Source organism: Miscanthus floridulus, chromosome 19, assembly GCF_019320115.1.
Source record: "Miscanthus floridulus cultivar M001 chromosome 19, ASM1932011v1, whole genome shotgun sequence".
Lineage (NCBI taxonomy): Eukaryota > Viridiplantae > Streptophyta > Magnoliopsida > Poales > Poaceae > Miscanthus > Miscanthus floridulus.
Genome location: NC_089598.1, coordinates 110,665,200 through 110,727,860, shown reverse-complemented (window position 1 = coordinate 110,727,860; position 62,661 = coordinate 110,665,200). Strand labels below are relative to the sequence as shown.

The 62,661-nt window shown below is 46.4% G+C and overlaps 3 protein-coding genes, 1 long non-coding RNA gene and 1 other non-coding gene across 5 annotated transcripts; 2 read left to right on the top strand and 3 right to left on the bottom strand.

The window, feature by feature from the left end:
• Positions 1-10,727: 10,727 nt before the first annotated feature.
• LOC136526613 (exocyst complex component EXO70E2-like) lies at positions 10,728-12,202 on the bottom strand. Its single transcript, XM_066519225.1, has 2 exons — positions 11,882-12,202; positions 10,728-11,477 (listed from the first exon to the last, which is right to left on the bottom strand). Exons 1-2 carry the CDS (start codon positions 12,200-12,202, stop codon positions 10,728-10,730), a joined length of 1,071 nt encoding a protein of 356 aa, XP_066375322.1.
• Positions 12,203-25,213: 13,011 nt separating this feature from the next.
• Positions 25,214-26,521, bottom strand: LOC136526612 (exocyst complex component EXO70A1-like). The gene has a single exon (XM_066519224.1). The coding sequence runs from the start codon at positions 26,519-26,521 to the stop codon at positions 25,214-25,216; it is 1,308 nt and encodes a 435-aa protein (XP_066375321.1).
• Positions 26,522-41,954: 15,433 nt separating this feature from the next.
• On the top strand, positions 41,955-42,093 carry LOC136530136 (small nucleolar RNA Z247). Its single transcript, XR_010777631.1, has one exon. It is a non-coding gene; the product is annotated as a small nucleolar RNA Z247 (small nucleolar RNA).
• A 3,084-nt stretch (positions 42,094-45,177) lies between these two features.
• Positions 45,178-49,374, bottom strand: LOC136528749 (uncharacterized). The gene is made up of 3 exons (XR_010777132.1): positions 48,514-49,374; positions 45,625-45,942; positions 45,178-45,451 (listed from the first exon to the last, which is right to left on the bottom strand). It is a non-coding gene; the product is annotated as an uncharacterized lncRNA (long non-coding RNA).
• LOC136528748 (uncharacterized) lies at positions 46,191-48,503 on the top strand. Its single transcript, XM_066521723.1, has one exon. It carries the CDS (start codon positions 46,447-46,449, stop codon positions 48,148-48,150), a length of 1,704 nt encoding a protein of 567 aa, XP_066377820.1. The 5' UTR covers positions 46,191-46,446; the 3' UTR covers positions 48,151-48,503.
• Positions 49,375-62,661: the final 13,287 nt, after the last annotated feature.

Below are 62,661 nucleotides of genomic sequence, written 5' to 3'. Positions count from 1 at the left end.
TTTCTTAACTTAGGGTCTGGAACCTTCCACAACTTTTGGATAGTGTAGGTTTTCTGAAATTCAGACCCGAACTTGAACAGTGGGGAGTGGTTTCTCTTTCTCCCCAGACACAGCGGTGTAGGTTTGAACAAGCATGCCAAAATTGGTGCCCAAGATACCTGTATATAGCTCTGTATATAATGCTCGACTTTGTGAGAGATGTCGTCTGCCACATCGACTTTGATATAAGAGAGAGGGTATTTGAGCTGCTCCCGTATGAAGTTTGAGTTGTTGAGGAGGAATAATAACCCGAGGCCTTTATCTACGAATAATTGTGACTTGGTGATGAGTTTTTCTTCAAGACAAGAAACCATCTCCGTGATGAGGCTGATGAAAGGTGGTGCCTCTCCAAGTCGAGTCTGAGGCACATACTTACTAATGCTAGCTGCTTGGGGTACTAATGGATCAACTGCCCAGTGATTGCCCAGAAGAAACTTGATGTGATTCATTCCTGAGCAAGTGGCCTCGTGAATGTCCGATGATCCTTGTGGAGTTTCAGTGCCTAACGAGTCCTCCAATGACTTGAGGACAAGAGGCTTACCATTTCCTTCTCTATCTTTTCAACCTCTGCAGGGGGCGACGAATGGAACTGCAATCTGATCCCCGATAACGCCTTGGACAGAGCACTATGTATATCGAGACAGAAATGGAGAGACTTTGAGATGTACGGTGGCCGACGTATAGAAAGAGATCTACTAAACATGACATCAACAAAAACGAGCATTTTTGACATGGCTTCTTGGAAAAACAGTGCGAACTGTACCGGATCCAGACTAGTAGCTTGTTTCCCGCTCTCAGGAGGAAGCTCTACCTCTTCCTTGCTAATACCAGGCATGCCCACAAAGCCATGACCATGGTCGGGAAAGAAAGACTCCGTGAGACGAATGGTTTCCATGATTTGTGTGAGAGCTCGGGTCCAGCTCCATATCTCACCTGCTGTAGGATCCCCGAGTACCAACGCAGATGCACCAACATCGAGTTGGAGAACCCAGCTGACGCCCAGCTCCCAGAACCAGCTCTCCAGGACATTCATGCCGCCGCCGCCCAAGATGCTGCGACCTGCGATTCGCTGACTGCGCACGGAAGAATTCTTGGACCAGGCTTTCGATGTGCTTCATCATGCGGGGCTTCTTGATTGGTTGAGCAAACTGGGCGTCCTTTTTGTCGGGCGTGCCCAACCTGAGCTCCAATTCCGAGTCCAATTGCAAAGCCGCCTCCATAGAGATACTAGTGGAGTGGCGAGAGCCGCCAGATGTGTAGGTCGTTGAGACTATGGTACCTGATCTGGAGCTGCTAACGGTGTAGGAACTGGATCCCGTTCCAATCTCCTCGTGGCGGTAGCTCCAAGAAGGCCCCCGGCCGCCATCCCTGCCGGTCGCTTCCATGCCAAGCTAGAAGAAGCTTACAACTGAGAGTGAGAGGGCGTTTGCGTTTGGAATTATGGATTGAAGAAAGAATACGGAGTCGGAAATAAAGGGAGGGCGTTTGAAATTTTGCGTTTGCAAGAGGATTGGATTCTGTCCCCCGCGACTATAGATGTACATGAAGCCCGTTGGCCCGGCACGAAGCCCGCTGTTTTGGCCAGACACGAGCACGGCACGGCCCGATGTTTCACGGGCCCGGACCAGCTCGGTCCGATGCATAGGGCCGTGCCTGGGCCGCTACTCAGGCACGCCGGACGGCTTGGCCCGACCTGCAATTTAGTGGGAGGCCCGTTGTCGGCCTGGTACATGGCATGTCCTGCTAAAGGCCCATTGCGCCCACCACTCTCTATTCCCTAACCCTAGCTCCCCCTCCCCCGGCCCCTGCGCAACCCCCTCCCCCTTACGCTCGTGGTCGCCCCGCTCGCCTCCTTGTGACCTTCCCTTCTCTCGGCTCTCACCATGGGGTGCGCCGCCGCCATCGGGGGCTCCTCACATTCGTGCAGGCGCTCCCTGGAAGCTCCTCTCAGCTCTCACCGCGGGGTGCTCCGCTGCCGCCGGGGGCTCCTCACCTCCGTGCGGCCGCTCCCTGGAAGCGCCGCCGTCCACCGGGGGCTCCTCACCTCCGCGTGGCCACTCCCTGGAAGCGCCACCGCCCACTTGAAATGTCCTAAATGGCTAGAGGGGGGGTGAATAGTCTAACAAAATTTTCTACAAAACACTAGAGCAATATGGTTAGACAACTAAATGACGATAAAAGCATTTTGCTTTAGCTCTACACGAATAGGCAAGCCACCTACCAATACACTAGTAACTATAATCTCTGTATCACACAATTGAGCTATGTCACTATTTAACTAACTAGTGATCAAGCTAAGCAAGAGAAACTAGTTACACCTAATTACTTCTCTACTCAACTAGAAAAGCAAGCTACCACTAATATTACACAAGTATATCAAAGAATGTAAATGCAATGAGATGTAGAGATCGGTATACCGAGTCGGGCAAGTGTCCAATAAGAATACCAAGAGACAATTGACACAATATTTATCCCGAGGTTCACTTACTTGCTGGCAAGCTAGTCCCCATTGTGATGACGCACTCACTTGGTGGCTCGCGCGCTAATAGGCATACATAAGCCTAGCCTTACACAAAGGCGCCGTAAGAACCAACACCAGAGAGGGTACTCAATGTCATAAGCAATCTACTAGAGTACCTTTTCGCGATCTCCCGTGGGGACCAAGGTCAAGAACCCCTCACAAGAATACCGGGTGTGGCCACGAACAATCACCAACTCGTGTCAACACTCCTCCGCTACTCCAAGCTGTCTAGCTGGCGGCAACCACCAAGAGTAACAAGAATTCCCACAGCTCACACGATCACTAGTGCCACTAGATGCTCAAACTCTAAGCAAATGTAACTACGATCACTCCCAATCTCACCTGGATGAAGAATCAACGAAGGAGATGAGTGGGAGATGTTTGGCTTAGCTCACAAGTATGTATCACTGATGAAAATATCCAAGAGTGTGAGCCTAAGGCAGCCAACATCTATTTATAGAGCCCCAAGGCTCCACTAGCCATTACCCTTTCATTGGGCTGACTGTGGGAGCATCGGACGATACTGTGTCCACATTGGACGCTACCGCATCGTCCGATGCACCACGTGTCAGCGCGCGGTTACTCGACCGTTTGAATCAGACCATTGGCACCCAACGACTTTCTCTGCACGCGTCGCTCCTTAGCATCCGATGTCACATCAGATGCAATGCCGCCTATCATCTGATGTAACACAAACAGCATCCAGAGAGCTCTAGATCACATCGGACGCATCCGATGTTTCACATCGAACAAAACCCCAGCGTCCGATGTACATAGTGAAACTTTGTGTCCCTCACATGAACAGTAACATCGGGCTTGCTTCAGTCACATCGGACCCTAAAAAACAACGTCCGATGCATGCGTTGAATATCGCCCGAAGAATTATTTTCGAAGACAGAGAGCGACCAAAACACATCGGTCCATAGTGACATCGTTCGATGCTCTCTGTGAGGCCTGGCTGCACCTAGGGTTTGCCATCGGACCCAAACCGCTTGTGTTCGATGCCTGCGTCGTTATCGTCCGATGCAGCCAGAGCATCTCTTTCACTTCAACTCTTCAACCCTTGTGCAAACGTGTTAACTCCACAATGTTTTTCAACACTTGTGTATGTGAGTTAGCATTTCACAAGTCATTTTTCAAGGGTTGTTAGCACTCACTAGGTCCTAATGCACATGCATGGAGTTAAATCACCTAGTGGCACTAAATCATCACGATAGCCGAAAGAATTCCCCTCTTTATATGTAACACCTCGGTGTTACTCGATAATTAATTATCTTAAGCTGTGCTATTTCGCTGATGATTAATTATCTTAAGTCGTGTATTTCGCGCTTGACATGTTGGAACACTTGGTGGAGTAGAGCACGTTTGAAAAGGGTTGTGTTGACAACCAAAATTGTCCACTTTACGAACTTGTCAAAATTGTAGAACAGACTTCATTATCGCGTTCCTATCGTCGAGATGGTCAAAAATTATATATAGAACATCCAATTCGGAGTCCGGATGAAGGAGTTGCTCCCTCGAGAAAGTCTCACCCTGCTAGAACTTCTGACCCCTATCGGAAGTTCTGACTTCGGGCTAGACTAGAACATCTGACCCCAGTCGAAAGTTCTGACTGTGGGCAAGCCTAGAACTTCTGACCCCCACCAAAACTTCTGATTTTCGCAGTCAAACTCATGGGAGACACCGCGTGTACAGAGGCAGCGAGTGCCGCGCCGGTTGCACCCCTGTGCCATGGGTCCCGTTGTTTGCTGCCCATGCCACGACCGGTGTCGCGAAAGTCTTTCCGTGCCCGGGTATTCCACGCGGATTTTTTATTTTTAACACTTTTTGTAAACTAATTTTAAATCTAACACTGTTTTAATTTTTTTCTAAAACTAACACTTTTGGCCGCGCCTATTTCCCCGGCGCGGCGAAACGCCTGTGCCGCGCCATGCATGGTGGCGCGGCAAGAGGGATGATGTGGCGACGACCGGTGATGTGGCAGGGTCTGCCGCGCCACTGATCATGGCGCGGCAATGACACGCCCTGATTGGTGGCGTGGTAGAGCCGGCTAAAGGCCCGCAGCCCAGTCCCGCCTACCTATCGCACCTGGCTGCCTGTCCGCCGCGCCTTCACGCCCGCCGCGCCTGCCTGCCGCCCCGCCTGCTCGCCTGCCTGCCCGCCACTCCCAAGTGTTGTCGACGCCCGACCCTCTGTTGCCGCCTCCCTCCCTCCCTTTCCTCCCATTCCCTGGCCGCCTCCCTCCCTCCTCGGCCTCGTTTAAGGTAATGACGCACTTTTTATTTTCGTTTGAATGGTGAATTGAAATATTATGAATGGGAGTTAATGTTAGGAGGAAAATTATGTTTGGGAACTATGGGCTATGGTTTGGAGGAAGATATTAGTTTGATTTTGTCGATGTTAAGGTTAATTATTTAGTTAGAAGTATGTTTACCATGTATATTTTTGTTGCTATAAGTGTTGGTTATATTATTTGAGTTGCAATACAAATGATTATATTTTATATTAATTTGCGTTGTTTTGATTGATGTTTAATTTAAACCGTTTTATTAGATGGAAGACATGTTTTGGGAGCAGTTGTGGCGAAAACGGGGTCGTCCTAGAGAATTGTACCCCGACGAGTCTAGCAAAGATGCCCCCGTCCCTCCTGACCTCCCTGTCCCTAACTGTGACTGTGGTCATTCGGCCGACGTGTTTCAATCAAGACATCCAGACACAGCGGCTCGATGCTTCTACACATGCAGTCGTTTTAATGTAAGTAATTATTTTCGTATATTTTTTTCTTCATTTGTATTACTAGGTTACTAATATTTTGTTGGAATTTTGTTGTGTAGGCCCATGAGAGGTGCCTTTTCTTTCAGTGGATCGATGGTGCAGACAAGTTTGACCTCAGGTACCTACTTTTCGACGATTGGTGGAGAGGGCGACATTCACGAGAGCACTTTGAGCGGTGGGTTTCACCTCCCCCTAACTCCCCTCCAATGACAGCTAAGGAGAAGCACTTAGTCATAGTTAGACAACTCGAGGAGCCTCCTCTGTGCGATTGCGGAGATCGAGCTGTGATAAACCCTAAGAATACGTTGGAGTTTGTGTGTTCAAACAAGCATGAAGTAAGTGCAAAGTGTATGTGTTGAAATATTGAGCTATATGTGTTCATATACTAATGTCACCTTATTTAGGTGTTTTCAATGGCGAAGCGTCGTTTCAAGGAGTGGTTGTATGGTCCTAAGAACCAATGGCCGGAAGAACCGCCAAAGGTTAAGGAAAAGAAGAAAGAAAGGGTAATTTACAAAGCACTTCCTGTCATGTGCGAATGTGGTGTTAAATCCAACTATGGCCTAGTCCCTTCGGAGCTTGAAATAGACCATTATTACAGCCATATGGTTGACTATGATGAGGTTGGTTATTTTTGTGGTAAACATAAAATCGTATTTTGTTTCTTTTGCTAAGACATATATGATATAATTTTTCGTTTGAACAGAGCACTAGGAAATGCATGTGAAAATGTTATGATGGTCAAGCTAAGTTCTTGGATGAACTGAAGGGGAGGCAAGTAATTGCACAGAAAAGGGGATATGGACCTGACTACGTCAACCTATTCGTTAAACATCACAAAGACAAGATGCATGAGTTTGCTAGACAGCGCGGTATTCGTAACCCGATTGATGTCGGGCTTGATAAATGGGGATTGGAGAGACGGAGGGTGTTAGAGGAGGAGAGAGCAAGCAATGAGGCAAGGGAGGAGACAAGAGTACAGATGCAGGTCTTGAACGAGCATGTTGTTGCATTATATGCCAGTGTGTGCTTGAAAGCCATTTTTTTCGTTGTCTGATTTTAAATGTAATATAATCGCGTTGCTAACTGATTGTATTTTATACATGAAGGGATTGGATGCAGCGAGGACCATGACAGAGAGGTGGCTCGTGCAAGGTATGAGGAAAAGAAGTTAGATGAGCACAGAACGCGAGCTGGTCGTACCGTTCAATCACCGATTGTGTTGTCTGATGAGGGAGACGAGAATGAGAACGACACTGCCAGACTGAGCGAGTTCATCATTCTAGCAGAGGGGGGCTTGCAGGCGGAGGATACTGAGAACGACACTGGCAGACTTGGCGAGCTCATCGCTCTAGCAAAGGCAGGCTTGCAGGCGTAGGAGGATGACGACGCGTTCTTTACTCAGGCCGCAGATGAAGCGGAGGCCGCTTACTACAAGCGACACGCAAATCAGAGCAATGCAGGTGAATCTAGCCACATGAACGAGGAGGAAGAGAACGCGTTCTTGTCTCAGGCCGCAGATAAAGCGGAGGCCGCTTACTACAGGCGAAAGGCAGATCAGGGCAATGCAGGTGACCCTAGCCACAGCAACAGGGTTGTGGTAGAGGATTGGTACTTGGACGACGAGTTGCTTACTCGGTATGTTTCTGACTGAGGGTTTTTGATTGTGCCGTCTGTTAGTTTCATGCTTTATTAATGATCAATGTACCTATGTACTAGAACTTTCATTGTGTTGTTTTGTTTTCCTTTTGAACTATTGATGTATTGTACCCATGTATCATGTACTTGGATTAACCATGGTCGATCTTAAGTGATCCATCCGTTTGTCACCCTCCGACCCATCCGTTTGTCGCTCTCCGATGTATCTAAGTTTTTTTAATAATAGCGAATGCGTTGAGAATTTCTAAAACGAACAAAATCGAGTGAAATTATTGCGTCTTGTGTGTATAGTTCGTTATAATTTCACTCTTGGGATGGTAATTCCTCGATACGTACATTTATCTCCGGTGCTAGAACAAAGCAGAGTATACAGGCGATATAAAAGGATAAATAGGGAGTTTCTTCTGAGCTGTTCATCGCTTGAAGCAGGAAAGCAGGGACAGATACTTAGTGATCTCAGTGTTTCCTGTTTTGTACAGGTAAACATAAATGGAGCCGGAGAGCTCAGCTTTGTGAGATAGACAAAGATGTTTCTTCCATGGCTATAGTCTGTTCATTGTAAAAGAACATCTACTGACATTTGGCCATTTGGGCAAGTAAAAATGGTACCGATTACTGTTATATATAGCATCACGTACTAATCTGCCTCGTATGAAAAGTAAATCTTATAACACTGATCAATGTGTATAGAGGTTTACCATCCACCTTTACTAATCATTGCACTAGTGATCAATGTTTTGCTTAAGACGTCACGAGGGGGTGACGAAAAGTCCTCACCTGGATAATTTTCCACCAATACCGACAAAGCTGAGAATGGAGGGTGCCGGCCACCTAGTACAGGAGCGACACTTGAAGGTCAGAGAAGTATATGATAGGAGGAAGAGAGAAGGATTACAACACTTAACAAAACAACAATAGGATTCAGCTATCAGCTCTGCCTACTGACCGAAGCGAGTGCAAGCGCTACTTCCTAACCGTTGCCACCAGCAATGACATATTCTAAAGAATTCTAGCCCACATGCAGCTGTAAGGTATTGAGTTGGATCCAACAGACGACAGCTAAGAAGTTGTAAGGTATTGAGTCGGAGCCAACAGGCAGCAGCCGTGAGTAGCATCGCCTAAGAGCGTATCTGGGCTGCAACCGACGTCCACCAACGCCATTTGGGGAAAGGAAGCCTCAAAGTGGGAGGACCGCCAGGAGGAGAACGACGAGATCCAGAGAAGGAGATCAACATCCCCGCAACCCAGCATAAGATAAGGCGGAGCACTCAAGTAATCTAGAGGACATCACACCAAGTCGTTGATGGCGAGCACCTGACAGCAAGTAGTGTTTGCAGGAGGGTAGTCAGACCAACAACAAGATGGGGTGGGAGAGCAATCGGGGAGAGCAAAAGGCTGCGCCGAGCGCGGACGGAAGCATGTGTGCTTGCATCGATGCCTTCAAGAAAGGGAGTGAGAGCACAGGCTCGTAAGGGCTTTCGCCCCAAGACCTGCCCAATGGATTTAATAAGCCCGGACTGGCTTTCGTGATAGCAGGAGCTGGGATCTACAGTGACGCCTCCAGGGAGGGATATGACGACAGTTGCGCCATCGTCGCTCGCCTGCTAGGCTGGGTTTTCATCTAGATTCCATATGCCTATGGAGGCCAACCTAGAGCGCAATGCTGCAAACCGGACTCGGCGATGACAAGAAGTAGCCGAAGAGGACCAACGATGCCGGAGCTTGTAGAAGCCTACCACGCCCCCAGCCATGGCCCGACCAGTCGTGCTAGATCTGGCCGCCGCGGGCTGGCCCCGGCCAGTGGCCTTGCTCGACCGGCCGCTGCCTGCTGCAGGCAAGCGCACACGAGGGCGCCGGCAGCCTGGCCACTGCCACTGCAAGCCCCTGCCATCTGCAGCCGGCCGTCGCGGTGCTGGCCGCCTCCGCGCGGCTCGCGCTCGCCGCACGTCCCGCCAGCCACCATGCCCGGACGTCATCCGGGCCACACCACAGGAAGTTGGAGCCTGATCCGCGCCGCGCCCAGCAGCATGACTTAGCGCGCAGCTCCACCAGCAGGCCAGCGCCCGCTGGCCGCCGCGTCCCTCCGCCACGCGCTGGATCCGGGACGGGGGGGGGGGGGGGGGGGCGCCGGATCTAGGCCTAAGAGGGACCCGGATCTGATGCATCGAGCTCGCCGCCGGCCATCCTTGCGCCATGAAAAACCAACGTCGAGTGATGAAGAGGAGGGTAGGAGAGGAAGGGAGGGGATGGAGGCTGCTGCGGGGGAATTCCTGCGGGGTAGCCTTTTTGAGCGTCGCAGCGGGCCACTGCCACCGCTAGCCGGAGAGCTGCGGCGGTGGCCGGAGGAGCTGGCCAGCTCGGTCTTTAGCGGCGGTGGCGGGTGTCGCCCCCGAGACATTGCGGGGGGGGGGGGGGGGGGGGGGGGGGGGGGGACTTTTAGTAGCGATCAATGTCTCTTCCTAGGATCAATGGATTGCTGGTACAGTTAGCTAAGGCTATATGCTGATGAGACAGCTTAGCTCTGTGGATTCAGGTGGGCAACATGCACTTTGCGTCGTTGCCAGCGCTATTGGCTGTTTGGCCTTTGGCTTTGGGTAATAGGAACGCTGCTATCTGGCATCGAGTAGTGTCGGCAAGTTTCATTCGATTAGACCGTGTGTGCTCTCGCCAACTGGTTTCTTGCGAGTCATACAATGTTTTCACCTCCTCTTAATGAAATATTTGCCATGGCACAATCATAAAAAAACTCCTTCTCAGAAAAATGACAATGCATGACAGCATGAGGCATGATTTGTAGAGAAAAAGAAGAAGCACCCAACAAATGCAGATTCTTCATCTGGTAGATGCTACAAAATAAAATCTGGACAGCAGCACGGCTGCAACTGAGGGGCTGGACTAATAACTATTTCTGCCCAATGTGCTTCCGTAACCTAGAGACAACATACCATCTGTTTGTTGAATGCCCTTTCTCAAAACAGGTTTGAGGCGCCATAGCTCTTTGGTCCAGCAGAAGAAGTCTGGACCCAACAAATTGGATCACTCAGGACAGCATAAACCAATGGTTCCTACAGCTGGACGCTACTGAGCAACCATCAGTCCAAGAAGAAACAAGAGCCTTAGCAATGCTGACAGCTTGGTCGATTTGGCTTGAGAGAAACAACAGGATTTTTAATCAAACAGAAAGAACAGAACAACAGATTATTTGCAAGATCAAGGAAGAAGCTTGTGACTGGTGTACTGCAGGATATAAAACCCTGGAATTGATCATACCAGCACAAGTAGTACATCTAGATAACAACCGGAGCCACCCAGCAGAGGGAGTGTTAGATATGTAAATTAGAACAAGTAGTTTTTTAGGGGTGCCGAGCAGTCCAGTCTATGGAGCCTATGGCACACCCTATACAGTTCCTATCCTCTTGTAAATGAAAGCCGATGCCGGATCTTTAGAAAAAAAAAAAGAGAAAAAGAAGATCAGTAAGTAAACACCACTGTTGTTGGTACAAGCGCCTACAAAACACAAGGTACATTACATACATACAGCCGTCGGCTGCTCAACATTTATTCAGAAATGAATAGCACAAGGAGATACAAATTGCCAAATGAAGTTTTGCAGTGCTTCAAATTTTTTCCTACTTCATATACAGCCATTTCAAGCAACAAAGTTTAATTAGAATGCCAACACAAATGGAAACCTATGGTGACTTTATTTGTCCTCCGTGTTGCAATCTATTCATCATCCTTCAAACAGCTCTTGCAGCATCTCTTCCAGCTCCTGGGGAGTGAATTTTGGGTTGGTAACTTTGCTATCCTCTATGTATTTTGTATAGCCTGGAATTATTTTTTCGATGACAGATTTGCGCAGCCATTTCCTAAGCTCAGGATCTGGGACCTTCCATAGCTTTTGGGTTGTGTAGGTTTTCTGAAATTCAGACTCGAACTTGGACAATGGGGAGTACTTTGTCACCAGGTACAGTGGTGTAGGATTGAACAAGCATGACAACACCTGTATATAACTCTCTATATAGTGATCGACTTTGCGAGTGATGGCTGCCACATCGACTTTGATATAATAGTATTCGAGCTGTTCCCATATGAAGTTCAAGTTATTGAGCAAGAACAAGAAGCTGAGCCCTTGATCCAGGAATAATTGTGACATGGTGATGAGCTTTTCTTCAAGACAAGACACCATCTCTGCGATGAGGCTGATGAAAGGTGGTGCCTCTCCAAGTCCAGTCAGAGGCACATACTTACCAAGGCTAGCTGCTTCAGATACTAATGGGTTTACTGTGGAGTGATTGCACAGCAGGAAGTTGATGTCGTCCATTACTGAATAAGTGGCCTTGAGAATATCTGATGATCGTTGTGGAGTCTGAGTATCCATTGGCTTAATGACACCAGTCCTAATCTCCTCTAATGTGCTCCATATGGCCTCAAACGCCTTGCCCTGCTTTTCTGACAAGAGGCTCACCATCTCGTTCTTTATCTTTCAACTTGTGCAGAGGGTGTCGAATGGAATTGCAATTTGATCCCCAGTAACGCCTTGGACAGAGCACCATGTAAATGGAGACACGGAATGAAAGAGTCATAGACGTATGCTACCCCATGTATAAAAAGAGAATAGCTAAACATGATATCAACAAAAACGAGCATTTTCGACATGGTTTCTTGGGAAAACAGTGCAAACTGTAACGGTTTCAGACTAGTAGTAGCATGTTTCCCACTCTCAGGATGAGGAAGCTCTTCCTCTTGCTCATTAATACCGGGCATGCCCACAAAGCCATGACCATGATGGGGAAAGAAAGACGTCGTGAGACGAATGGTTTCCATGATTTCTATGAGAGCTCGACTCCAGCTCCATATCTCATCTATCGTAGGATGCCCGTGTACCCACGCAGATGCATAGTCAGCCACGTCGAGAAGGAGAACCCAGCGGACGCCCAGCTCCGAGAACCACCTCTCCAGGGCATCCATGCCACCGCCGCCTAAGATGCTGCGTTTCTCCGACGGCTCACGGAAGAATTCCTGAACCAGGTTTTCCATGTGCTTCATCATCTTCTTCTCCTTCAACGACTCCCCGGTTTCTTTGCGGGGCTTCTTTATTGGTTGAAGAAACTCGGCATCCTTTTCGTCGCTTTCTATCCAGGGCATGCCCACCCTGAGCTCCAAGTCCAATTGCAACAAGGCCGACTCCATAGAGATACCAGGCATGCGGCATGCCCACTCTGAGCTCCGATACCAATTCCAACTCCAGTTGCATAGAGACTGAGGACATGCGAGAGGCGCTAGATATGTAGGTAGTTGATGAGACTATGGTACCTGATCTGGAGCTGCTAACGGTGTGGGAACTGGATTCGGTTCCAGTCTCCTTTTGGCGCCGGTAGCTCCAACTCCATGAAGGCCCCCGGCCGCCATCCCTGCCCGTCACCTCCATGCCAATCATGGAGGGGCTAGGGGGGCTTCAGCCCCCCCCCCCCACCCACCGATTCTGAGCACGTGGAGTTTTCCTAAGTCATCTTTTAAAATTTTATGCATACATGTACTAGGTAAGAGGGGCTAAGGTTAAGAGAAGATAAAAAAGTCTATATTCTTTTGTTCAGCCCCTTCTAAATTTTTTTCTGGATTCGTCACTGATGCCAATTGCCCAGCTATAACTGCTGGAGAGGGCGTTTGCGTTTGGAACTTTGGATTGAAGAAAACGTGGTGGGAAGGAAATTAAGGGACGGTCGCCTTTTCAAAGCTTGGGTCCAGGTTTGGATTCCGTGTTTTTTATCTGGGCCGAGAGCAAAGCGGCTGCACTAGCCCACAATGTCTCACGCGCAAAAGGCAAATCACTAAATTTAATCAGAGTACTCCGTCCATCTCTAAATAAATCAATTCATAAAATCTGCCAGTTAACTTTATAGAAAAAAAGTAAATACATCTATATCATAAAATGAGTACCTTATAAAAATATATTTTATGATAAATCTAATAATACTAATTTGGTACCTAAGTCTTAACGTTTTTTTTTCAAAAAATTCGATTAAAATTTAAAGAGTTTGACTTAAGATAACTTTAGAAATCTATTTATTCAGAGATAGAGGGAGTATTCCTAAAGAAACTAAATTTAATCAGAGTGGATCTTTATTCTCAAATCATCATCACTCAAGGAAAAAAAAGGCAACCTAAGTGGAGCTGAGTGGAAACGAAATTTCTGGCCTCATGGCCCGTGGAAAAATTTGGAAACTTTTAAAAAATGCTAAGGCCTTTAAATTTAATTCTGATTTCACTAATGAATCTATTACAATAATAACTTCGGAAAAGGATCCTACTTAAATATATCAATATCTGGATGACATATGTAGACGATCAATTTTTCCAATAAAGGTAGAACATTTTTTTATTATATTGAGAGGGACAATGTTTTAGGTTCCATGAGAAAATTATTCTATCTTATTGAGAAAAAGTTTGAGGTTCGAGAGAATAATGTTATAGGCCCACAATAAAATATTCCATGTTTAGGACAAAATGTTTTAGCGTCTGGAGAAAATTGTTGCACGTACAATATGCTACCTCAAAAAATCTAGCTTAAATGAAAGTGTTCCATCATCATAACTAAAACATTTTTCTACGTCCATTATGGCGTGACCGATTTGTTTTGTGTTAAGCCCAGCGATATTGCTAGCGGTGGCGTGAATGGATTTTTTTTTATTTTAATATTTTTTGAAAACTAATTTTAAATCTAACACGGTCGGTTTTTTTTTAAACTAACACTTTTAGCCGCGCCTATTGCCATAGCGTGGCCAAATACCTGTGCCGCGCGCATGCATGGTGGCGTGACAGCGGGCTGACGTGGCGGCGACCGGAATCGCGACCGTTGACGTGGCAGGGCTCTGCCGCGCCACCGATTTTGGCGCGGCAGTGCCGCGCCACGGCGCATGGCGCGACAAGGGAGGATGATTTGACGGGTCACAATAATGCTGCTACGCTTGGCTGCAGTGCAGTGTAGGTGCAGGTTTCCCATTTATCGTAGTGCAGTGTAGGCGCAGGTGCAGTCTGCTCCGCTCGGCTGCAGATTTTCCATTTCCCTTGAGGTCAGTCTTGTGTTATGTCCAACCAGAGCTAGGTCTATCATCTGTGTGTGTGCATGTATTCATTGTGCTTGCTCAAGGTTAGGCCCCGTTTAGATCCAAAATTTTTTGGATTTTGGCTACTGTAGCACTTTCGTTTGTATTTGACAATTAGTGTCTAATTATGGACTAATTAGGTTCAAAAGTTTCGTCTCGCGATTTTTCACCCAACTGTGCAATTAGTTTTTTTTCGTCTACATTTAGTACTCCATACATGTGCCGCAAGATTCGATGTGACGGGTACTACGCAAAATTTTTTAAATCTAAATAGGCCTTTAGTGTGTGTGCAAGAAAAACACAGAACCGGCCGGCTGGTGGTGGATGCGAGAGGCTTTTCGCTGTCTGTCGCTGCTGCCTGTCACTGCCTGTGACCTGGTAAGTCTCCCAGCCAGGAGAAAGATACGGTGGGGCCCTGACAAAAAAATCCACATTCCGTGGACCTAAACGCCCCCGCCGCGGGCCCAGTGGGTGCGATCCGCCGGCCACTTGGCCTGCAAGTTGGGTGTCCTGATATTTTTGTGATGGGAACAGGGAGAAAATGAAATGAACAAACTGACAGCGACACCTTGTCTGCGTGACTTGTCAACGCGGTGGCATCGTCTCCGCTTGTGGAGCGTGCCCACCCACGTTCGATTCCCAGTTGGGACGAACGGGCGTCGCATGGGTATTTCTCCAGATTTGTTTCGTGCAGATTCTAAATACTCGTGTGATGTTATTATGGGACTATGACGTGCCTGTCGTCTACGAGGCTCGTGTGGCTTCGGTGATCTCCAGAAGAACGTTTGAGGTGTATAGGTTGTAGCTTCTAGGGGTGTGCGTGTGTATAGTGGTGTGAGTGAGTTGTGTAGAGTACAGATACTACAACTTGTACACTAGGAGTCCAGGCTAAAAAAAAGCTGAAGTGTGTAGTACGGTGGGAGAGGTCTAAGTTACGAGTTGTTATAATTTTTTTAGGTACCTAGTTTTTATTTGTATCTTTTTTTAGCCTGGACTCATAGTGTATAATTTGTAATATATGTACTCTACACAACACACTCACACCATCACACACACGCACACCCCTAGAAGTTACAACCTATACACCTTAAACGTCCTTCTGTAGATCACTGAAGCCACACTTTTTATTTGTATCTAAAAAAGCACTTATAATTTAGAATGGAATGAGCAGTTATTAAAGGTCCTTTTTTTGTGGCCAGAATTAATAACCAATCCCCCTTAATGAAAATATTGCGAGATGTCTAGTTTTGAGTTCTTTTTTATTTATAAGAAAGATTCAAGAAAGATGAAATTCTAAAAGCTTCAGCGCTTAACAAAAAACGATGCCATCTTTATGTTCTTATTATTATTAGTTACTTGAAGCTTCAAGAAAAGCTAGCTATACTAGATAAAACCATCGTTCTGATAACTTGTACGAGCGTGTGGCATTCAAGAGGCCGCATTATGTGAACAAGGATCTTAGTTCCAACTTCCAAATTTGAGTTAGGTGTGTTTGGTTGAGCCATGGCTTCTCGAAAAGTTCTTGTATGAGTTCTGGTCTGTGGGAAAGACAAAAGCCATTTGGTTGAACAATTGTTCCTTTTGGAAAAACTACCGGCACCAGACCCCACATGTTAACCACCCATCAGGTTGACTTCATTAGGTCGCGACCACAACGAAGCTGCTCGAGGAGGAGCTCTCACACGCGGAGAGCTGCCCGGGGCGGGCTCGTGGCCATGGCTAGACCTAAGCATTTTGCAAGTTGGGTCAGGTTTAGGCCAGGCTGACCGGATGACCGTCCCACTAGGAGCATGTCGAGGAAGCGAGAAGTCCCACGGCTCCTTTCTGTCGGTGTGTAGGATGGAGAAAAGATGAACCGGTATTCTCCACTTACAAGTGGCAGGTTGGTAAATTTTATGAAAGTCTCTCCGCACGGCCGGTGAGAACAAGTTTGGAGGTGCTGTGAAATTATAAGTTTGGTGGTGCTGTGAAATTATGCAGGTTGGTAAATTTTATGTAAATCTAATGCAGCAACTTTTTGTAGCACAAACTTTCTTCATGTGATTAGACTGTTTTTTTGTCAAAGTTAACAAATTTTGGATTTTGAAATCCATGCGCGCTTATACGTTTGCGCTTATTCGTCGTCACAGGCAGTGCAGGCACACCACACACGGATGACTGACGGATACAAGCAGCAGCGACAGACAGCGAAAAGCCTCTCGCATCCACCACCAGCCGGCCAGTTCTGTGTTCTTCTTGCACACACACTAAGGGGGTGTTTGGTTCCGGGGACTAAATTTTAGTCCCTGTCACATCGGATGTTTGGACACTAATTTAGAGTATTAAATATATTTTAATTACAAAACTAATTACACAGATGGAGACTAATTTACGAGACGAATCTATTAAGCCTAATTAGTGCATGATTTGACAATGCGGTGCTACAGTGCATATGCGCTAATGATCGATTAATTAGGCTTAATAGATTCGTCTCGTAAATTAGTCTCCATCTGTGTAATTAGTTTTGTAATTAGAATATATTTAATACTCTAAATTAGTGTCAAACATCCGATGTGACATGGACTAAAAATTAGTCCCCGGAACAAACACCCCCTAACCCTTGAGCAAGCACAATGAATGCATGCACACACACACAGATGACAGACCCAGCTCTAGTTGGACCTAACACAAGACTGACCAGACCAATCATGCAGTGGGTTCATGGAAATGCAGTGCATGCACCACAAGGGAAATGAGAAATCTGCAGCCGAGCGGAGCAGACTGCACTTGCACCTGCACCTGCACCTGCACCTACACTGCACTGCGATAAATGGGAAACCTGCACCTACATCTGCACCTACACTGCACTGCAGCCGAGCGTAGTAGCATTATTGCGACCAGTCAAATCATCCCTTTCCGTGCCAAGATTGGTGGCGCAGTAGACCCCTGCCACGTCAACAGTCGCAATTCCGGTCGCCGCCACGTCAGCCCTCTGCCGCGCCACCATACATGACGCGGCACATGCATTTGACCGTGTCAGGGCAATAGGCGCGGCCAAAAATGTTAGTTTTTTTAAAAGAAAAAAACCAACCGTGTTAGATTTAAAATTAGTTTTTAAAAAATGTTAAAATTAAAAAAAATCGCGTGAATAAGGAGTCGAGCCCAGCGATATTGCCAGTGGCAGCGTGCCCGAGGAATCAAGTCTGGCGATATTGCTGACAGCGGCATGCATGCCTCAGTGATGAAAGGTGAGCCGGCAGCGTAGCTAATTAGGTAAATAAGGGCTAGTTTCGTTCCACTTAGGGCCTGTTTGGTTACCTCACCTCCTCCTAAAATTCTTGTCACATCGAATGTTTAGACACATGCATGGAGTATTAAACATAGATTAATTACGAAACTAATTGTATAACTTGCGACTAATTTGCGAGACGAATCTTTTAAGCCTAATTAGTCCATGATTTGACAACGTGGTGCTACAGTAAATATGTGCTAATGACAGATTAATTAGGCTTAAAAAATTCGTCTCGGAAATTAGCCTCCATCTATGTAATTAGTTTTGTAATTAATCTATATTTAATGCTCCTTATTAGCATCTAAATATTCGATGTGACATAAATTTTAGGAGCGACTAAAGAACCAAACACCCCCTTAGTCTACCTGTTTGATCGGGCGATTCGGAAAAATAGGACTCAAAACATAGATCGTGGGTAGATTTGACATTGGATCCATATTTATAGACACAGATAAACTCACTTCATCCAACCGAATGTCATCGTAATCGAGAGTCAATCTTTCGAGTGTCATTTTTTCAAATTTTTTGTTTGGATCCAGGGACTAATGATCTTAATGAACAAAGATCAAAATGTCTTTCTTATCTTCTTCCTTTGTCTCCTTCCCTCGCCAGCCAGATCCAGCAGCGCTCCCCGCACGACCGCTCCACCCGCCGCTGAACCATCCCAGCCAGCCAGATCCAGCGATTCCGAGCCCTCCCCATCCTGATTCCTCTCCGGTGGCGCGAGGGAAGGGCAGGGGAAGATGAGGGGCGCCGCTGCCGACGGAAGGGCATGCTCCGCCTCCTTGCCCGCGCCGTTTCTAGAGAAGAGGAGAGGGACGGAGGAGGAGAAGATGAGGGCGCCGCCGCTGTCGGAGGGGAGGAAGTGGAGGCGTCGACGGAGGAGGAGATGAGGGCGCCGCCGCCGTCGGAGGAGAGGAAGTGGAGGCGTCGACGGAGAAGAAGATGAGGGCGCCGGCAGCGCGCGGCCCCATGGCCGGCGGGCACGGTCCCTGCGATGTCGGGGAAGGCGAAAGAGAGGCTATGGACGGAGCTCAGCGGCAGCTCCTCGGGCATTAATGAGAGGGCAGAGGGTGTCCTTTTCCCAGTTTAGTCCCCTTCATCTCAGTGGACTAATGGTCTAAACTAGTTTAGTCATTTTTTAGTCACCTTATTTGTAATTTAGTGACTAAAATGAGCCAAAACCAGATCACTAAACTTTAGTCACATGAAACAAACAGGGCCTAAGAAGGCACTGTAGGGCTATCACTGCCACCACGCCACAACTCCTGATCCTCGCCATCGTCGCTGCACCTAGGGCTCCTTTCCTTCTTCCTCTCCGGTGCGTCTACCGGAGATAAGAAGGGGAGAGGACTCATCTCTTTAATTTCTTGTATTTTTTTCATTTGCTTAGGGTTTAGTCTAAATAAATCTTTCAGCGAAATCAAATGATTTTTCCGCCGGGACCGTGTTTCCTGCGATGACTTCGATGATTGCCACGACGAGATCGTCGTTGTAGGCGTCGATTTCAACGGCAGATGGCCAAGTTGTGGCCATTATCTTCAAGGAGAGGGGTGCTTCTAGGCACCCCAACGAAGACAGCTATCCGGGTCATCGATCTCATCATGGTTGGCCGTGGAGAGGAAAAATCAAGGTTTGAAGATGATGAATCTGCATCCTATGCTGCTTCTGACGATGTAACTGCCGATATTCTTTCATCGATTTAGATACGTTTTGGACTGGTTCTGAAGCGTTGGAGCTTGCGGCATGTCCAATGTTTTGGGGTTGGTCGTTGGATTTGGTATAAGGACTGCAATTTGACTCCAACGTTTGAGGGATGTCATTGGGAAAGAAGAAGAAGATGGAAGAATCTGGATAGAATATTGTGTATTTTTTATTTTAGATTTTTTTCATATGTAATTTGAGGATGTACTGTGCCGAGTTTTAATAATCCCCCTTCCCCTTGAAAAAAAACCAGAGGGTGTATTTTAGAGTTGGGTAAAATTGTTTTTAGAGGTAATAACCTGTAAAAACCGACGGAGGCTGCTCTAGCGATTTGTTTCCTGCGTAGAGATGGCGCGGACGCAAGATCCGAAAGTCAGATGGATGGATTTCGGAACGTGGTAAGTACGTGTGATTTTTCTGATCTTGGATTTATTGGATTACCATACACATGTGGGACAATCGACAGCAGGGTGATCACAACATCAAAACTCGTCTCGACAGAGGTTTTGTTGATACAGCCTTTACTGATATGTTCAGAGATACTAAGGTTTGGCACGTGCAAACGACTGAATCTGATCACTGCTGTCTGATCATAGAGTGCTGACGTGGTCGGAGAACCAGAGGTAGAAGGAGATGAAATTTCAAGTATGAAAATATGTGGCGTCGGGACCCTACCTATGTGTAGAGGAGACCTGGGGGGGATGCTACAGCCGTCCAGGACATGAGCCAGTTGCAGTCTACGCTACGGAGGCTGCAGTCATCTCTCCAGGAGTGGGAGCGCTCAGTTGTTGGCTTGGTTCGGAATGACTTGGCAAGGCTGCGCCGGGACCTTGAGGTCTTGAGGATGAACGTAGTCTGTCTATCTGCACTGGACCATCACGGTGCGAGAAGCAGCTAATGTCCAGCATAGCTGAACTTCTAGCTAGGGAAGGGATTATGGAGAAGCAGGGGTCGAGGATCTCCTGGCTCAAGGATGGCGATCAGAACACAAAACTGCTTCAAGCGAGGTCAAAAGAATAGGTGAAAATCAACCATATCAATGCCTTGCGTTCTTCTAAAGGTGCTCTAATGACCGACAAGAAGGACATAGAAGAGTTGGCGAACAATTTCTACAGGGAGTTGTTCACCGTCCAACCGGAGCTGTCTGTTGAGGAGGTGTTGGCTCATGTGCCGACTCAGAGTTACAACTGCTATGAACGATGCTCTCGATGCACTGTACTCAGGAAGTCGACCGGGCTCTCTCTATGTTAGGCGCCAACAAAGCCCTGGGGCCTGACAGATTCACGGCCGGGTTCTTTTAGACTCACTGGGCGGCCGTCGGGCCAAGTGTTAAGAATGTTGTTCTAAATTTTTTGAATGGCGTGCAGATGCCAGAAGGAATTAATCAAACGACGATTGTGCTCATTCCAAAGATTAAGAACCCGCAAAATCTCAAGAGCTTCAGGCCTATCTCTCTATGTAATGTCATTTATATAAATTGTGCTCTAAAGTTCTTGCTAACAAACTTCAGTTTTTTCTGGATGAGATTATCTCTGCAGAACAAAGTAACTTTGTTCCAGGACGGCTAATGACAGACAATGTTCTTGTTGCTTATGAATGCAGCCACTACTTGAAGAGGAAGATGGGGGCGTGTGCTGTCAAACTTGACATAGCAAATGCCTATGATCGGGTGGAGTGGGAATATTTACAAGGTATGATGCTTCAACAGGGTTTCTCGGAGAATTTTTGTGACAATTGTGATGAGGTGTGTCACTACGGATCCTTCTCAGTGCGGGTTAATGACTTAATGGTCACCTATCCAGCCCCTTCAAACCTACGAGGGGTATACGTCAAGGTGAGCCTATTTCCCCGTACCTGTTTTTTTATGTTCAGAGGGTCTTTCCGGTCTGAAGTCAATTGGTCCAGTGCATTTCTCTAGGGGAGTAAGTGTTGTTGTTCATGCTCCTTGGATTTCGCACCTTCTGTTCACAGATGATTGCATTGTGTTCTCTGAAACTTCGTGAAGGGGGGCTAGTCAACTTCAGGAAATTCTGAATTTTTGCAGCAAAGGGTCTGGATAGCTGGTGAACAAGGATAAGTCAGCTGTACTTTTTAGCTCCAACTGTCATGATAAAGACAAGGTGGAGGTGAGATCAATATTGCAAATTGAAAAGGAAGCGCCGGAGAAATATTTGGGTCTACCTACAGCTCTTGGGTGCTCAACAAAAGAAGCTTTTGAGTACATGCCAACAAGACTGAAGAAGCTAGTAGGGGCGTGGAGTATGTGGAAAGGAAGCGAGCTGCGCAGGGAGGGAGGTTCTGTTGAAATCGGTTGCACAAGCAGTACCAACCTACCCAATGAGTTGCTTTCTAATTCCTAATGATACTTGTCGAAAGATGAAGACAGTGATCTCGAACTATTGGTGGGGCAATTCCGCTAATAATAGGCATATGCACTAGCAGCGATGGGAACCGTTGACTCGTCCAAAGGTTTCTAGAAGGATGGGGTTCCAAGACTTGAGGATGTTTAATCGGGCAATTTTGGGGAAGCAGGGACGATGGAGGTTGATCGATAACCCAAACTCATTGTGTGCGAGGGTTTTAAAAGGACGATATTACCATGATACGGATGTTTTGACAGCATCTAGGAAAAAACACGCCAACCAAACTTGGCGTGCGATCCTAGCAGGGAGAGAGGTGCTGTAGAAAGGACTCTTGAGAAGAATGGTGATGGGAGCTCGACAAACATTTGGCATGACAGATGGATCCCAAACCACTTTGATGGGAAGCCAATCGTCTTGCCTGATGATCCGCAAGTGTCTACGGTGTCAGAACTCATCACATCGAGTGGTGGCAGGAACAAAGAGCTGATCAAGCAAACCTTCTATAACACCCTCGGGTTAAGCTTAATTAAAAATGCTTAATCATGTCAGGAGCATCATAATAATCCTTCATTTAATGTTGTAGTGTTTGATTAAGCTTTTTGTTTATGTATAAATGTTATGCCAAAACTCTAGAAAATGGATAAGTAGTGATGTGCCCTTAATATTTCATGCCTTGAAAAATGATTTTATTTGAGCAAAAATTATGTAAAACTTGGGTTAATTATTTTTATCAAAATTGGAGTTCTATTTTAGTATATTAAAATGAACATTTGCTTATGTGAGAAATGTGTAGCTTGATAGTTTCATTAGGGTCTCAAAAATTGAAACTAAAATGCAATTCGGCCTCACTAGGCTAAATTTCCTAAGTCTGGAAACTGAGTGGCACTGCAATGTTGGCATGCTGTGTTCAATTGATTTTTTATTAGCACTTAAGTGAAACCTTGCTTTGTTTTGAAGTATAAACTATCATCTTTGAGTTTGTTTAGTTGGTTACATGTTTCACAATCTTTTAGCCACCGAAAATCATGCTCAAAATCCCATAGAATGTGCTGTGTTGGGTCGGTTCATGAACTGGTGCGCGTTTGACAAACCAATTTTGGCACTGCTCTATCTCCCTCTCTACTGATCGAAACTAGGGCAGCTTTAATAGTTTTGGAAGCCCATAGTGCCTGCTTGAGATTGGTGCCCTAATCGGGCTAGGGCACCACAGTGTTTTTGGCGAAATTTCGCACGCCAAAAATTGTGCATCGCACGGGTTCGGCTGATGGGCTCATTGTTTAATTCTTATTCACTCTGTCTTCCTCGAGCTCCTCAGCTACATCTAGCTCTTCCACGTTTTCTTCCACGACCGGCACCATGGGCAGAGCCGTGAACGGATGGAGATTGCGAGGCTGTGGTTCTCCGTCTGAATCGGAGGTCACTATGCCAAAACAGCACAAAAGGAGATACCTTAATCAATGATATGGAATTAAAACACGTCACTAATTTAATATCAGTGATTTGGGTAAACAATACGCGTCGGTGTTTAGTTGTCGCCCAGGCTCAAAGAACAAAACACGTCACTAATTACTAGTTCAGAGACATGTCTTAACTAGAAGCGTCACTGCTAACCAGATGTGTTATCTGAGACTCGTATGGAGAAAACACGTCACTCCTATCGGACCCGGACTTGAAAAAATATGAAGATTGGTTAAAGAACTCAAGCCTAGAACCTATCGCCTCCCTCTCGTCTCTTCCTGTCATCCCCTCCACCGGCCTTGCTCTGTTGTCGCCACCTCTCATCCTCATCCTCCTCCGCGACCACCGCCCCTTCTCTGTCGTGACCCATATCAGTGACGCGTTTTTGGCTAGACGCAACACTGTTGACCCATATCAGTGACGCACTTTTGGCTAGATGTGTCACTGATGACCCATATCACTGACGCATTTGGGCTAGACGTGACACTGATGTGTTCACATTAGTGACGAGTTTTTACACGTCACTGATTTATTCACATCAAAGAGGCAATATAAATGACGTGTTTTCTTCCGCGTCACTAATGTGCTTTTTTGACATAGTGGGTGGCGGTGGTGGCGCCGGCAGTGTAGGTGGTATCTGAAGTGTTGTCGCCACCAGTAGGAGGCAGCGAACCACCTCCGCCATCGGTGTCCTGCCCACCGCTGCCCCTCGATCCCATCCATCCACCGGCACCATGCGAGCTAGAGTGCTAGACATCTACTTGCAACCTGCCATTCAATTTGGGGATGGACGCACGCACGTGGCTGGAATCAACCGATCAATCTGGAGAGCGATGCAAATGAAATTTTAATTTTTTGCTTCAATTTAATAAAATAATGAATCAACCTCAAGAAGTCCACAAAGGTGTCCATGACGCGGTGTTGATCATTTTTTTGAAAAAAAATGATAAGGACTAATAAATATTTTAAAAAGGTTAAAACAGTATATAAAGATATGGGATCGTCCATCCGAAATAACAGACAAGTAGCAACCTAACAGATGAGGAGTTAATGTGCGCGACGACTCGAACAAATGCCCATTTGCATAGGTACAAAGAGATTTCTCTGCGCTTCTGAAGGAAACACGGGTGATGTCACCATGGAAGAAGACCACGGTAAAGACATCCAAAATCCTCCTGGTTGCACTTCAATATTATAATCGGCGCTTCCTTAACTTATAGTATTTGAAACCGAAAGAGGTAGCGTCACTGATTTGTTCACATTAGTGCTCTTGTATATTTTTGGCTCTACATATCCTTCGTGGTGCCACATCAACAATTTGGTTGGCATTCCGTGCTCAGCGTGCCGTGGTGTCGGAGAGCATGAGTGCATGACAGCAGCCAGCAGCACTCTGGTAATTACGCATTCCCCAATCTCTATTTTTTCATTCCAGGCCAGTTCCTCTGGTCTGTGCCTTCATTGATTGTGACTGCGTCCAAATTGTATATCAAGTTTACAATAGCACTTTTCACAAAAAAGAAAAAAAAAGATAAAAAAAAACAGTTTACAACAACCCACACACAGGTTATAGGGACACTCTGGCCCAGTCACCTTCACATTGGACCATCGGCCCGTTTACTTCTTATAGTCTGGTTCGTTCACCCATTCTTGGTTTTCCTCTTCTGTTGTCGTAATCGGTACAGGAGCGCTCACACATTGCGAGATCCTGTACATGTATACGAGGATGTCGGCTAACTTGGCACTCAAATTTAGCATGTTTCTTAAGATATAACCAACAACTATTCCCCTTTATGTCAGTGCAAAATTCACATACATCTCCTCTCCTGATGCGGATAATAGAGCAGAACAGAGTAAGGTTTAGGGGGAAACAAACAACTCATTTGCAAAATCAGAACCACCAAAGTTACTACTGCTGCTTATATACCGCAACGCTTTTAAAACTGCATGGATAATTTCATTCACTGCTGCTATTACAGAATGCAGATCAGCTTTCTGCCGTTCTAGTCTTCTCTCTCTCTCTCTCTCTCTCTCTCTCTCTCTCTCTCTCTCTCTCTCTGTATTGCAAAACTGCTGTTCCAGATACTTCATAGAAAATGTTCAACAATTACACAACAAAGAGAACTACTAACAAACTTGTGGTGCTTTAGCTATTTTCCCCCTATCCTTCGCACCGTGCTTCAGAGATCCAGTCCATGGAAACAACAACATTTTATTCCAAAACCCAAGCATAACAGTGAACTCAATGCAAATGGAAGCAGTATTGACAATACTATACTTAGGGCAACTTGCCTTGTATGGTGCGCAGTGCGCTAGTTCATCATCCTTCAAATAACTCTCCTAGCATCTTCTCTAGTTTCCTCGGAGTGAATCCTGGGGTGACGATGCTGTTATCCTCCAAGAATTGTGTAAACACTGGGATGACCTTGTCGATGACGGCTTTCCGCAGCCTTATCCTCATACCAGGGTCTGGGACCTTCCATAGTTTTTGGGCAGCGTAGGTCTTCTGAAATTTTGACTCAAACTTTGGTAGAGGAAACGAGTATCTAGTGAAGCAACGAGGTGTAGCAGCATCGTGCAAGCATTTCAACACCGGTTCCCATGATACAAGGAGATAACTATTTATGTAGTTATCGATTTTGCGGGTGAGCAACACCAGAGGAAAATCCAAACGCCAAATTATGGGAAACTCCTGCAGTAAGTAGTCGAAATTGTTAATCAAGAATAGGAACCTGAGGCTTTCCTCTGGGAACTTTGCGGAAGGCTTTCTCTCTAGTGAAGAGACCATCTCCATGATGAGGTTGAAGACATAGCTCGCGTTTTCATTCTCAGGCTCATCATACTCACCGCGGAGAACTGCGTCATGTAAAATGCGATTCACTGACTTGCAATTGGCCCACAGCACCTCGGTGTAGCTTACTATGGAGTCTGAGACCTTGTGAATGTCACTTGAACCGCCATCGTCTGTCCAGCTCCAGGCCATGGTATTATTCCTCATCTCAACAACTGTATCCCATATGGCCTCATCCAACTTGGTCAGATCTGCTGACAAGAGTTCTCTCATCTTGTCGTCAGAACATTCTTCTTGTACATAGCAGGACAATAATGACAGGACATGTTGCGAGGCCGTGGAAAAAGCGTCATGCATGTCTATCAGTACCTGGAGCTTCTGAGCCACTGCCCCCGGCCTATGGGAGGTTTTTGCCGCAGCAATGTCAACGAAAGGCAGCATCTTGAGCACAGTTGCTTGGACAAGTTGTGCAAATTCAGAAGCAGATGGTTGCTTGCTCGTTCCTTCATCCTGGTCCTGCCTCTGGCTCTGGCTGTACCATTCATCAAGGCTTGTAAAGATGGATTCACCAATCTTACGTAGAGCCATGATCCAGCTCTGGACAAGAAATTGGAAGCCGTGCGAGGCAACGACGCTCCCTGAAGATTCATGTGTTCCGGGGGCGAGGTGGACAACCCAGCCGACGTTTAGCTCCGAGAGCCACCTCTCCAAGGCACTGCGGTTGTCGCCACGGAATTCCACGACCAGGCCCTTGATATGCTCGAGCTTGTTCGCCATGTCTTCCTCCAGCTCCTCCTCCGTGATTTCTTTTACGACCGGCGCCGTGGGCGGAGCCATACATGCATGGAAATCACGAAGCCGCGGTTCTCCGGCCGAACTGGACGTGGCGGTGGTGGTGCTGGCGGTCTAGGTGGTACCTGAAGTGGTGCTGTCGCCACCGGTAGGAAGCAGCGAGCGGCCTCCGCCGTCAGCGTCGTCCCCGCCGCCGCCGGTCGTAAATTTTTCTGAACATATTTTTATTTAAACGATTTTTTTGAATCCCGAAATTCAGTTTGCCAACCAACCAATTTCATAAAGTGATTCCGATTCATCAGAAACGTTTCTTCACAGAATCTGGATCCGAAAAATTTCTGCGAGAATCTAAAGCCCTACCAAACGCACCCTAAATTTGACTTTTCAAAACTTTTGCCATCAATACCTAGAACTGTATGTAGATTGGACTTCGGACACATATAGATGAGTTTATATCCGTGATAGGATCATAGGAGAAGGTATTCCTCAGAGCTCATTGTAGCAGCGGTCTACATCAAGACGCGCCAACCGTTATAATTTAATAGCAAACATATCCAATAGAACCTTCCGCTTGTTGCGTGGTTACCTAGGCAACTTACATCTTAGAGACAACTTACATCTTAGAGACTTATTTTCAGCGATCAAGCCATGTATCTCAATTTGTCTTCTGGAAACTGAATTATGTATTATGCCAACTCTAACTCGTATGCGTACGTCACATGTTTCAATTCGTCTAAGAACCGAACTCCACATTAACTCGTATGGGATAAGAGATTTAGAGATTTACTCATAATAACTAGTAAAAATGCCCATGCGTTGTAACGAGACTCAATACATATATGAATTGAACTCCGTATCATTGCTACATGCTAGTTGTTAGCAGGAGCCATACGCCTGGGTCAAGTACGAGATACGAAAAACACGACCCAATACATATTGGAATCAGACAACTGTCAGGCATCTCCCTTCTGCTCGTTTCATCTCTGTTGTGGCGGTTGGAGCTATGCGCATCGGCACCTCGCATCCTCCTTCTCCTTCCCCGAAGCTGCAGCCCCATCCTCCCTCTTCTCCTAATCATGTGAGACGCGTAAGCCTGCAAGAACTACTCGTGCCTCGCGGCCGCCCGGGGCAGCGGCTGCGGCGACAACAGCGGCGGATCATGCTTCGACCTGTGGTGCGGGCGGGGGAAGACCGGCAAATGGGCACGTGACGACGGCGCGCTGTCCTACTCCATCGACGCCATGATCGGGGTGCGGCCCAACGGCACGGTGCGGTGCGCATCGGCCTGGACCTCGGCGGTGGCTCTCCCTTCGGCACGTTCCTGGTGCGGATGCTGGAGCACGTGGGGGCCACCGTGCTCACCGCGGCCGTCAACTCCGGCGCGCCCTTTGGCAGCTTCATCCACGGCCGTCGTTACTGCCCGAGGAGGAACACAGGTACTTGAGGTCCGATCGAGCTCTCGCTCTCGCGCACTGCGTTCTCGCCTGCACGCACGATGCCATGCTTTGCCGGCAACCGTGCTGTCTGCTACTCGGCTTCCATTGCAGAAGAGAACGATCGACCAGCGCATGCAGGAAGCAGAGTAGCAGATTACCAGGCGACCGGCGCAACCTATCCTCCGTCTCCATGATACCCAAACAATTTTTTTTACGGAGGTAAGATTATGCCCCGTTTGGCATAGATCATCTTCACTACTAAAGCTATTTTTTCTAGAAAACTGTTTCATGAGCAACTTTCTAGGTGAAGCTAAACTGTTTTATAAAAATTGTTTGACAAAACAGCTTCATCAACAACTTTATGTATGGATGAGAGAGAAATGAGGAGAAAAGCTAGGATAAACTACTTTTTCAGCTTTTATCGCAACTCATGTTTTTCTGAGAGGAGGAGAAAAACAGTTTTACCCATGAAGTTGTTTCATAAATGAGTGTTTGGCAAAAAAAAAAAACAGCTCATAATAGCTCATGAATCTGTTGTGAGCTGTGCCAAATAGACCTTATACAGTTGAATTATAATAGTGTACAAGATATTACATCTGAAAGCCAATTACCGGCGAATAACATTACAGAGCTGCCAAACAAGGGCTAGTGGACAGGCGGAGACGGAAAAAAGAAATAAAGTAAAAACAATCCGTCAAAGCACACGGACTGACGCTTTCTAAGAAAAAAAACGAACGCAGGTCTTAACGAACAGGTTGGACAAAAATAATAGTGGCAGAAATTGTCATGCTGTAAATAAATAAATAATAAGTATAGATCATGTCATGCTTTCTAATTCATTTTAAGGTCAGACTCTGCGCTATGCCTAAACACTCTGCTCTAAGACGTCTGCAACAAGGTAGCGTAATCGCTAGGCTGACATGGCAGGGATCACAAATAAAGAAAGATATTGCCTGCCTCACAGGATACACAGACATGAGCCACGCATATAAAGATGAAGGGGAAAGTTAAATCTGTTCTTAAGGGCATTGTGCCCCTACACACTATGTCTTTGGATTCACGTTAAGATGTGTGCACTAGTGTAATCACTAACTGACATGGCAGGGATCAGAAATAAAGAAAGAAAAATATTGCCTGCCACGCATGATACACAGACATGGGCGACACATACAGAGATGAAGCTCTTTACCCAGAAATGTGCGAGTCTAGCGACAAACTCTTGACCAACGATGAGTTTTTGGGATGTCCTCTCTGTTGCATGTTGGAAAATATGGCACGTCAGCTAGCTCGAAGCCTGTTGCTAGGGACGCACTAACTTGTACAGACGCAGAAGAGAGTGGAGGACCATAGAAACGCTTGGTTCTCCATACCGTGTTTGGTGACGCTACTCTAACTATCCAGTTACGGGAGAGATTAAGCTCGTCGAATCCCCCATCGAATAGTTGTGATGAGTGATTAAGAACGAAGAAACCTTATCTTCCTTAATAATTAGGGATCGATAACTCTAGATGAATCTGATTTGAAGAAAAAGAAACTTCATTTGGACCGGCTGTTTGTTTGTAGTATGGTTGCACAAACACCTCCAGCAGCCGTTCATCTACGATGTTTCTTTGGTACATCGAAACAGAGTATAACATAGCAGAACAGAGTGACACTTTTTCAGAATAATCTTATTGCCTAATTATTGCAGTAATCACATGCAAAAGTGCATGCCTTAGTTTGACTCATTTGACAAATCTCATTACTATCTTATTGCAGTGATCGACATATACATAAGCACATGCAGCAGTAATCACCTTTTTGAGTCAAGTCCTCCCCCCACCCCACCCCCGCGGCAAAAAAAGAAAGAAAGAAAAACAAAACGTACAGAACACCCATGCATGGATACATAAACAATTGCGGAAAGTTCATATCTTTCTTTGGCTCTTTGACTACTTATTTACCCTTCGAATAGCTCTTGCAACATGTCCATGAGATCACGGGGAGTGATCCTTGAGGGGCTGATATCATTGTACTCCAAGTATTTTGTAAAGCTTGAAACGACTTTCTCAATAAGGAAAAAGTCTACATCACCCCCTCGCCTTTCATACCTGGTCTACATCACCCCCAAACTATAAAACCGTCTGTTTTACCCCCTGAACTTTCCAAAACCGTCTATTTTACCCCTTGGGCGGTTTTCAGCGGTGGTTTTGCTACAGTAACAGCGGGTCTGCTACAGTAACATCGGTTTGATACAGTGCCGGTGATTTTGAATTTCCTTTTTTTTATTTATTTTCGGTGAATTTTTGAAAAATCATAGTAAATCATAGAAAAATCATAAAATGAAAAATCTAATTTTGTTGGACTCCACATGAGTAGATCTACACAGTGAATATATAATACGGTATGCTTTAGTACAAATTTTTTTTTGTAGCTTTAGATTAATTGGAAAATCCAATTTTGTCTGTAATTAATTGGAATAATTCATAGCTGCAGCTTCTATGGTCCAATTGTGGTGAAATTTTTATGGTACGCTAATTATTGTATGCTTGAACTATAGTAAAAATTTCATACTCATTGGACTATGTATAACTTAGTTATAGATAAATTCTAATTAATTACAGACAAAATCGGGGGCGCCCAACCCTAATATGGTTGGTGGGCCCCTGTCGCACAACACTATAAAGATAGGTGGGGTTCACGGCTCTAACTATGAGGTTGACCCGAGCCGTCGTAACCACCGATAGAGAAACCTAATCCGATCTAAAGTGAGTGCTGCCAGCGACGGGAAGCCCCACCGACTCCGCCGTCGCCTCTACATCGTCTCCACCACGCTGGACTCCACCGCGTCGAGCTCCCTCGACACCAGCGTCCATGAGGCTGCGGCGCAACTGCGCCAAGGCGAATTACAGGAACCCTAAGTAAGATGCTTACCCCGATCTACGGTATTAGAGGCACTGTTGTTTTAACAATGGTACCAGAGCCAGGTTGCCAGTGTAGATCTAGTATGGGGTAAAGCATTGAAAAGAAATCAAGGAAAGAACAAGGGTTCGATCCGTTTTGGATTGACACCCTAACCCTAACCGGTTAAAAGAAAATAGAAAAGAGACCGGGAGGGTGGCGGGCGTCACTAACTGCCGATCACCACTACCACCGAGCCGGGGGAAAGGTGCCGCACTGCCGTCTTTGCCGACGCGCGGCAAGAAAAGAACATCGGTGTTCGGATCTGAGAAGAGAATAGAAAGGGGTCTCGGCACTCTGAGTCAAACCCTAACCCTAACCCCAAACCCAAATCGGTTCAACTCCAAAAAGAAAAGAAAGAAGATCCAAAAGAGAAGAAAGGGAAGAGGGGAAGGGGCTTATCTTGAAGATCTTGAACCAAAACCGAGAGAAAAACCGAATCGGGTTCAACCGAACCCTAACCGTAACTTGCGACGAGGAAGGGGAAGAGAGCGATTCGGTACAAATAGAAAAGAAAAGAAATCAAATGAAAAATATGAACCGAATCGATCGAAACAAATCAGGTTAATCCTAACCCTAATGATTCCCTTACCCTAACCCTAACTAGGTGAAGGAAAGAACAAAAGAAGAGGGATTTGGCCTAGAAGAGAATCAAAGCCGAACCCTAAAACCCGTAAAGACTCCACGGGGATGATACACAGTGAAACCCTAACCCAAGATTGTAACCCTAGAACGAATCTCCATCCCAATCGGACTCAACTGAGAAGAAGAAGCAAATCCGAAGGGGAAAAAGGGGAACGGGAGGCCTACCTCGCCGCTGCGCAGCGTGACTGCCTCGCCGCTGCGCGGGGAAAAGAAGGCCGAGCCGGGGGCGCTGATCGTCGGGCTCTAGCCAAAGGGGTGCCACAGCCAGGCCGCTCGTCGGCGGCGTGCTCACCCGCTAGGGAGCACGCTCGTCGGCGAGGGGGCCGGCGATGGCGCTGAGTCGTCTGCTCGCTCACGCTCGCTCTCCCTCGGGCTCCGCGCGACTGAGAGAGAGAAGGGGAGGAGTAGAATGGGAGTTAGGGTTTCGGCCGACGCGGCCGGCCGGGCCTTTTTTGTTCGGGCGAGATGGCCAGGCGACCGTTGGATGCGATCCGACGACTCAGATTGATCGGGCCGACTCGCGGCCCAGGTGGGCGAGCGCGCCGTGCGGCTTTGCCGGCCCAGGCCCAGGTTGTGGCCTGGGTGCGGGCAGTGCGCGCGCAGAGAAGTGGGCCGGGCCGTTTTGCTGGCTGGGCCGAAGGAGCAGTGCTGAAATGAATCAGTTTTCCTTTTTTCTTTTTCCAGTAAATGTTTATTTCCTAAAAATTGATTAAAGGCTTAAAGAAAATAGAAAAGAGATTTGTCCTGTGGGCAAAAATTCAGTAAATTGAATTATTTTTCCGCTGCGAATTTGAAGATGTTATTTTCATTATTAAATTTGAACCAACGGGAGAATTTAATTTTGAAAATGGATATGTTTTTAATTGATTATAATATTGTTATTATTCTGACCAACGTTGATTAATGGCAATATTATGATGTTATTCATGATGAGATTTTGACATGGCTGCTAAAGAAATTGTTAATTCTCCAGTTATTTTGAACCAACGTGATATTTAATTGGAGAAAAAGAGATTTTGACATGATTATGATGTTGTTATTTCCTGACCAATGTTGTTAATAACAATATCGTAATTTTAATGATTTATGCATTAATTCTATTTCTGCCCAACGGTGATGTAGAATTAGTATATAAGAACAATTGTATGTTTTAATTTTGACCAACGTTGAAATTAAGGCATACAATTATTGTTATTTTTATGTTAAGATAAAGTTTGACCTGGCCTTCATCTTGGCTGAGGTAGACTAGGTAGTCACCTCACCGTGTCCCACTGATCCTGTGGCACCGGTGAGAGAGACAAACGAGACTGATGCCACTTGGGCAACTAAAGAGAGAGATTTTGAATCCGAAAAGATGTCCTATGACCTTGAGCATAGGAAGTGGGTCACTGCCAATAAAAAATATTTGGCTGTGATAAAGAACATGATTGAGCCTGCAATTGTGGGCTTAATCCCGGAGTGTGACACGGTCACCGAGTACCTCGATAGAATAAAAAGTCAGTTCACTGGCTCTTCAAAGACATGCTATACAACTGATAAAGCAGCTGGTGACAGAGAGTTACTCTGGAAATGGTGTCATAAGAGAGCACATGCTATTTGTTATCACTACGTGATGATGTGAATGTTGTATGCGATGATAGAAATGTTGCGTGCGACAATGAGAATGTATCCTCGTTTGTGGATGTAAACAGAAAACGAAAGAGAGCTCACGATGCGTCGTTGAAATTATGGCACTGTCGTTCAGGCCATATTTCGAGGGGGAGAATAGAAAGACTAGTTAAGAATAATGTTCTTCCTCCATTAGTGCTCTCAGATTTAGAACAATGCAGAGAATGCATAAAAGGAAAGTATGTAAAGAAAATTAAGAAAGATGTCAAACAAAGCGTAGGAATTTTATAGATTATTCACACAGACATCTATGGTCCGTTTCCTATAAAGAGTGTGGATGGTTATGATTCCTTCATAACATTCACAGATGATTACTCCCGTTATGGTTATATTTATCCAATCAAAGAAAGAACAGAAGTATTGGATAAATTTAAGATATTTAAGGCAGAAGTTGAAAACCAACACAATTTAAAGATTAACATAGTCAGGTCTGACCTTGGGGGGAGTACTACGGTCGGCATACCCCATATGGCCAAGTTCCTGGACCTTTTGCAAGGTTCTTACAGGAGAATGGCATAGTAGCCTGGTATTCTACGCCGGGCGAACCTCAGCAGAAGAGAGTAGCTGAAAGACGCAATCGTACCCTAATGGACATGGTGCGCAGTATGATAAGTTACTCCACCTTACCGTTGAGCCTGTGGATGGAGGCGTTAAAAACCGCCATTCATATTCTCAATAGAGTACCAAGTAAGTCGGTGCCCAAAACACCGTATGAGTTATGAATAGGAAGAGTACCCTCACTAAACCACTTACGTGTGGGGGGGAGTCCTGCTGAGGCTAAAGTATTTAATCCAAACATTGGGAAGCTAGATCCCAAAACAGTAAGTTGTCATTTCATTGGCTACCTAGAAAAGTCAAAAGGTTTTCGTTTCTATTGTACAGACAGACATACAAAGTTTGTGGAAACGAGACACGCTGTCTTCCTAGAGGATGAAATGATGAGGGGGAGCATGGTAGCTCGAGAAATTGACCTTGAAGAGAAGCGGGTGTATGCGCTCACTCCGATGATTCATGAGCCATTTTTCTCACTACCTGCTGTGGCTGCACCGACAGTGCAAGATACTGTGGTGCCAGCACCTGTTGTTATTTCGCCTGTGGCAACAATGAATAACAATGAGGAACCTGTTCTTCAAGATCTTGTAGAACCTATTGCCACACATGAGGGGGAGCAACAACAGCCTCAAACAGAAGATGTGCCAAATGTGGAGGTCCCTAGAAGGTCTCAAAGAGTTAGAAAATCAGTTATTCCTGCTGACTATGAAGTATACAACACTGAGAAATTTCAAATGGACGATGATCCCACCTCATTTGAAGAAGCCATGAGAATTGATCATTCATCAAAGTGGCTTGAGGCCATGGAAGATGAAATGAAATCTATGAATGCCAATAAAGTTTGGGACTTAGAAATAATTCCCAAAAGAGCCAAACCAGTAGGCTGTAAATGGGTCTACAAATCAAAACTTGACTCTCAAGGGAATATAGAGAGATAGGAAGCGCGACTTGTGGAAAAAGGCTTTACGCAAAGAGAAGGCATTGATTACAATGAGACCTTTTCTCCAGTCTCATGTAAGGATTCCTTTAGAATCATAATGGCATTAGTGGCATATTACGATTTAGAATTACATCAGATGGATGTAAAGACGACATTTCTCAACGGGGACTTGGAGGAAAATGTTTACATGGCACAACCAAAAGGTTTTGTCATTGAAGGAAAAGAACGAATGGGATGCCGCCTAAAGAAATCCATTTATGGATTAAAACAAGCTTTAAGACAGTGATACTTGAAGTTTGATCAAACAATAAGGAATTTTGGGTTTAAAGAGAATTTAGAGGACAATTGTGTCTATGCAAAGTTTAAGAATGGGAAGTTTATCTTCCTTGTCCTGTATGTGGATGATATCTTACTTGCTAGTAGTGATGTCAGTCTACTACTGGAGACAAAGAAGTTTTGTCCTCAAAATTTGATATGAAAGATCTTGGTGAAGCCTCGTTCGTTCTAGGGATCGAGATTCACCGAGATAGAAGCAAAGGGGTATTAGGACAGTCACAAAAGACATACATAGAAAGAATCTTAAAGAAATTCAGTATGCATAAATATAGTCCCTCACCTGCTCCTATAGTCAAGGGCGACAGATATGGGGATTTTTAATGCCCCAGGAACCAGTATGAGATCAATCAAATTGAAAATGGTTCCATATGCTTCAGTTGTCGGAAGCTTGCAATATGCTCAAGTATATACATGCCCTGAGTTGGCATTTGTTACCGGGTTACTTGGCAGATTCTAGAGCAATCCTGGAACAGAACATTGGAAATTAGTAAAGAAAGTCTTGCGTTATTTGCAAGGAACGAAAAGCCTCGTGATGACGTATAGAAGATCTGATTCACTCCATATAGTGGGATATTCAGATTCTGATTATGCGGGAGATGATAGAAAATCCACGTCTAGATATGTATTCACTCTCACAGGGGGAGCTATTTCATGAAAAAGCTCAAAGCAAACCGTCACTACATCGTCCACAATGTATGCCGAGTTTGTAGCGTGTTATGAGGCAACGGGGTAGGTGAACTAGCTAAAGAAGTTCATACCCGGTTTAAAGGTGGTTGATGACATCTATACACCACTTAAGTTATACTACGATAATAATCCGGCAGTACAGTATGCTCACAACAATAAGTCAAGTGGTGCTGTCAAACACATTGACATAAAGTATTATGTTGTGAAAGATAAAGTTTGGGATCATGTCAAAAGTCTTGAGCATATAAGTACCGAAAAGATGCTCGCGGATCCGCTTACAAAAGACTTACCACCCAACGTGTTCAGAGAATATGTAGCTAGCATGGGTTTAAGGGAAAGCCTAAATGTTTGGGACAAAAGAAGGCCCAAAGTTAAGTATCTATTTTAGAACAGAGTGGTGTGTTGTAGCTGTTAAATCTATCGGCAATTGACTGTGACGATGAAACATGCTCTATGCACTAATCTGTAATGGAATGAACAAAAGTAAATGATATGAAATTAAAAGATGGTAGTGAGATCAAGGGGGAGAATGTTACTTGATCTCCACCAATAGGCCCAACGGCCTATTGGGCCCTTGGATATGCGCCCTGATCGGGGGCGTCCAACCCTAATATGGTTGGTGGGCCCCTGTCTCACAGCACTATAAAGATAGGTGGGGTTCACAGCTCTAACTACGAGGTTGACCTGAGCCGCCGTAACCACCGATAGAGAAACCTAATTCGATCTAAAGTGAATGCTGCCAGCAACGGGAAGCCCCACTGACTCCGCCGTCGCCTCTGCATCGTCTCCACCACGCTGGACTCCACCGCGCCGAGCTCCCTCAACACCAGCGTCCACGAGGCTACGGCGCAACTGTGCCAAGGTGAATTATAGGAACCCTAAGTAAGATGCTTACCCCGATCTACGGTATTAGAGGCACTGTTGTTTTAACTGGGTGCTCTAGATCGCCTCGTCCAGCTCGCCTTATTTCGATAACAAGAGGCTGGGCATCTCATCTGTGATCCACTTGGCTTCCGCAGATGATGTGGAGCAGTAGGACAACCGGATGTCCTACGACGCTCTGGACACTACGTCGCGTACACCTAGCAGTGGCTGGAGCTTCTCAGCTGCTGTTGGTGACGGTGCTCCATCAGCAACGACAATGATCTCACTATCACCGTCCTCGGTGCTGCTGCAGAAATACGGAGCAACTATGGCGTCAACAAAAGGGCTCATCTTCAAGATGAATGCTCTGGTAAATCGTGCCAGCTGGACATGGGCAGGTCCTCTGTCAGGAACACTGAACATGGCGGCGAGATAAGCGTTGTGGATAGATTCCGCGATGTCAGTAAGAGCCCGGATACAGCTCCCTGCGAATTGCAGCAAGCTGGTAGCATCGCCGACGGCGACATGGTGAGGCTGACGGCCGTCATCTCCGGGAGCCAAAGCTCCAGCACACTGGCGTCTCCATTGGCCACACAGGGCTTCTTCTCTCTATCTTCGCAGACCCACCAGCTCTGGTCAAGAATCGGGTCGAAACCATCAGTGGGTAGCGGGGTAAGGCACCCAGGTGTATTGGTGCTGGGGGTCGAGAGGGTGGTAGTGGTACCTGGGGTGGTGGCGGTGCTGCTGCCGCTGTCGGGACCAGATCGCGGCTCCCGCCGCCAGTTTGGCTTCCAGGCGGGGATGAGCACGACCGGCGGGTGTGGCTAACTAGGGGCTGAACCCTAGCTCAGCACCTAGGCTAGCCTAGGCCAGCATAGGCGTTTCAATACATTTTCTAAGCGGCGCACAACACACACACACACACACATATATATATATATATATATATATATATATATATATAATAGCAGAAATGCTAAGTAAATTAGTTAAATAGAAGCATAGAGTAGCTGAATACAGTATATAAAAGAGAGGGCAGCAGACATACCTTAGTGGCTTACTGGCTTAGGCTCAATAATCAATAGACAGCTTGTTTCTAGTTTCTACAGCAAGGATTGACTGTTTGTAAACACTCAATAGACAGTAAGCAATTTATCCAAAAATAGAAAATAGCAAGTTGATACTTATCTGAATGATTTCAGCCATCTCCCATCCATGAACAGGCCATATCAGCAACTAGTAATTACAAATTTTAAAGCACAAATAAGTGGACAGGACAGCGGTACAATTGCACAACACAATTCATAAATAAAGGTCTTGTTCAGAGAGCACACAGTTCTCACAAAAGAAGAAAAACACAGTCACATAGCAGCAGTTCATAGGTTTAAGACATACATGAATGCATCATAAAAGATAAACCATGACATGATAAAAATGCCCCACTACCGTATCATCTTTCTTCTTCAATAGGTTTCTGTTCTCGATGTCCTACATTCAAGAGTTCAGAGCATACATTTAGGTTTTAGAGTTCAGTGAGCAAACATTCAGATTTCAGTGACCTATACATCAGACATTCAGTCAATCGAAATCGATAATACATTCAGTCAATCAATAATACATTTAGACAATCACAAAATATATTCATGCAATCACAAAAGACAGATTCAGTATCCATCCATTCATTCATTATTCACAGAAGAGAATATATTCAGTATCCATACATTCATTCAGTATTCACTTGAATCACTTGAGTCATTCAGTATGCAGGGGAGAGGAGCCAGGGGAGGGGAGCTTCGAGTAGGGGAGACGAGCAGGGGGACTGACCTTGGGGGCTGGGGCGGGAGGGGTGCGCTGGCGGGGGCGACCTTCTAGGCGGGGACGAGCACGATCGGCGCCGACGGGGGGGGGGGGGGGGGGGGGGGGGGTCATCCGGTGGGAGGGGAGCGCCCGGTGAGAGGAGCGTGTTCGGCGGGGAGGGGAGCGCCCAGCGGGGAGGAGCAAATGGCAGGCGGGAAGTGCGTCCTCTCCCTCTTATCCTTCCCGCCAGTTTTCGTGCGGCCGAAGCCAGCTGCGCGCGCGTGCTGGGCCGCGGCGTCCGCCTCTGCGCAGGAAGTCTTCACGCGCTCGCCCGCTGCAGCAATTTTTCGTGCGCTCACCCTCTGCGTCCGCCTCCGCGCCGCCTAGCACCCAGATGTTCGCCTACCCTCATAGGCCAGGCGGGCACCCTTCGACTAGCGACTAGTCGTGCCTAGGCGTTGCCTTTTTGAACTTTGCTTCCAAGAGACATCGCTGAAAACGCCGCCGAGCGCGTGGGATGCTGAGGCACCCTAGGCTTCCATGCCCTCCGATCCCACTCTGCCGACAATCTCGAATTGGGGAATTGGCTTCGCCTGAAAAGTGTCACTGACTTGACTTGGGTCGTCGTGCTGATCAACAAGATACCCCCCACTTCACACATGTACTTCCAAGTTCCAAACGAGTTGTTGAGCCCATGTGAACGCGGGAATTTCTTTTCTTTTTGTTTTTCTGTGAATAAGCGGATTCTTGGGATATTGGTGTACACTTCTTTTGAAATTAATGCGTTCCAAAGGGTCCTAAATGTTGTCCCTATTTTAAAAAGGGGCAAGCTACACACTTAGAGTCTGTTTGTTACCAGTAGTTAGCATCTTAAATTAGTACTAGATACATGCCCTTGGGATGCACCGGGGCTATGTCTGAGGATTTTGTATCGGACGAGCACACATAGATCCGGTCTTCGTATGGGAACCGGGTAGGACGCGGTGAGCCGGTGAGACATCTGACTTCTACCGCCGTGGGACATCAAACTTCGTAGGGACATCGGACTTCGTACGTGTCTGGCGGACCAGGTGCAATACAGGTAGACGGAACTTGGTATCACCAAGTAGATGGTGACTTTACGGTCTTTTTAGGTGTAAAGATTAGGGCCGGTTTAGAAGAGCTCTAAATCTACAAAAGCGACTTCAGAGCATCAGATCAACCATGGAGCAGCTTCACCGTGGATCTAGACTCTGAGGAACCTTTTTGAGAGAGTTCCACCATGAATCTAGATTCATAGGCAATTATAAAAAATTATATAGGGACCAAAATGAAAAAAAGATTCACATTTTTGGATGAGCCTTGTTAGTGTAAAGGAAACCTTCTTGAGTTTGGGTACTTTTAGATTAAAGGACAGTAACTAAACCAGGTTCTAAGAAGCTACCTAGTAAGGAAGCCAACCGCTGAAAACTCAATGCCCAACACCTTATAACCTAGTTTGCAGGAAACAAGCAAATGTTGTCGATGTATTAAGCTCGATCCCTCTTAATGTTGAGTAGAAGGGTATTAGTGGGAAACAAACTACTGGAATGGATCATCTAGTAGCAAGGGTGTGGCTAATATTAGTCTACCGCAGGGTAATGATGTTTTTGTATGGACATACATGAAAATGGGTTTTCATAGTGAGCTCAATATATAGCTACCTGGTTAGTAATAATGGTATAAAAGTATCACAAATAGTTTGGTGGCTTATAAGATTCCTTTGAAGATTAAAAATCCTTCTCTGCTTCTTTAAAAGATGGATTATTCTCAATAAGGATAATTTAGCAAAAAGGAATTGAAATGGAGAATCTTGCTATTTTTGTAGCAAACATGAAACCATTCAACATCTTTTCTGAGTCTTTCACACAGTTTTTATGAAGCGTAATACATATGGTGCTAGGAATTAACCTAACACGAAATGCCTTGAAATTATTTAATGCTTAGTATAGTATTCTTGGAGAGACAAGCGTTCCTATCTCTTTTATTGACAGGTGCAACAGTCTTTTATGGTAAATAAAATAGATTTTGGTAAATACTGATCCAAATCTCTTTTGCAGGTTCTATTAGGGGGACTCATTGGCTTCGGTTATTGGGCCCAATTGTAACACGACGAGTATCGATAAATGCTTGTGGTGGGGGTTTGTCGAAGTTTCGGAGACCGTGGAAATGAGGCTCTTTGCCTATGGATGGCCTTTGTAAAACTTGCATTGTTTAAAACTTCTTTGTTCGACTTGTGATGTTAAGTAGTAATAAGTTGGTCTAATTCCTCTTTGATGGTGATGGAGCCGGATACTCTATCCATTATATCTAAAAAAAGACAGACAGATGTTTTCTTTACTACATTCTGTACATGGAAGGGAGCCATTCCTGAGGAAAGGAAGTTGCCATTAATTTGTTCCTAACACTAAAATGCAACACATTGATATAGGAATAGATTCCTTTGTAATTGTTTTGGAATTTCTCCGGTCCAAACAAGCCTTAGAGAATCGAAGAAAAAAAAACACTTAGAGGACAGGGATAGGGAGGAGGCCAGAAGAATATCTGCATGCAGATTTGAGATCGGCTTGCGTCGTTCACTCTGGGTATGCCCGTACGTGGCGTGTGCGGCCATGCTCTTTACCGTGTGGACAACGTCGTACGTGAAGGATTTGTTGAGTTTTTGGCCACTTGGAGCATGACCGTGTGCACAACTTACGTACGCGGCGGGGACGACGGACAAAAGAAAGCTAAAGACGACCAATACTTAGCACAATTACCGCCAAGTCAGGTTTTTTCGGTGTGAACACGTCCATGTACTAAAGTCTGTTAGGAAATGTAATGTGACAAACCTTGTAAACGTGTAACACAAATGTGCCACGGCAATGACCTGGTGGTGTGCACGATAAACATGTATTCGGTTGAGATTAGATAGAGGTTGTTACGCCTAGTTGTTGAGATCATTATCTTCTCTAACCGAATACCTTGTAAGCCAAGTATGTAACACACACACACACACACACATATATATATATATATATATATATTAACACGGAGACATGATGAGCCAAGATAGGCAGTCACGGTTGCCATATTCTTTACATGGTAATCAGAGCCACTCTTCCACAAATCATCTAGCTATGGCATCATCTTCCTCCGCCAGCCATTCCAATCACTCGCCATTCGGCCCTTCCATCTCCGAGAAGCTCACCCGCGATGGAAGGCGCAGATCATGCCGGGCATTAGGGCAGCGCAATTTGAAGGTTACCTCGATGGAACCAAGGTCGCCTCGGTCAAAACCCTAGAGCTGGTGAAGGATGACAAAACTAAAGTCACTACCAGCAACCCGGAGTACGAGAAGTGGCTCAAGGAGGATCAGCAGTTGCTGGCACATCTCAACAACTCTCTCTCACGGGAGGTTCTCGCGCAGGTGGCAACCAAGACCACCTCGGCATCAGTCTGGGCAGCGCTCGGGGACATGTTCTCGGCGTAGTCACAGGCACGCGTGACCAATCTGCGCATGCAGTTAGCAAACTGCAAGAAAGGCGGCCAGACCGCCGCTGCCTACTACGCAAAGGTCAAGGGCCTTGGTGATGAACTCGCCGCTGCTGGAAGGCCAGTCCCAAATGAGGAACTGGTGACCTTCATCCTAGCCGGGCTGGATTTTGATTACAATCCACTGGTGTCCTCCGTTCTGGGGCGCACAGAACCCATATCTTTGAGCGATCTCTATGCTCAGCTCATTGCCTACGACATGCGTCTCCAGATGCTGCAGGACAACCACAATGTCGGCCAGAACTCCTCCATCAACGCTGCTTCACGTGGACGTGGAGGTCCTCGCGGCCGTGGCCGTGGTGGCTTCGGTTAGAGAAGATAATGATCTCAACCACTAGGCCTAACAACCTCTATCTAATCTCAACCAAATACATGTTTACCGTGCACACCACCAGGTCATTGCCGTGGCACATTTGTGTTACACGTTTACAAGGTTTGTCACATTACATTTCCTAACACCCCCACTCAATCTATACTTGTCTTTTCTACAAGATTTAGATTGTTCTTAAATTCCTCAAATTTCCGGTGTGGCAAAGCTTTGGTGAAACCATCTGCAACCTGATCTTCAGTTGATACAAGCCTCACTTCTAATTGCCTTCTTGCAACTCTTTCTCGCACAAAATGAAAATCAATCTCTATATGCTTAGCTCTGGCATGAAACACTGGATTCGCAGATAGGTATGTCGCTCCTAAGTTATCACACCAGAGCCGAGGCTTGACCTTTAATCTGACACCCAACTCACCAAGCAATTGCTCTACCCACATCATCTCAGCTGTAGTATTTGCCATAGCTTTATACTCAGCTTCAGTGCTCGACCTATAAACTGTAGCCTGCTTTCTAGCACTCCATGAGATCACATTTGATCCTAGGAAGATTACAAAGCCGCCAGTGGACCTTCGATCATCTCTGGAACCTGCCTAGTCTGCATCAGAGAATCCATTAACAATCAATGGTGAGCGCTTGCAGATCAACAACCCTGTGTTCTCTGAGAACTTCAGATACCTAATGATTCTCTTGACTGCTGTCCAATGAACTGTAGTTGGTGTATGCAAATATTGGCAAACTTTATTAACAGCAAATGCTAAGTCTGGCCGAGTAAGAGTAATATACTGCAACGCGCCAGCCACACTTCTATACTTAGTACTGTCTTTAGGTCCAAGAGGGTCACCGTCATGTCATGACATCTTCTCTATTAAGGGCATAGGAATAGTAACAGGCTTACAGTTTGCCATACCGACCCTTGACAGAATATCTCTAGCATACTTCTTTTGAGTCAGGAGTAGATCACCATTTGATTTCTTTTCAACTTCAATTCCTAGGAAGTAATGCAAGTCTCTAAGATCCTTGAGCGCAAAATCTGCTTTGAGAGCCTGCAACAGCACCTTTATAGCATCTTGGGATGAGCTAGTAACAATTATATCATCAACATAGATCAACATATATATTTCCACACTTCCCTTTCTATAAATGAAAAGTGAAGTGTTAGATTTTGAAGAAACAAAACCAAGACTAATAAGTTTGGAGCTCAACCTTGAGTACCAGGCTCTTGGAGCTTGCTTCAGACCATAGATAGCCTTCTTGAGTTTACAAACAAAGGAAGGGTATCTTGGGTTTTCAAACCCTGGTGGTTGTTTCATATAAACCTCCTCTTCCAGAACACCATGGAGAAACGCGTTCTGAACATCTAGCTATCTCAGGCACCATCCTCTTGTTACTGGTAGAGACAATACCAATCTCACAGTGGCAATCTTCACTACAGGACTAAATGTGTCCTCATAATCTATGCCGTATCTTTGCTTAAAACCCTTTGCTACTAATCTCGCTTTGTACCAATCAATCTGCCCATCTGCTCTTCTTTTTATTTTAAATACCCATTTACAGTCAATAAGATTCATGCCTCGAGACGGTGGAACCAAAGTCCATGTACCATTCCTTTGCAATGCATCATACTCATCTTGCATAGCATTTTTCCATTTAACCGATTTCATTGCTTCTTCTACCGAATTAGGCTCGCCAGCTGTACACATGTTAGCATATCTAACTGTGCCGTCTGTGTATACCTTAGGCTTGATGATGCCGCTCTAAAGACGTGTGTGTGGCCGCGAGACCGGAGGATCAGAGGCCGCGGTCTCATCTGTTGACATCGGCTTGCTAGATGTATCCACACCGGATCCAGAGGACGCCGCAGAAGATCCCGTTGTCACCGCGCGTGTAGGAACAGACGGGGATCCTGGAGTCGATCTTGCCCCCCCCCCACACGGCGAGCCCAGGTTGGCGTCAGGAGCCTCGTATACAAACTCCGTTGGCGCAGCAGCTGATGTCGGCGAATCCCCGCCGGGACTTGTGCTGGGATCGGGTGCAGCAGCTGGATCCGTAGCCTCTTCATCCATTATTTCTTGAATCTCCTGCACTTCTTCTTGTTCCTGCACTTCACGAAGATTGCTTGATGCGGTAGTATTAGTAGCATTAGGTACATGACAACCTACATCCCCGGGGACACAAGGCGTTAGGTTTTTCGAAAGGAGAGAGATTTCGTTCCTTAGCCGAGCGCCCGCATTGGGATTTAAAGAGGAGAAGGGAAAGACGTTTTCATCGAAGACCACGTCTCGAGAGATATAGATGCGTCCTGTGTTGGGTTATAGGCACTTGAACCCCTTGTGAAGAGAGCTGTATCCAAGGAAAACACACTGTGTTGAACGAAATGCCAATTTTCTAGTGTTATAGGGTCTCAAATTTGGCCAACAAGCACACCCAAACACTGGGAGAGAGTTGTAGTGAGGTTTCTCATTTAGCAAAAGTTCAACGGGTGTTTTGTTGTCTAGGACTTTGGATGGCAAGATGTTAATGAGATAGGTAGCGGTGAGAAAAGCTTGATCCCAAAATTTTAGTCGCATAGATGCTTGTGCTAAAAGGGATAGCCCTACCTCAACTATGTGATGATGTTTTCTCTCGGCTCTTCCATTTTGTTGGTGTGTGTGAGGACAAGACACTCTATGAGAGATTCCTAATTATTGGAAGAAGGAGTTTAATTTTTCATACTCTCCTCCCCAATCGGTTTGCATATGGATAATTTTTCTATTGAACTTTCTTTCAACAAAGTTTTGAAAGTTCTTAAAGACTTGGAAAACCTCATATTTATGTTTAAGGAGATAGATCCATGTGTATCTACTGAAATCGTCAATGAAAGACACATAGTAAGCATGATTGCCAACAAAAACAGGAGCAGGACCCCACACATCTGAATGTATCAAGTCAAGGGGAGCACAACTTTTATTATCCGAGCTAGAATAGGGAAATTGATGACTCTTTGCTTTTTGGCAAGAGTCACACACCGACTCATTATCATGATCAACAGAACGAGGAAGCAAATTGTTTCTAATGACTCTCTCAACAACGGGAAAGGACGCATGACCCAAACGACTATGCCACCTCCATGTGGATGGCCTACTAACATGACAAGCTTGCTTGTGGCGTTGTGCTCCTGCCTCTTGAGACCTCAAAGGGTAGAGGCCGCCCTCACACTTGCCGCGATGGAGTATTTTCTTCGTGGCCCGATCCTTTATGAGAAAATAATGAGGATGAAACTCAATATAGGTATTATTATCAGATGTGAGACGATGCACAGAAACAAGACTTTTATTGGCGCTAGGGACATGGAGGACATTTTGTAGATGAAGATTTTTGTTTGGGGTATGTAAGATTGCATGACCAATGTTGCTAATCCGCATACCTGAGCCACTTGCAGTGTGGACTTGATCGGAGCCCTTGTACTTGTCTCTGACAGTCAGCTTCTCTAGCTCGGCGGTGATGTGGTCGGTTGCACCACTGTCGGCGTACCAATTGGTGTCAACGCCATAGTTCATCTGTGCTGCTCCAGCAGACTTGGTGTAGGGCTGGTAATCCTCCTTGAAGTGGTGCCAGCAGACGTCGGCCTCATGGCCCTTCTTCTTGCACACCTGACAGATCGGTTTAGCCACCACCTGTCCACCAGTCTTGGGAGGCGGTGGAGAGTTGCCGGAGCCACGTCCACCAAAGCCACGGCAATGACCTGGTGGTGTGCACGGTAAACATGTATTCGGTTGAGATTAGATAGAGGTTGTTAGGCCTAGTTGTTGAGATCATTATTTTCTCTAACCGAATACCTTATAAGCCAAGTATGTAACACACACATATATATATATATATATATATATATATATATATATATATATATATATATATATATATATATATATATATATATATATATATATATATATATATATATATATATATTTTTTAACACGGAGACGTGTTGAGCCAAGATAGGCAGTCACGGTTGCCATATTCTTTACAAAGTCAACACTGCGTTGCCGTTTTGAAAACGGTAGCAGAAGCAGAACCACAGCCACACAGCATCCAGGTGAGGTCAAGTCAAGAACGTAGCGAAATGGCGTTGGCAATAATGCACACTGTCGTAAGGTTATAGAGCTACGGTAGGTAGCAGCTGCATCAGCTTGAAGCCTTGAACCTGCAGCGAAAAGGCCCATAGCCGGCGACCTAGCTCGCAGGCATGGCGGCTACCTGGCAGGGAGCATGGAGGTCGAGGGTCTCATCCACTGAGAGCGGCAGTGCCGATATCGTTCATCACCCCAACCAGAGACCGCCGCAGCCCTACCTGGCCGATTACATCAACAACAACTATGGCATCAGTAGCACCACCACTGCTTCATCAGCTACCTGCACCACCCTGTCCAACACCACCTACACAACCACTGCCAGCAGCAGCAGCGCCTCAGCTCTAGCTGTTCGTGTCCTCCACTCGTTCATGCCCGCTCCCAACACCTCCACGTTGGTCGTGGAAGAAGACACGGAGGAGGTCGGCCACGAAACGGCCACGGAGCAAAACAAGGCGAAGACACGCGAGCACATGAGGGACCTCATCCATGGATCGGATCCCTTGGACAGGTGGCTCTGGGAGCTGCAAGTCATCTGGGTTCTCCACCTTGCTCAGCTGGATGCGTCCGCTGGGAGGGCCTTCGTCTCGCGGCGACTCCAGCACACTGCACGCAGCTGGGTCCTAGCTCTGCACGGCATCAGCAGATCCATCGTTAGCTTCACTGGATGGTGTCCTAGCCAGGAGGAGGAAGAAGAAGCTCTACAGCAGCTACAAACCTGCTGGCCACCTACGTCAGAGCTGGTAGGATTTTTTGCAGCAACCTTCTCGCATATGCTCCCTTTTGTTGATGTCGTTGTTGCATTGGAAATCATTGATCCTAGTGCCAGCGACGACGACCATCGGATTATTGTTTCTGGCAGTAGGGGTGGAGTGGCATCAGCTCACAAATTCCAGGCACTAGCAGACGTCCGTGACGCTCTCGCCGGTGCCTTGGAACATGTCCAACTCTGGGACTCGTGGCTCTCTTCCTCACTCCAACTGCAAGCAGAAGCCAAAAGAGCAAGTGGCATGATGTGTAGGCTCTTGCTAGCGAGATTGGACAGGCTGGATGAAGCCATACGGGACACAAGAGACTACATCAAGACTCAGTTCATGTCCTTGACGGGTGATCGTCACCATGACTCTACAGCATCAGGACTGGCGGAGGACCTATCACCTGGCATTCACAAGGCCACTAAGTCCGCGCTAAGTTGCATCATTGTGCTGTCGACTAGCTACAAACGATGTGCAGTGGATCTTCCTACCATTCATGAAGCACCAGCATCAGTTCGTGTAAATGGTAAGGACGCCCCTGCAGCAACAGGCAATGAGAATACCAGTTCTTCTACCAACTTGATCATGGTGATGATCCGTTCTCTAGAAGAAAAGCTCACCAGAGTGTCAGAGTCATTTCCAGATCAGAGCCTCAGGTTCCTATTCTTGATCAACAACTTATACTTTGTCTGGCATCAGCTTCGTATAAATCAGCGGCTTGTGGATGTCCCCATGTATGCCTTGACTCACAAGATCGATGGTTACATAAACAGTTATATTCAAGTATCTTGGACACCGGTGTTGAAGCCCTTACATGATCATACACCTTGTTGCTTAACGAGATACTCAGCACAACATAATTTCGAGACAAAGTTTGAGAAGACCTACATCAAGCAAAAGCTCTGGAAGGTTCCAGACCCAGAGCTGAGGGAAGAGCTGCGGGCAGCCATCATCAAGAAAGTCATTCCAGCCTTCACAAAATTCTTGGAGGATAATGTTGTCAGTGCCTCAAGAGTCACTCCCAAGGAACTGGAAGAGATGTTGGAGGAGCTATTTGAAGGATAAACTAGTGCACCAAACCATACAAGTTATCAGAAGTTTATTTAGTTATTAGTTTTGCTTCCATATATATGTATTCATTGTTTGTACTATCCACAACCCAGGGTCAGTAAAAATACTAAAGTACCGATGCACGGTCGGTCTAGAGATTTCTAACAGACCATCCATCGCCATTTTTTTTTGGTTTTACCAACCATCTATTCGTTGGTATTTGTATTTTGCTTATTACTAGATATAGGCCACTCCACCCCGATTGCTAAGAAGAATAATCTGATGGTCGTCGTCACTACTAGGATCAATGATCTCCAAAGCAACAACGACGTCAACAAAAGGGAGTATATGCGAGAAGGTTGCTGCGAAAAATCCTACCAGCTCCGATGCAAGTGGCCAGCGGGTCTGTGCACCTTCTTCTCCCTTCTGCTGACTATGGTACCATCCAGTGAAACTAGCGATGGCTCTTCTGCTGATGGCGTGTAGAGCTAGGACCCAGCTGCGTACAGTGTGCTGGAGTCGTCGCGAGACGAAGGCCCTCCTTGTGGACACGTCCAGTTGACAAGCGAGGTGGAGAACCCAGCTGACCTGCAGCTCATGGAGCCACCTGTCCAAGGCACCACCGCCGCCTCTGGTGTAGTCGCTAGCCACTCCAAGTGCAGGGGATCCACCATGGATGAGGTCCCTCACCTGCTCCCGTGTCTTTGCCTTGTCTTGCCCCGTGACTCTCTCGTGGCCGACTTCCTCCACCAAATCTTCTTCCACGATCAACGTGGAGGTGCTGGGAGCGGTGGGCATGAACGAATGGAGGACACGAGCAGGGGCAGGGCTGCTGCTGCCGGTTGTGGTTGTGTAGGTGGTGTTGGACAGGGTGGTGCAGGTAACCCGATGAAGCAGCGGTGGTGATGGTGCTACTGATGCCACAGTTGGTGTAGATGTAAATGTAATCAGCCAGCTCCGGCAGTTGTGGCCGAGGGTGACGACCGGAATCGCCGCCGCTGCGCCCGGTGGATGTGGATGAGACCTTCGACCTCCATGCTCCCCACCACGCCATGCCGGAGCTTCCGTGAATAGAGTACCTAGTTTGAAAGATTATTACATAACTAGGATATAATGTGCATTATTGCCAATGCATTTCGTCATTTTCTTCTTGACTTGACCTCACCTATCTGGTTGTGGTTCTCGTTCTGCCCGTCTTTAAAACGGCAACCCAGTAGACTTTAGTGTACGCGTGTTCACACCAACAAGACCTGACATGACCGTGAGTACCTGTATTCCCTCGTCTCCAGAATAATACAACTATAAAATTTATAGGCATGTATATTTTTATAAATCCTAAAAATATATGTGCCTATTTAGTTATAAAACTATAGAGTTAAAAATAGAAAGTATAGGGTGATTTCTTTTATTATAATTTAAAGTACATGTTACCAGGAGTCTAAACAAAATTAGATTTATAATTTTTTGACAGTTCTATAAATATATATTGAATTTACAAGTTTACAGTATTTAGGGATCAGGATGACACACCTGAACAAGTTTGAGGACCTAAACGAGTGATTTGCAAGTTTAAGGACCTAGATGATACAGCTGAACAAGTTTGAGAACCTAATAAGCAATTTGAGAGTTTAGAGACTAAGATGACACAGATAAACAAGTTTGAGGATTTGAACGGTCAATTTGAGTGTTTAGGGACCAGAATGACACATCCGAACAAGTCCGAGGACTGTCAGTGCACTTTACTCTAAGATTATTGTTCCAAAATTCAACCTGTGGAGTGGAATTTTACCTCTATGAAATTCCTCGAATAGAGCTATCAAATCTCCTTTAATTATGTTCCAAAATTCTGTAGTGAATTCATCAGATCCCAGAGCTGAATTTCGTCTCTTTTACCTCAGTTTCCAAAAAGCTTTGTGCGAGGAGTTCATTTCCAGCTTGACTTGTGTGGCAGAACCGTCCGAAATAGCATGCTTCCGGAGGCGCTCGTCTTCCACCAGACACTAAGCACCCCGAAAGCAAGCTATATCGAGCTGGTTCCGTTGAGCACACCCTAAGAGAGAACTCGAACAAACCACCTTTTTTCTCCAAGATCCAATAACGAGAACGAGTTTACATTATTTAGTCTATTTCATACAACCAAAGTTCTTAGAAATACATTATTATAGTACCAAGTTTACAGTGCGGAATTTAAACAGCGGAATTACAATAAATATCTAACGGTAGAATACAATGATCCGTCTGTGCCCACTAGAAGAATCCTCCACACAACAGCTACCCTTCAAGCTACACCTGCAACAAGGGTAAATAAACCCTGAGTACATAATGTACTCGCAAGACTTACCCGACTAGTGGGAATAATTTCCCGACTCCAAAGGATATGATAAGCTTTATGGGTTGCTGGGTTTCCTTTTTACGAAAAGCAATACTAGTAGTGAATCCTTATGTATGTGTTTTATTAACAGTCATGATTAGTTCATTAGCTAATCATTCTATGTAGCACATGTTCTACTTTCAAGCAAGAGTTGAGCAAACAGATCCATTTTATCATCTTTCATCTTCTAGTTCTTACTACGGTGCTAGATTGTAGACAAGTCGTACCGGATTACCTGACGATTCGTGAATCAATGTGCTCAGCTGGGTACCCCGAAACACACGCCCCGCTTGTACCCTAGGCACAAGCAGGACCAACCCATCACTCTCCTGTCAAGGGGTCCAGGTCCCCGTCCAAACTTGGACTCCAAGCCCCCACACCTGAATCCCGGACTCAGTGTGGTGCTTAAACCTCCACCATTCCCGCCTCCAATTAGTCGGCCCGGAAAGAGCCGGAACCCACGACAAGAGAGCAACGAGCCTTCCATACTCCCATAAATAAGTATGTGCTCAGGATAATAAGCCTGTGACTTGACTAGAACCCAATGCAACTGCCGGTCCTTAACCGACATGGACAGGGAAAACAGTGTAACCAAGCTATGCCCCGTTGGTCACGGGACACAACCTCTTACACCCACCAATACCCATACCATATCTCTGCCCGGTCTCTATTTTTCTTTCACTATTTTATCATAAGAGTGATAATAATAATCACCTATTGTGAGTAACGGCAGGTTACTCACGTTACCGAAAGTCCTAAGCATAGCAGCTACTCGCACCTGTACTAGTAGGACTCATAGGACAGATATATTTATGCAGGTGGTTTCCATAAAATGCCAGTAACGTAAATGTACATCACAGATATATATATTCAATGCTTATTCAAAATAAGGGTTATGCACCGGGGCTTGCCTTGGGCATGCGGGTGGTCAGCTATGTTAGTCGTCGGTGGCTTCGAGGCTTCCTCCTGTACGAAGACCTCCTCCTCGTACTCCTCAATCACCTCCTCGTATTCCTGCTCTCTAGCGGTCACGAACTCCACCAACGCGTTCTCTACATGCATGCAATGATGATGCAATACTTAGCATTTTAGCAATAGCAACTCTTAAAATAACAATACATCTACCATGCTACTAAGCTAACTCTAATGACTAAAATGCTAAGCTACCCATTCTTTCCACTAAACAGGTATGAAGCATTCAAGTATTATCTTAGCAACCAAAAATGCATTTCTTACTTTATTTATGATTCATATATACTAAAACAAGGAGTACTTAGCTACCCTATTTATCAACCTATTGTAAGGCTACAAAAATTACAGTGAGCACATAATAATACAATGAACCTACTATAAAAATTTCATGGACAAAACTATTACCCATTTGCCACAAAAATTCCTACAAATATTAATCTAATAATATTGTAGGTGTGAAAAGTGATCAATACGTAAATATTTATAGTTTTGTCGTACGTTGTGATCGGATGTGGCCTAGCCCTCAATGATACAGGGTTTATGCTGGTTCAGGCAACATGCCCTACGTCCAGTTTGAGTCAGTCGGTGACTTTATTCCTGAGCCCAGGTGCTTGAAGTTTGTTGTGGGGTAACAAACGAGAGGGAGTATGATGGGGGTATCAGAGGTCTGGCCGGACTCCGGACCGAAGGGCCGAGAGTGACGGGAGCTCCAATGTACGCTAAGTGTTCGAACGTATGCTTTGTCTGGCTTTAGAGTTCTAGAGCCAAGCAGAGAGAATCGGAATCAACTATCTAAATCCTAGTCTATGTGAATCGTCGGTTGTTCGAATCGTCCTCATTTTGGAGAGAGTGCATCCCCTTTTATAGATGAAGGGGATGGCTTTACAAGAGAGAGAGAGTGTGAGAGAAAGAGAGTGTGTGTGCTACCTAGTCTTGTTGCCCACGTCGTCGGGTACAAGGTGGTTTGTCGGCGCCCACAATACTGTTGATGGCTGGATGCATGTGGTTGGTTCCACCGTGTTCTTCTGGTATGGCAAATGTTGGCGTCTACCATACTGTAGTTCAAATGTCGGCGCCCACAATACTATTGATGTTCTGACAAGTTTGGAAGGTTATAAAGTACCCTTCTGACATGACCTGACAGTACTGTCCTGTAGGTATGTAGGGTACGGTCCTTGGTATTGTGTTTGACTAGAGCGCCCTGCCTTACTTGCTCTGTCCGTTTCCTGGGTCTTCACCAAGCGGGCGTCCCCGGTCGGTCGTTCCCCAGTCGGCCCTGGCCTCCCGGTCGGAGAAGAGCTGTAAGTAGAGGTTTGGTGTATTCCCGGTCGGAGAAGTTGGTCAGAGTCGGAAGCGAGCGTCGTCCTCTCCTTTGCCAAGCCTTTCGGTCGGAGAGGCGGGCCAGAGTCAGTAGCAAGTGTCGTTCCTCCTTGGCCAGGCCTTTCAATCGGAGAGGCAGGCCAGAGTCGGAAGCGAGCGTTGTTCTCTCCTTGGCCAGGCCTTCTGATCGGAGAGATGGGCCGGAGTTAGAAGCGAGCGTTGTTCCTCCTTGACCAGGCCTTCCAGTCGGATAGGCGGGCCGGAGTGGGAAGCGAGCGCCGTTTCTCCTTGACCAGGCCTTCTGGTCAGAGACTGGATCACCCTTATGGCCTGTCGTTAGGTTTTTGGGCCGGCCCAGGAGTTACGCGTTGTTTGCAACGTCGTCTGTTGGGCTGAGCTTTTACTGGGAAGCAGGTCCATGAGAGACCTCAAGTTTATGAACTCGATAGGAGCCCCCGGGCGATTTGGGTAGAATCATCTAGGGGATTTTTGTTTTGACAGTGGGTGCGCGCGAGCTGATTTTGATCGTGTACCACGTGGTGGTACTTGATACCGTAGAACTTCCCTTCAAGCTTCCTAATTTCGGTGCAATATGCATCCATCTTCTCACTAGAGCAAGACTAGTCTTTGTTAAGTTGGTTAATGACCAGCGCTGAGTCCCCATATACCATGAGACGTTTGACGCCGAGCTCAACGGCTATACGGAGTCAGTGGAGACATGCTTCATATTCGGCAGCGTTGTTGGAGGCCAGAAAGTGTATCCGGAGAACGTATCAGAGCTTATCCTTGGGCGGCTTAATGAACAAAATGCCCACACAAGCACCGTTGATGTTAAGGGCGCTGTCGAAATACATCACCCAGTGCTCGGGGCATGTGGTGGCGATGAGATCTTGGATCTCGGTCCACTCAGCAACGAAATCAGCAGGCGCCTGAGACTTGATGGTAGGCCTGCTTCTGAATTCAATGGAGTAAGTGCCAAGCTCAATAGCCCACTTGATGATATGGCCGTTGGCCTCTTTGTTACGGAGAATGTCCCCCAGAGGGAACTCGGTGACCACGGTGATCTTGTAATACTCGAAGTAGTGGCAGAGCTTACGCGACATGATCAGTATGGTGTATAGTAGCTTCTGGACCTAAGGATAACGAGTCTTGGGCTCGTTGAGAACCTCGCTGATGAAATATACCAGACGTTGCACCCTATAGGCGTGCCCGACCTCCTCGCGTTCGACCACAATGGTTGTGCTGACGACACGAGAAGTAGCGGCGATGTAGATCAGGAGAGTTTCGTCTGGCCATGGCGCCGTCATGATCGGAGGCTTTGTTAGGAATAACTTGAGCTGCTCGAAGGCTATGTCTGCCTCCTTCCACCAGGAAAAGCACTTGGAAGCCTTCAGGAGTTTGAAGAACGGTAGCCCTTTTTCACCGATGCGTGATATGAAGCGGCTTAAAGCTGCCATGCAGCCTGTAAGCTTTTGTATATCCTTGATGCATGTTGGCTGTTTCATATTGGTGATGGTGGAGACCTTGTCAGGATTGGGCTCAATGCCTCGTGCGCTGACAATGTAGCCTAGGAGTATACCAAATGGAACTCCAAAGATGCACTTTGAAGGGTTCAGCTTCCATCGGTACCTTTTAAGGTTGGCGAATGTTTCTTCTGGGGGCGGCGATAAGATCATCGGTGGTGTTGCACTTGACGACCACATCGTCGATGTAAGCTTCGATGTTGTGGCCGATCTGTTGATCGAGGCACATCTGAATAGCCCTTTGATAAGTCGCCCCAGCGTTCTTGAGTCCGAAGGACATGGTGGTGTAGCAGTACGCACCGAAGGGCGTGATGAACAATGTCTTGATCTAGTCTTCTTCCTTGAGGGAGATCTGGTGATAACCGAAGTAATAGTCAAGGAAGGAGAGCAGTTCGCAGCCGGCGGTGGAGTCTACAACCTCGTCTATCCGAGGCAAACCGAAGGGGTCTTTAGGGCAGTGTTTGTTAATATCAGTGTAATCAACGCACATTCTCCATTCTTTATTCTTTTTTTCAAACGAGAACAGGGTTTGCTAACCACTCAGGATGATACACTTCTTTTATAAATCCGGTAGCTAAGAGCCATTTTATTTCTACCCTAATAGCCTCCTTCTTGTCTGGCGCGAATCGGCAGAGTTTCTACTTGATCGGTTTGGTCGTCGGTGAGACATTCAAGGACTGCTCGATCTTCTCCCGTGGTACCACCAGCATGTCTGTAGGTTTCTAAGCAAACATGTCGGCGTTGGCACGTAGGAAGGAGATGAGCGCGCTTTCCTATTTGGGGTCAAGGGTAGCCCAATCTTCATGGTCTTAGAGGGGTCATCGAGGCCGAGGCCGACCTCCTTTATTTCCTTGGACTTAGCGGAGGCGCGAGGACGCTCCAGCTCTAGGATCTCCATGTCGTCGGCGGGCATCATCTTGGCTTCGGTGACCATGCTGGCCATCTAGATGGAGAGGTCGGTGGCCTCAACGAGGGCGAGACTCTCTGTCTCGCAGGTGTAAGCGATGGATAGGTTGGCCCGTAGAGCCAGAACTCCTGCAGGCGAAGGCGTCTTTAGCACTAGATATGCGTAGTGTGGTATAGCCATGAACTTGGCCAGAGCTGGCCGGCCAAGTATGGCATGGTAGGCGGTGTTGAAGTCAGCGACGTAGAAGTTGATGTGCTCAACGTGGTAGTTGCTTGCCGTGCTGAACTATACTGGTAGGGTGATCTCTCCAAGTGGTTTGGAGGCCCTAGTAGGTACCACACCACAAAAGGAGGAGTCGAAGGGTGTAAGATCTGATAACCCGAGGCCCAGCTCGTTTAGGGCTTCGGTGAAGAGGAGATTCAGAGCGCTCCCACCATCGACGAGCACTTTCTAGAAAAGCACCTTCTGTATGGTTGCGTCGAGGACGAGGGGGAAACACCCTATGTAGGGGATGTTTGTCCACTGGTCAGCCCTGCTGAAGGTGATGGGGACCTCAGACCATGGGCAATAGCTAGGGTTGGTGGCAGCGTCTTCTATAGTGATGGCGAGCACCCGCCGTGCGGCAAGCTTCCGTTCTCTTCTGCTCTCGGTGGAGGCGAGGCCCCCGAAGATGGTGGCGACCACCTTGTTGTGGTCCTAGAAGGCATTGTTATAGCCCCTAGGTGGTCGGTGGCCTCTGGCTCCGTTGTTGGCGTCGTTGTCTAGCTTTTTGTCCTAGAACTCCTTAGCCAAACCGAGGCAGTTCTTCATCTTGTGTTTGACGTTCTTGTGGAGAGGGCACGGGTCATTGAGGATCTTCTTATATTGCTCATCGTAGTTGCGCTAGGCCCAAGGTTCATTGACGGTGGCAACGATGTGGTCTGGCCGGCGGCGGCGATTTTGGCCAGACTTGGGTCCTTCAGGTCAATCACGGCCGCTGTCACGATGGTAACTACGGTCATCATAGCAGCGGTCATTGTGGCTTCGATCATCGGGGCGGTCATCGTAATGACGTGTTGGGCGATGAGTGCCCGCATCCTCATTGAAGCGCACCTCGGCTTCCTCGGTGTTGGCGTACTGGTTGGCGGTCGTGATCATCTTGCCAATCCCGGTAGGTGACTTGCGGTTAAACTTGGAGCGAAGCTCGCGGTGGTGGAGTCCTTGGATGAAGGCGGTGAAGACCTCAGCTTCTGTGATATTGGGAATAGAATTCCTCATTTTGGAAAAGCATCGGATGTAGCTACGGAGGAGCTCGGACGGCTTTTGATTGATACAGTTCAGATCATGCTTGGTGCCCGACCGAGTACACATAGTCATGTAATTGTCGGTGAAGACTTTTTTAGCTCTTCCCAGGATCTGATGGAGTCTGGGGCAATGCTGGTAAACCAGCTCATGGCGGCTGGCGTGAGCATGATGGGAAGATAGTTGTAACACCTCTGGTGTTTTGACCTAATACTAAAATTTGACATGTCATCATGTGCATTGCAAAGCATTCATATAGTATAAAGTTTTGAATGCATTCACTAAATAAGGTTTATTTCATAATACTGTTATTTCATGTGATGTGTTTCAAAAACCCTAAATACAGATCATGACCACAAAGGTTAAATTTCATGTGATCATGTGAGGTCATATGTCCTTTGACTCAAATAATCCTAAATGGGCCATGTTACTAGTCAAAAATCAAAATCTAAGTGAAAGGAAGACAAATCAAATTTGAATTCATATTCAAATTATAAAAGTCCTTTTTGCCCCTTTTTACCAATTCAAAATCCATGAGGAATTTGGGGTTGAGGCAAAAAGCAAAGTTGGAGATTATTTTATGAAGATCAACTTTGGTATTCAAAGTTTTTCAAGTTTACATATAAAATTTGGAGTAATTTTGAAATGATTCAAATCTTTAAATGTACCCCAAATTTGAATTTCAAAATAGAGGCAGAATTTGAAAATGTTTCTTAAACCAAAGTTGTAGTACTTGAAAAATTGAACAACTTTCATTTTTTGGAGATTTTCAACTTCTTTAGAAAATTTCTGAGTAATTTGAAAAATGAAAGCAGTGGCAGTTCTGTAATTATTTCAAAAATCATCTCCACCTTACTGCTTGCCGCCGGCGCCACACGGGGGGGGGGGGGGGGTCACCGCCGATCAAATTCGCCGCTTTCCCGCGCGCAGTCACGTCACTGTCGCCGTGGCGTCTCCGTCGTGCGCTATCGCAGCCGGGCGAGCTCATCTCGGCTATAAATAGCCATAGTCGCCGCCGTCATTCCCATTCTTCCCCTCTGCTCTGCTCCGCCACCGCGTAGCTCCGCCGCTCGCCGTAGGCCTCGTCGAGCCGCGTCAGTCGTTCCCAGCTACGTCAACGCGATCGCATTGGTCTTGCGCTCCTCCTTGATTTGCTCTCGTCGCTGATGTTGGCCGGAATCGCCCGGCGCAACCCGTCTTCCCCGTGACCGGTCGGAGCTCCGCCGCGACTGCCCTCACCGTGGCCAGGCTGCTCTAGACTATCTCCATCTTCACCGAATACATCATCGTGATCACGGTGAGCTCCTGAGCATGTTGCTCACTCTTCCTTTGACTCTACTGCGCCGTAGCCCTAGTTACATCGACCACCGTCGGGTCCGAGTCGCCATGGCAGGCGTCGAGTTCCATCCGGTGTGCCCTTTTCTGTTCTGAGGCTTGGGATAGATGCGCGACTTGGTATAGATCATGTAGGAGCAGTCCGTCTCACCAGAGAGTCACCACCGGCGCGTTTTGCTGGCCGGAGCTGGCCACGCCGCCGTGTCTTGTTCCCTGTCGCTGACGCGTGGGGTCAGTCTGTCAGTGAGAAGGGAGAAGAAGAACAGTGAAAATTGTTATTTTCTGATTTTGAATAGTGCAGAAATTTTGCAATTTTGTAGGAATTTATTTACACATCCAAAAATTCTGAAAATTTGTGGGTAGCTTCTGTACATGTTCTAGTATGATTTAAAAATTTGAAACTTGGAATTTGAATAAATTTTTAATGTTCAAATATTTAGTCCATTAATTGAAAAATGCAATTTCCATGATTTTTGTAGGTCACTATATAACTCCAAAAATTATGAAATTTATTTTGGTACACTAATTTATCATGAGGAAGCTTACATAAAAATTTGAGCTTAATTGGACAAAGTTTATTTTATACCTAATGTAGACTTAATTATTTAATTAATTATTCATTTAATCAATGTTTAATCAATTAAGATTTGTTTGACTTTAGAATTGATTGTTGACCTTGGGTCATTAACTTATAATGATCCTTAGTACCTTAATTTGTATTTGAACTCATATCTAATTTGTAATTAGTAAATCTTAATGACATTTCATGTGATAACAAAAGTCATTAACAAGTTAACTCGTCGAAACCCTAAGTGTTGATTAGTGTTGGATCTTGTTTTGGTCATGTTTTGTGACTAGTAGGGTTCCAAGATCCATTAGGTCAAGTCACATGTGTGGTTCTTAATGATAGAGTTACAGGTTGGTTTGTTGGCTTGCAACTGTACCGTGAAATAAAATCCAATGCGGGTGTTTTTTTTACATTTCATGTGCCGTGAAAGCATCATGTTTACATTATCATCATGTTAAAGCATATGTTATCATTTCGTGTAGAACCCGAGAACGAAACGATTCTAGTTGAGCAAGTTCTGGAAGAATCCCCGGTTGTCACGGGATTTGATAATTGTGGTACTAATCCGGAACCGGAAATCGTCAACGAAGGCAAGCCCCGGTTTATGCATTAAGCCATTACCTTGTTACTTTGAAAAGTTTATCACTTATGTTACTTACTGCATTAAGTTGATTACTTCAAATGTTACCTACTTGATGCATTACCTACCTTGTTAATTGTTTACCATCCTTGAAGATGTTTTCATTTACAAAAGCGTAGAATGCTTAGTATGCTTTATGGTAGGCTTTCAAAGTAAAAGTTTCGATACAATCAAAGATGGCATACTGGCCAAAGAAAGAAAGAATGTTGAATGAACTAGAGACTAGTCGGGTGACTTATCTTGAATGTTGGGTAATGTTGCTGACTATGTCGCTTAAACGCCACTCATTGTGGATCTTCTGAACGAGACACTTTGTAGTACTAGTCACATACTCCGGTAAGCCTACTTCGGCTAATCCGATACTAAGACGAATGCCCACGCACTGGGAGTGGAGAGATGGCGGGAGTAGCGTGTACCCTTGTGGCTGGAATGTGGCCGGATTTGAGGTGTGCTGTGCTCTCGGGTGGCGTGGAGACGGCTTAGTATAGGAGGATCCGATAGCGAGGTTGATATATGCAAGATTAAGTTCTACATATGTTGTGTGATAAGGAATCCCCAGCTGGGACTTGAATCAATTCGAATTGCCGGTGCTCCGCGGTTATGGAGACTCGATTCATTACAGAAGCAATGTAGTACTGGTGAATTACTAAAATATGAGAAAAGAATGGAATGAGAATGAATGGAATACAAGAAATGTACATTTAGTTTGAGATAATGAACAAAAGGTACTTAGTGGTAAAACTTGAAAATAGAATGAAGAATAGTAAGCTTTTGGCAAAGAACTTTTGAATCTTGCTACATCCTTACCTTGCCCCAAACCCCTGCATCTCTAAAAGTCTTACACCCCATTACGTCGGGTTAGTCTTGTTGAGTACCTTTGTACTCAGGGTTTGTCAACCCTTGTTGCAGGTGAGTCACATGCGCAGGCTTGTTTTGGTCCCTGCTGCATGTCTGTGTTTGAAGTCAATGACGATGAGGAATGAAGAATGGCCTTTGGACAAGGCACTAGTTTGTTTGATAAATAAAGTTAATGTAATATTATCCCGCTACTATGGTTGTATGACACTTTGGTATTGTAAGTTTGAAAACAACTGGTTTGTAACTATGTTATCTTAAGACTTCCGCTATCTTTTACTCTGGTGTATATTTGAATAACCTGTTGTAATCTGCAATGACTGTGATTGGGATCCTGTTGAAAAGAGAAACATGGATGATTCGGGTTTCCCGAGGACACCCGACAGACCTGTTGAGTTGTTGGGAACTCGTGTACGCTATCAGAGGTCTGTTAAGACAACGATAGGTGCATGTGGGCCCGATTCCTTAGGAGGTTCTGCCACAATAGTTTGCTATGACACTAGTGTCTCCTCCAGCGGCGCGGACAGTAGTGGCGTAAGCCTGCAGCCACTATGTCGGGTTCATCCTTCCTTCGTAGGGCTCGACCCTAGTGATCTTGAAACCACAGGGCCACTGAAGTGTTCGAAGCTCCCTTGTGAATGCCGAGGGTCCCTTGGGGTTGTCGGTGCCATCGTCTGCAGCATTGCCGTCGACGAGTGGCTCGAGAGTTGAGTCTCGGTTACCGTACTCTTGCTCATACTCCTGGCAGCGGTGTACTTCGTCTTCATGGTGGCCGAAGCTGCATTCGTCGATACATCATCATGCATCTCAAAGATTGTTGAGGTGCACTCGGACGTCCTGGTTGTCCTCCTAGTCGGGTTGGCGGTGATGTTCAATGTGGTTGCCCCTAGCTCCACCCTAGAGGGGTTGCCTGTCATCGCGACGCTGGTCGGTGAAGCGACTTGGGCGACGATCGGATCTTGTGGTGACTGATCGGCGAATCAAAGTTGTGGAGTGTGAAGGTCTCTGTTCCTGGTGGATCTCATTGACCTGACAATGCACCGCTTTAAGCATTGCGGCGACCTTAGCGACCTCTAGTGTCTATGGGAGCCAGGCGAGCTCATTGGCAGCCATGGCTAGGTTGGCGCTTGGAGTCTTGTAGACATCGTGGCCATCAACACGGAGAAACTCGTCGTTGAGGTTGTGCTGGAGTGGCATTCCTTGCGAGTCAAGCTGCTGCTCGGCCATCTCAAGGGTAACCTCGTTTGCTCGGCGTTGTGCGCGGTTGATGTTCTGGTTCTCGTGAGCGGTGCGTTCTTCCTCGGTTTCACCATTCTAAGGGGAGCTGTCGACGCTGACGTTGAAGATTGCGCCACCATAGAATGGAGGGAGAGGAAGTTGCTCGGTGAAGGTTTCAGCGAGGGTCTCCGTAGAGCCCTAGGTCTCAGAGTCTGGATTCTGCTCCAGGATGGTCTAGAGGGACGCTCTAGAGCATCGGCCGACGTGGAGCATGTTGACAGCCGGCGGAGGTTGGTCGGCGATCTGGTCGGTGAGCGGATGGACATCTCCCACCTGGTCGGCGAATTTTCCCCTTAGGCCGTCTTGGAAGGTGGCGTCAACGTTGGTGAGCCCAAAGGGCAGAGTCGCAACTTCTAGAGTTTTTTGAGCAGCCTCCGACATATCTAGATCGGTGGGTGATTGGCGCTGGACCAGAGTGGCTAGAGCTAATTCGGCGATGGAGATGCAATCGGTGAGCTTCAGACCAACCCGATTGATAGATGCGATCATATCGTCATTGTTAATCTGCCTCCTCTGGTAGTGAGGAAGTGAGCGATGAGTCATCGATGAAGGTGACCTCGGAGGCAGTTTCGAGATCGGATCTACTATCGTAGGCACGGGGGTGATCGGCATAGAACTAATCTGCACCGGCTCAAGGAGGTCTCTGACTCCATCAGCGTTGATGATCCACGAGATCGATCCGACCGTGAAGATCTGGCCAGGCTGCGGGAGGGACGAAGAGCCTGTGGAAAAAGCCATCTTGTTCGACAAGGAAATAGCATGCAAGCCCCTACCTGGTGCACCAAATGTTGACAGAATATCATCGGCAGTCCTCCAAGGGGTATCCCACAAAGGTAGATTGATCGACAGAGAAGCGTGTGATCAAGAACAAGAAGGCAACAGAGACACACGAGTTAGATAGGTTCAGGCCATCAGTATGACGTAATACCCTACTCCTGTGGTCTGTTGATTTGTATTAGCTATCGTATGATATTGCGTGAGGTTGGAGGGGGTCCCTGCCCGCCTTATATAGTCCGGGGAGCAGGGTTACAAGTTGGTTAGATCTGAGAGATAACTGGAAAGTAATAACTGATTACATGAATCTTGGGATCATACATATCCTAACAGATCTCGTAGTATCTTCAGGATATCTTCTAGATGTCTTGCGGGAGGTGCCGAGCAGAGTCGTGGCCCGCAAGGCTTCGTCATGTGGGCTGGGCCGCCCTTGAGGGCACAGCCCATGTGGTCTGTCGTGGGTATCCGAGGTCGTACCCCCCACATATTCCCATCCATGTTGAATAGGGGAAGGGAGAGGGTTTTTCGCCCCAATCCTTTGCCTTTATCAAACTACTACGTCTCCTTCATAAATAGGGGAAGGGAGAGGGTTTTTGTCCCATTCCTTCGCCTATTCCCTAACTACCACCTCTCCTCCTTTTTCCTTCTCGATAAGAGCATTCGTGTGCCACGATGGTTCCTAGGAGAAGAAGGGTAGAGCGA

Bases quoted from the DNA above. Each gene is read 5' to 3' on its own strand.
- LOC136526612 (XM_066519224.1), bottom strand. From the start codon at position 26,521: ATGGCTCCGCCCACGGCGCCGGTCGTAAAAGAAATCACGGAGGAGGAG.
- LOC136526613 (XM_066519225.1), bottom strand. From the start codon at position 12,202: ATGCCTGGTATCTCTATGGAGTCGGCCTTGTTGCAATTGGACTTGGAG. The intron at 11,478-11,881 runs GTACACGGGCAT...ACAAGTTGAAAG, and splicing joins CTGACTATGCATCTGCGTGG to ATAAAGAACGAGATGGTGAG.
- LOC136528748 (XM_066521723.1), top strand. From the start codon at position 46,447: ATGGCGGCTACCTGGCAGGGAGCATGGAGGTCGAGGGTCTCATCCACT.